At 42.5% G+C, this 71,775-nt stretch overlaps 2 protein-coding genes across 2 annotated transcripts; one reads left to right on the forward strand and one right to left on the reverse strand.

Moving 5' to 3' along the window:
- Positions 1-6,786: 6,786 nt before the first annotated feature.
- Positions 6,787-8,704, reverse strand: SIX6 (SIX homeobox 6). The gene is made up of 2 exons (XM_076343446.1): positions 8,133-8,704; positions 6,787-6,955 (listed from the first exon to the last, which is right to left on the reverse strand). The coding sequence occupies exons 1-2, from the start codon at positions 8,702-8,704 to the stop codon at positions 6,787-6,789; spliced, it is 741 nt and encodes a 246-aa protein (XP_076199561.1).
- A 12,084-nt stretch (positions 8,705-20,788) lies between these two features.
- On the forward strand, positions 20,789-51,677 carry C7H14orf39 (chromosome 7 C14orf39 homolog). The gene is made up of 17 exons (XM_076343447.1): positions 20,789-20,837; positions 21,181-21,237; positions 24,327-24,453; positions 29,853-29,942; positions 34,524-34,711; positions 35,184-35,226; positions 35,639-35,759; positions 36,985-37,079; positions 41,596-41,735; positions 42,204-42,283; positions 44,373-44,458; positions 44,553-44,617; positions 45,744-45,814; positions 47,826-47,983; positions 48,508-48,643; positions 50,172-50,229; positions 51,475-51,677. Exons 1-17 carry the CDS (start codon positions 20,789-20,791, stop codon positions 51,675-51,677), a joined length of 1,767 nt encoding a protein of 588 aa, XP_076199562.1.
- Positions 51,678-71,775: the final 20,098 nt, after the last annotated feature.

A 71,775-nucleotide genomic window follows, 5' to 3' on the forward strand; every position in this document is an offset into this window, starting at 1 on the left:
CCGGCTGCCGACCTGCGCAGGAGCAAGCGCATGAGAAAGTGATTGCAAACCAGGGTAATTTTGAAGAACAACCCACAAAGCCTTCAAATTGACTTGAAAAACAACCTGGCCTGAAGAGCGGTTCCCAATATAAATGCCCTGATAGAGATGGTTACGAGAAGGCTTTTTTTACAGCTTATAGACACAGCAATTTGCTCCTTGAAGAACAGTTGCATGTCCTTGTGTTTCTTTGAAGTGCCTGAAAAACACTGGAACCGTGTGTCCCTATGTGTGACTGGCTTCGCTGTACATTTAATGGGGAATTATCCTACAATATGATGTTCCAGAAGAAGAGCTGTCCTTCTGTCCTTGGCTACCTTGGTGTTACAACCATGTGGTATGAAAGCATTTCAAGAATTGCTTCTGAAGAAGCACATGTATTTCAGTAGGTGAAATTGGGAGGAATGGGGTGTCTTTGTTCTGAATGGAGCCATGGGGTGTCTTTGTTCTGAATGGAGCCACTAATGATCGTTGAAAGAAGATTCAACACAGCAAAAGTCTTCCAGCTGAAAAAAATCATGTCCTGCTCTCCCGTTGTAGAGCTCTCCATTGAAATCAATGGGTCTTGAAAAAGAGAAGGTAGCACTAGAATAAAACTCCCCACTTGTTCTAGTGAAGTCCCAAATAGCGTGTCATTGCGGGTTACTATGGAGTTATTGAATAAAGGCTGAGAAGCTTTTTCTGCTGATCAATACCTGTGTGTGTGGATGCAGACGCAGATCTCAGCAGTGGCTGTGTGTCTCCTGAAGGCTCCCCTCCGAAACCTGCATTCAGCTCATGTGAAGTTTTCTAAGGGATTGAACTTCTAAGACTAGTGCAAATAAGGCATGGGTGCTCAGGACGAATGGATGCTCCTGTGCTGCTCCTACCACTAGATTATGATAACTTCTCTTTTCACATCTTTGCTTTATATCAGACTGCTAACAAATAACCAAAAAAAAAAAAAAAAAAGTATCAAGAGGAACAGCTTTAAATGGAAATAAAGAGATGTGTCTAAATCCTTTAGGCTGTTTGGGATGTCTCAAGTGATTTAGTCTGGCTGTATCTGTACATTAAAACATATGAGGGCACTGAGGTTCATCACTTATCCTATTAAAACGTTAGAAGAGTCCCTGGCACGGGGTTGCCTCAGACCAGGCAGAGCTGTCCCACATGGTCCCTGAGGAACAGCTCAATAGCTAGCACGGGGTGTGGAGCTTTTCCCATTGGCCGTATGGACACAGCCACCCTATTTGGAGGGTGAGAGGGCTGAAAAGCATGGAGCAGGGCCCTCCACCAGCGGGCAGCAGTGCCAGGACATGTCATTTAATAGGGCAGACATGGCAAAGTGGCTGCCTGCTCCATGACAGGTCTCTACTGTGACAATAAAGAGCTAAAACCCTGCCAGATGTTTCCCAGTCAGGAGTCTGTGCTGGATGAAGGCATGCTAGGGGAGAGAGACCACCCCATGAGCCTGGTCTCCATGCGGATACCCTCTCAACAAGGCTGTCCTGGTTGTCTGAGGGTGAGCTGCAAATCTAGATTTTGGGGATAGCAAGCTCCCAGTCTTTTCTGACACCATCTCCATCTTTATTCGGCTTGGGGCAGGCACGGTGGGGAAGAAGTCCTGGAGGTCCCACCAAGCCCCTCCTTGGGCATCTCTGGAGAGGAGACACTTTTCCCTCAGCCATAAGTGGGGAGGGCGCAGATCCCATCCCACACATGCCATGTGCGTGGGTCACGGCAGGGAAGGCCACGGGGGTGGGTTTAGCTCAGCGCTATGGGGCAGTCCTAAGATGCGAGAAAAGCCCCTTTGGTTTTACTTTATACGGTGCGAGAAGAGGCTGTGAGGGGAGAGCACTGGGTGATTGGCACCATTTTTAGGCTTTCTGGGACAGAAACAGTAGAAGCGGTGGTGAGGGCTGATGCCCCGGGGCTGACTCCAGCAGAATGGAGTGGCACCAGGTACTGCTCAGCTAAGTGTAAGGAGACAACTAATGAAGTGTGTAGGGTTGTGTGGCCCTGGTGCCTCTCTTCCACCTCTGGGAAAAGCCAGAGGGGACAAATATGTGAACCCACTTCGCTTTTGTAAGGTTTGAAATTGGAAACTTTCCTCCAAACCGTATTTCTTGCGGGGAAGGTGTGTGCCAGAGAGGTCCATGTCACAGATCAAAAGGTTAAAATGGGCTCTCCAGGGAATTTCTGCATTTTTGGGGGGCTTAGACTGAATGTAGCAAGTGAGGAAGGGAGGGGAGCCATTTCCTAGCCTTTTGCTGGATGTCTTGCAGCCTGTCCTGAAGCAGACGGGAACAGAAATCCAAGGGCTTTATCTGTCACCCCAGTGCTGAGAATAAATGCCGATAGAGTGCAAAGTGCTGTATCCCTCGGGGGATCTAAGATGACATGTGCCTTCCCTTGATTCTCAGCTAGGTCTCGCTCTCGGGGCCCCCCTCAGGGGGGGCACACCAAGGTCAGCCCAGGGTTCGGGCTCCATTGTGGGTGCTGGGGCTGCAGGCTGGCCTTGGGGAGGGGACAGGGGAGAGAACAGGTCAAAGTTTGGCAGCTTCTGCACCCCACAGTGCCCTTTCCCTTTGGCCTCCCACACCTCCATTCTCCCCTCCAGCAAATACATTTGGATCTTCTCCTGGAAAAGAAAGAAAGAACACAAATATAAAAAAGCCAGTGCCCGGCGTTGCTGAGGGGCAGGTACAGACATTGCTGGGGAGTACTACGCTCTCTCTCACGGTATTACCCCTGCATTGGCCAGGGGTAACTGGATCTGTGGTAGAGTCTGATCCTCCCAAGCCTTTAATTGGGTGTGTGAAAGGTCCAAAATGCAGCTCATGCTTCAACCAGCCATGAGATGCACCGTCTTCTTGTCACACAAGGGCGCTTCCGAATGAACCCAGCCTCCTTTCTAACCCCTGCTACCAGCCAGCTCCCAGGCCAGCAAGCCAAAGCAGACCCTTCGTAAGGGAGCCCTCCTAGCCAAGCGGGGTGCTGCTGGTGGTGAAATATTGAATAGCTTTCCAGACATCCACCCTTTTTCTGTTCTGCAAAGAAAGATGCTGTAGTTAGACAAGGGGCAAAAGGCGGTGGCAGAATAATTAGGGAACAGTCGCTTCCTTCTGTGGAATCGGGCTGCGGGACGGAGCCGGGACTAACGCTCCGCAAGGCTCATGCAAACTGGAGCGTGAAGATCGGCGTGCGGGGAGCACCCGCGTGTGCCAGGCAGCAGTTGGGGCAGCGCTCCCAGTCTGGAAAGGCCAGTGTGGCTTTTCCAAGGCTTCTGCATTCCCCAGCCCTCCCTCCACGCCGGTTTCCACTGCAAACAGCAGCAACCCTTCTCTGCAGCACCAGGGCTGGGACAATGCGCCCCGGATAAGTGGGCCTTCTGTCCCCAGCTGCACCGGGGCCAGGCTCTCCCCAACCTGCAAGCTTTTTGCTTTCCTTTTTTTTTTTTTTTTTGCTGTTGCAAAATCAATTTGCGGGCAGCTCACTAATTTTTCCCCCTTGCAAACTTATTAGCTATTCAGCCCCGACGAGCACTCGTAAGCATCCTTTGTCCCAGGGAGGGCTGGAGACCCCTTCATTAGCAGTGATTACTCTGAGCAGTTTGACAGCCTCCCAGCCCGCTTACAAGACTTTCCCATTCAGCCCTGCCCGGGGCTGCCCCGCTTCTCAAAAGAAACGGAAATATTCAAACATTTCTCCCCCCCTCCCCAGCTGAATAGAGGAAAAGCTGTTTCTCTTCTCCGCCCTCCCCATTCACTTCACTTTTGATACAATATTTTCCTTCTTTGTTAAACCGGAGAGAGAGGGGTCAAGGCAGACTTTTTAGCGACCCTTTTCTGAGCGTTTTGTTTAATGTAAATACAAGCTCCCCCCTTCTCCCCCAATTATTATTATTATTATTTTTAAAACAGCCGAAGGCTCGGGAGGGCGACGGCTTGGGCTGGTCTTTAGGAAAAAAAATGCTGAAAATGGCAGGGGAAGGGCATTCCCTTTCAATGCGGGAAGGGAAAGGGCAGAAGGAAAAAAAAGGGGGGGAAAAAAGAGTTTTTCCTCCGTAGGTCTTACCGGTACAGCCAAACGCGGCCGGCGCAGCCCCGCGGCCGCGGCCCCGACCCCGGCCCCTGCGAAGCTCCGGCGGTGAAGAAGCGGGGCTGGGAGATGCTCAACTCTCCTCATCCTCCCAAGCCAAGCGAGCCCGGGGAGCGGGGCTGCTCTTCTCAGGGTGGCTCCGTGCTCCGCTCCCCTCCCCGGCCGCTGTTTCGGAAGGGGTTGATTTGCGCCCTCGCTGAGGCTGGGGGCACGGAGCATCCGCCTGAGGGTCCCTCCACAGCCCACTCGGGTGATCCAGCATCCTTTATACCACTTAAACCCTTGGTCGAAATATTCACGCCGCTGCCTATTGTCCAAATTCCAGCTTGTTTAGTTAGAAAGAAATTCCACGCTATCAGAGGCTGGGCGTATGTGTTCATACAATTCTCCACCTCTCTATATGTCTTTTCGAAAGCTTTAATTCCCCACAATAAGCGCTAGCTACTCTGCCCGCAGAAGCCAATGGAGAAATTGCAATCCGCTTCACCTATTCCCGGGGAAGGAAAGAAAGAACGCGGTGCCTTTCAGCCGATTCCGTTTTAAGGGCGAAAACCGCTTTTGCTCCCCAAAAAACTCCTGGGTGGGAAGCGCTGCCCGCCAGCGAACCCACCAACCCCCAAACCAAGGCAAAAGCCCGCCTCGCTACCTTGCTTTGGGCAGCAAAGCCGGGCTCCTCTTGCACGGCTCTGTCGAGGACAAACCCGGCGGGGTTTAAGAGGCAACAAACCTGGCGCAGGGTTGGGGTGCAAGGTGGGCTCCGTCCCCTCCCGCAGGTGGGTGCCCCCCAAAGGGAGCTGGAACCCCCCGCGCTGCCCCCGCTCCCCGCCCCTGCCACCCGCTGCTCCCGCACTCGCAAAACACAGCTCATTTGCCTCTCCCGACACCCCGAATTACACCCCGCCGGGGAAACAGTTGTTTGTAAATGGACCTAAAAACCAGCTAATAAATACCGGCTACCTGCCCCCTCCCTGTGATGGTCTGTAAGAAAAACCAGCGCACATGCGTTGGGGATGAAACGCAGATTTAGACACCGGCGGTGCCAACGTTTTTCGAGCTTTAAATGCTAATTTAGGCAGAGGGGGAAAAGCCGGTGCCGAGACGGGAATCTGCTTCCCGATAAAAGGCAGCAAGATTGACTTAATCTATCACGGAGCTGAAACGGCCCCTTGGGCCTCCCCGGCCGCCTCCGTGCCTTCGCAGCGGAGCTGGAGCCCAGCAGGAGCCGGGGCATTTCTCGCAGCCGCCGCGGGTTACCTCTGCCCGGCTTCCCCCGGTGCAAGGCTTCGCCTGCTAAATAAAACGAGCCGAGCAATCAGCTTACCGGGGAGGCATCTCTCTGAGGACAGGGAAGTAAACGCGATGAGACCGAGCAGACAAAAAAAGCACAGCTCAGGCGATTTAAAGATCAATGTCAAATTGTATAATATAAAATCCTTCTGCTGGGGGAAAAAGCTTAGCGCGCTCCTTAGACCTGGAGTTTGGTCTCCTCCAGCAAAACCGCCGCCAAACAAAGCGAGGGAGGCGGATGGTGGGGACAGCCCCTGGCACATCGCAGGGGCCGGGATTTGGGGTTATTTCGCTCCCGGTCCGGCCCTTCCCGGGCAGGGAGGGCTGTTAAGTCCCCATCTTCTCCTTGCATTTGCCAGGTGAGGGAGGAAGCTTGGTTTCCCCGGCTGGGCTGTCCCCAGCCATTTCTCTCCCTTTTTCTTCCCGCCCCCCCCTTTCCTTTTTCCTCGTCCCTGTCCGAAAATTCGCCGCCGATAATCCCAAAAGCCTCAGCCCCTGGGAGAGGAGAAGCTGCGGCGATGCCTTCTCCTTCCCTTCCCCGGGCACCCGCATCCTCCGCCAGCCCCGGCCCCGCTCCCCCCGCCTCATCCCGGCTCCCCCCGGCTCCCTGCCTTGCAAAGACATCACCCCCGGTCCCGGGGACCCGGCTATTTTGGTTCTTGCCGAGCCGATGCTGAAATACCCGTGGCCTCGGAGATCTGCTCTGGCTTGAGACCGACACCGTCATTTCAAAGCAGATGCGAGGGTCGTTCACCAAATATTTTATTATGGTTTTAGGCTGCTTCATACAGTTTCGTCCTGCACATGCTCTACAAGTCACCTGTGCACATAGAGAACAAGCCAAAAATAATAATAATTAATAATAATAATAATAATAATAATAGAAAAAATCTACCATAGCAATCCCTTAAATAAGTAAATAAACATTATATATATATATATAAAAACCCTTTAAAGTAAAGCAAAACCCAACCAAAAGAACAGCGTCTTTTCAACATGAAACACCCCCGCGGGATAAGGGCAGGCGCTCAGACATTTTGCAACTTGGCATTCGGTTGCTTTGTTGTTGTTTGTTTTTTTTCTTTAACGTTTTGTGGGCTTTCTTTAAATTTTAATTTTTTTTTTTTTAGACATCAATTCTGCAAATCCTTCGAAATAAAGGCGACAACGATTTTTATCACGTTTTTTAATGCAGTCTGCCGCGGGGCTGGGAGGGAGGCGCGGGCGGGCGGCGTGTGGCCGGGGAGCGCCCGGTACCCCGGGTTTGGCCACCGCGGCCGGGCGATTGCAAGCCCCGCTGCTCCGGCCGTGTCGGCAGGCAGGCAGGCACCGGTTAGCTGGACCTCCCGCTTCCCCCGGTTTGTCACGGCGGTGGTGTCAGATGTCACATTCACTGTCGCTGGATGTGATGGAGATGGCGGAGGTGGCCGCTTTGCTGGAAAGGCTGGCCGCGGGGCTGGAGGCGGCCCCCACCGCCTCCCCGCCGCTCTCCTCCTCCGCTTGCAGCGAGCGCACCGAGCCCTGCGTTAGGACCTGCTGCTGTAGCCTGCAAGGAACCGGCACACACAGCATCACCGCCCGGCCCTCCGCGCCCCGGGGACCCGCCGACAGCCCCCCGCTTCCCCCCCAGGGACTCCCCCGACCGGCAACCCCAGGCCGCTGCCCCCACTTCCAGCTCACACCAGTTATCCCAGTCTGGCGGCTCTGCCTGAGAGACTGGGTGCCCACCCCAGGGCCAGCCCCGCTTCTCGGCCGGCACACCCGGGGGGCGGCTGTCGTCGCCCCCCCTCCCGCAGCCTGTCCCCAAACCGGGACTCATCCGAGGGGTCGGTCATTCCCTGAGGCATCTCCCGGGCGGCGGTTCCCCTCCGGCAGCCCTTACATCTTCCCTCTCAGCCGATGAAAAAGGGGCTGCGGTGGCGGCACCCGTTCCCCCGACGTGCGGCCGCCCGGCTGTGCGCAGTGGCCGGCGGAGTGAGGAACGGACACCCCCTCCGGGGCTCCGGGACAGGAGATAACGGGGGGACTCTGCTCCCTTCCCCGCTTCCCGGGGCGTCTGCTTGTGCCGCTAGTGTCGGGGTAACACCGCGCATTCAGAGCCGCGATTTTGTTCTTAAAAAAAAAAAAAAAAAAGCGGGGGGCGGGGAGGAGAAGAGAATTAAGAAAAATATCCCAAGAAACGTTCCTGGCTGGCTCCGGCGGAGGTTTAGGGCAAGGCGGCTCTCTGCAAACGAGCAGGGCCCGCAGAGGGGCATTGCCGGCTCTGCTCCAGACGGATGTATACGAAATAGGTTTCTATATGTCCGGGCAAAACTTTGAAGGCGGGTTTCTCCCCGCTTAGCCGCTGAGTGCGGCCCTTTCTGCCGCCAGGTCCTGCCGGGGTCACGGCAGCTTCGCCAGCCGCGCTGCCCGGGCGGTCTCTCTCCCTCTCCCCCGCCCCGCTCCCCGAAGAGCGGCCAAGGGGGAGCCCGGGCGGGGACCCTCCCCTATTCAAAATAAACAAACAAACAAATTAATTAAAAGACGTAGAGTTTTCCCGCTGCTCCTACTTTATCTCGCCGCATTTCCCGGGGAGAAACTTCCCGGGCTCGTCTCCCTGTCCCCCGAGGCGGGGCTCGCCGGCAGCCTCGCACCGGCCCCCCCAGCCCCCCGGCCTCGGCGGGCGGGGGCGAAGCGTCCCTAAGGGGGGGGCCTGTGCCCCGACGGGACGGGCAGCACCTTACCTGTTCTTAGCGGCTGCTGCCCTGTCCCTTTGCCTGCGGTTTTTGAACCAGTTGCCCACTTGCGTGGGGGTAAGTCCCGTGGCCTGAGCCAGTTCCCGCTTTTTGCTGGGGTTGGGGTAAGGGTCCTGCAGGTACCACTCCCGCAGCAAATGCCTCGTCCGCTCCTTGAAGCAATGTGTCTTCTGCTCGCCGTCCCAGATGGTGCGGGGCAGCGGGAACTTCTTCCTCACCCGGTACTTGTCCACCGGCCCCAGGGGTCGGCCCCGCAGCTTCTCCGCCTCCTGGTAATGCGCTTCCAGCCAGAGGGCTTGCAGTTTGGCGTGGGACTCCTTGGTGAACTTGTGGTTCTCCAGGATGTGGTAGAGCTCCCGGTAGTTCCCCGTGTGGAAGGCCACGATGGCCCGGGCTCTCAGCACCGACTCGTTCTTGTTCAGGGCCTCGCAGGCCGCGGGGGCCACGGGCAGGGACCAGAGGAAGCGCCCCAGGCGCTCGATGTCCCCGCTCTCCTCCAGGGTCTCGCATACCCCGGCCACCTGCTGCGGGCTGAAATTGAGGATGGGCAGCTGGAACATGGAGGCGACGCCGGGCTCCGCTCCGCGCTCCGCGCACCCCCGGCGATGCCTGCCGCCGCCGCGCACACCCCCGCGGCGGGGAAGCGGCCAGCGGCCCCGGCGGCCGCCCCTCGCTCCGCTTCTGCCTCCTCCGGCGCCGGCGGAGCTGCCGCGGGAGGGACGGCGGAGGGCGGAGAGGCGATGGGGAGCGCTCGGCGGCTCCGGCGACTGGGGGCGGTGGGCAGGGGCGAGGCGGAGAAGGATGGAGCAGGGGGGAGGGCGGGCGTGGGGGGAGGGAGGGAAGGGAAAGAAAGAAAAAAAAAAAAAACAAGGAAAAAAAAGATAAAGGAAAAAAGAAAAGGCACAAGCCCAGCTCCGCGCCGCCGCCGCGCTGCTGCGGGAGCGGCTGATTTGCTGCCGGCCTCGGCAGATTGGCTCCCGGGTTTCCATGGCGGGGCTGCCACTCACTGTCAGCCGCTGCCAATCACGGCGGAAGGCCCCGCGCCGCCGGCCGGCAGCACCTCCCCGCCCCGGCTCCCCGCCCCGCTCCCCGGGGCGCCCCGTCCCGTCCCGCTCCCCGGGGGCCGCGCCGCCGCCGCCGCCCTGCCCCTCCGCTCCGGGCAGGGGCAGAGGCAGAGCAGCTCACCCGCCCCGGGAGCGGCAGGCTGCAAGGCGGAGGAGGGGGACACCCCGCACCCGCTGCGGTTTGCCGCCGGAAAGTTGGAGGGAGCAGCCCCCGCGATGGGATGGCCGGGACGCCCCTACACCCTCCCCGGTAAAGCTGTGGGGTCCGGCCCGGTGCTGCACGCACAGAGCTCGGCGCACCCGGGGTCGGGGAGGGTGGTAAGGCAGGGCCGAGAAATCAGATAAAAACCGGCTGCGTAACAGTGACAGCGATGCTGGGAGTGTCAGTGACAATGGATGCAGCGGGAAGACCGCAAGAAGAGCCGGGATTTAGGGAAAAACTCTCCCCCTTCCCCCTGTAGGTCACTTCCCATCTCTGTTAAGACGAGGAATTGTCTGAAAGAGCCCAGCGCCCTTCTCCGTTCAACTAGAGCTTCATAATTTTTATTTTTGGGGTTTTTTTTACATTTTAAACCTTATTGTTTTCGGCTGAATGGCCCTGAACAGACTCCGAGAATAGTCGCGGGGAGTGAGAAGTCATTTGTAGGTCAGGACAGCGACTTAAAGCAGATTTCAGGAATCTTCTGAAATATTGATCACCTCCTAGTAATCATTCCCGGCGGGTTTTTCCTCCCCGCGCCCCGAGCGAGCGACCGCGGGGCTGGGGGCGAGGTGGGCGCCCGGCCGCCCCTTCGGAGGAGCGGGGCAACCTCCAGCCGTCTCGGGGCAGGAACGAAATCACTTTCGGAGCTGTGAGGACACGCTTTGTTTTCTGGAGAGAAGGGGGGGTGTGTGTAAAAAAATCAAGAAGCCGCTCTTTATTCTACACACAGCTGCTCAGTGGCAATTTCTTCCCGGGCACATTAGGGACCGTGCTCGGAAAGGCAGCATATATTCTGAATTAAGCTCAATATGTTCTCTCCTCTGCTCTCTGCAATGCATTGTTTTTTCTAGAACGCTTGTCAAAGAAATGCCTTCTTAATATGATATCTTCTTGTTGTCTCTTTCCCCCTCCTCTTTTCTTCTTTATTTTTTTTTCTTATTGTTTTTTGTTTTCCTGTCTTCCCTTCTTTAAGAAAGCTCCTTTGCTAGTTGCCCGTAGACCGAAATTAAACAGATTTACATTTTCTCCAATCATTTCTCCGCAGAAATGGAGCTGGACTGGGGCTCGCCGTCTTTTCTTTAGTATCAAGTACAATTTGTCTTTTGCTTGTGAAGATTTGGTAAATCAGAAGGCAGATAGATAGCGCAGATGGTCGGAGGTGTCGGGTCAGATTATGGTACGCCTCAGTACAGTGCTAAGCTCATTCTGACGGAAAACCCTGATATTATTTTCACAGATCTACACAGTTCACTTGAAAAAAACCCTTCGAGCCATTTACATCATTTATGTGAGGCTCACAGCTAGCGGGATGGAAAAGCTTTCAATACTGCTCATTTTCATAAAACCCGACGGAGCTGGGGAGGCATAAAAGCACTCACAAAACTCCCGAGTTCGGAGACACTCCACAGAAACTTAAAAAATAAAAGGGGAGACTCTTCGGCTTTACTTTACAGACCCAGGTTTGATTTGCCGATCCGCTTAGGGAAAGAAAAAAAAACCAAACAAACAAAGAAGAAGAAAATATCATCTATAAATATTGCTGAGGGAGAGTCCCCTTCCACCCCGTCCCTGCCCTCTCCACCAGCAGCCCCCGAAAGCATCCCGGGACAGGGACTGATGGAGAAAAACCTCTGCTTTGAGAGAGGTGGAAGGGTGGAAAGCCTGCGGGAGTGGGTAGCTAATTCAGACCGGCCAGGTGATGATGATGATGATTGCTAATATTACTGTAGGTCTTTCTTTTTCTTTTTTTTTTTTTTTTTTTTTTAAAGCATGCACATGATCTGGCGAGGGAGTTACTGGGCTGCAGCCTAATGACCATGAACAGAGCGAGACAGGCTCCATAATGAAAGCCAGGACTGTAGGCTAAAGAAATGAATCCTCATTAGGAGCAGCTAGAGCAGCTCGCAGGGGCGAGGGGCTGTCCCCCAGGTCCCCAGCCTTTGTTCCCCAGAAACCGGCCCGGACGGGGAGATGCTGGCATCTCTGCCGGGAGGGGAGAGGAAGAGAAGGAAAAGGCAACACCGAAATGGACCCAGGAACCCTGTGTTAACCATTTAAAGGGTGACCCGAGGGGGAAAATCAGCCCAGGCCCAGCAGCTCTGCGCCCTCTCCAGCTGTGAACGCTGGGCGCTGTATTTGGGAAGTGGCACCGTCCGGGGGGAACCGGCTTGTCCCCGGCTGGGGAAGGACCTGGGGGATCCTTGCTCTGTGCCACCAGCGCCGACAGAGAGAGATCAGCTCCAAGGGGGGCCCTCCGTCCCTTTCCCACTCCCTCAGGCGTTTTATCCGTGGCCGGGACCCCGGCAGGTTTCCCCCCGCCCCGTCCCTCCGGAGGAGCTTTCCCGCCCGGCCGGGCTGGGCTTTGCCTCCGCAGCGCGACCGGGGATCGACCCCCATCCCCGTTGGACCCGGTGCCGCGTCCAGGAGAGGCTCCCCGGGAAAGCACAGGGTCTGGGGTGCCCAGGCTCCTGGCTCAGCCCCCGTGTCTCATTAGAGCTGCCTGCGAGCCCCGGTGTGCACTCGGGCGTGTCCGCTTCGTTTCTGCTTTCCCTCCCCCCTTTTTCTTCTCCACCCCCTCGGCCTCCCCCCCCTCCCCCCCCCCCAGTATAATAGGGACACTACTCGTGATGTTAATAGCCCGCAATGATAACTACCTTAATTTAGGTCACGGCTCTCACCCTTGCTACAGGTAGAGTGAGGAGTTACCCCTGCAGAGATGAACCCATTGGAGAACGAGGAATAAACCAGCACGTTAAAAAAGATTACTCAAAAATACTGCCAGCAATCCATATCGGCCCGACGGCCTGCACCGACACGGTGTGCCCTCTGGCCTACGGACACGGCATCCCCCCCAGAGCCTTAAAGCAAAAATATGCTGAGCAACATGTCTATACGCCTTTATATCAGCAGTTACCAGCTATCCTGGGTCCCAGAATTGCAGTCTCTGGGGATTATTTATCCAGGCAGGGTTTCCAAACGCAGCAGAGGTGCGAATACATTTTTTTAAAGCTTTGATTGGCGTTAAGTATTGCATTAATAAAATACCCCCGGGAACGAGAAGCCCCACTTTAAAGGTCTCGGTAGGATTGCCGGAGACGTGGGAGTTCATTAAGTGATGCTAACCGAGTCTGCAGCGTCGGCTGGGAGAACCGGAGTGCGGACGGTCCCTCGGGCGGGTACCTGGGAAATCAGCCGGGAATTTTTTGGCCTTGGATCGGTATTGGCAGGACCCGGCCTGGTGCCGGGGAGCGCTCCGGGTCGGGCAGGGCACTGGCACCGGCTCCCAGCCCTCAGCCCGGCTGGCTTTTACCCCGCTCCCCCGGAGGAGGCAGGAGGGATGCTCAGCCGGACGAGAGTGCCCGCTGTCGCTTATAGAAAAGGTTACTGAAAATGTCAGCCCCTCCGGGGACCGGGTCCGGGGTTTTCGGGAGCGTTTCCCACCGAGCCACCCGGGAGCTTTGGTGGAGGGAGGACCTCAAGCTCAGGATGATGTGGTGGGGCACGCTTGGTAGGGAAAAGACCTGTGTTTCGTGTGCTTGCCTTTTTATTTTTGAGAGTGCCGTAATTGTTGAAATAGTAGCTACCGATCGCTCCATTTCTTCCTAAAAAGAGTTAATGTTTAAAGCTGCAGTCTGCTTAATATTAGGGAGAGTGTGCAGGTTGGATCCTCACTTAAATTACTGATAACCGTCGAAAGCACCGAAGAGTCCCTAAAATGCTGCCGGACCGACGGAGATGTTCACCCACTTTCCACTCTCAGACCACGTATTCATTAAATCTTTGTCCTTCGGCGTATCATTTAGGTTACCTGTAATACGAAGTATCAGACCACGGCTGGTATATTTGATGTTAGAATAAAGAAGCACTGAAAACTCAAAAAAGTGAATTATTTTGAGACTGGTAAGGAAAGACCTTCCTTGTACAGGGCCCTGGTCAAGGCCACGGCTGCAGGCAGAAAGGATCTACCGCCCAAGATTTATCTTCAAATTTCTTTAGGGTGTAGCTATGGGCCCGGTTTCAAAGTCCCCGATCCATCGGGATTTATTTGGCTGCTGCCTTTACCTGCAGGTAATACACACAGCACCAAATCTCCTTTTTAACCGAGGTGTGTTCACATAAAATCTTCACCCGGTTTCCATCAGGGTTTTCACTGAAAATTCCAACGAAAGCAATCAAACAAAACCCCAAAGTATTCAAATAAATCTAGAAGTTTTTGACCATGCAGGTGGGTTTTTTTCCCCAATAAGTCCTCTTTTCTTTTCTTTTCTTTTCTTTTTTTTTACCTTTTTTTTACCTTCTTTTTTTCCCATGGGAAGTGGTCCTTTGGGAAAAGAAGGCGTTCTTGCGGCTCCCTTCCCGTGGGAGGCGGGGAACTGAGAGCAGGAGTCGTATGGAAAACTACTTCGTCTCTACGGAAATGCAAAAATAAGTCCTTCAAATATTACATCTTCTCCCAGGATGCGGACAAGGGCTGTCACGAAAACACTTATTTCGCAGAAAGCAGGAATGGGGACAATTCGCGTGTTTGGGGGAGGGTGAAGAACCAGGATTAGATACCCTGGGATAGCGTAATGTCTAAATGCTTCTGGGGCTGAATGTACGGGCCTGAGTCCAGGAGAAACACTGTGTCGCGGCTGGTCTGGGCACTGGCACTGAGCTGGGCTCCAGCCCTTACCGGAGGTTGCTCTCTGCGGACGAAGGCTGCTCGGGAATTGGGGTCCCTAGTTTCTGGCGAGGGAGGTCCTCCGCAGCTTTGGGAGCCCTGTGGGAGTCAGCAGCATCACGCCTAGGCCAGTCCAGCTCCCGGTCCAGCTCCCTGGCACCACCCCGGGCTTGGAAACGGGATTGGGGCCACCGCACCCAAGCAGCCCACTGCCTGGGCTCCGGCATTCACGGTGCTGCTTCAGGGAGCAAGTTTATCCCAGAGCAGCCGCATGAGGACGGGAATCGTCCATCCCTTACTTCGAGAAATTGCCATGCCTCTTTTTTTTCTCTTTTTTTCCGAAAGATAACGACTAGGAGGTCCCTTAACCTTCCCGAATTTTAAGGGCCAGTACTTCAGCCTCTCCGCGTTACCTGCTCATCGCCTTTCTGAGCTAGTTACTCAGGTTGAGAGAAAGGCACTTGTTTGGGACACGTTTATCCTGTCCCTGTCGCTCTCCAGCTGTGATCGCTTCCCCCCTGTGTCTCCGAAAGACTGCAGGGACCCCGTTTCCCGCCTGTCGTTACACCCCCGTGCGAGTTCAGGCACCGGCCACCCTCCCTCTGCGGGAGGACAGCCAGGGGAGGCTCAAGGAGCACATGGCAACGACGCTTCCCTGCTTTCTCTGGGGGGATTTGGCGGGGGTGTCCCTAGAGATCTTCCCAAACTCGATCCCAGGTGCTGCTAGGGGCACTGGGCGCACAGGGTGCCCTGTCCGCTCTGCGGGGAAGGTCCTGGGTTCCTTTGCCCTCTCCATCAGCTGGAGGAGGCGGCGAGCGGAGCGCTGAGGAGAGCCCGCCGAAAGGAGAGGAGAGGGGCATGGAGAAAGCGGAGCCCACCGAGAGGCAGTGCCGGGGCTCGCCGCTAACCGAGTGACGGGCCTGGGGGTCTGCCAGCGGGGGGGGGGGGGGAGCGGGTTTTGGAGCCCTTTCTGAGCCCTGAATTGACCATATCTCTTTCCAGAGGAATGCAACTCATTCATCACTGAGTAGAGATGATACTACGAAAGAGTCCTTCCTGCTTGCCGGCTGGTAATGAAAGTAGTTGTTTATGGCTTTGAGGTTGCTTTTTTTAGAGGAATGCTATTGGGAAGCAAGGCAAAACAAACAAGGCGGAACCAGCGGGACACAAAGCCTGCAGCTGCAGAAACCGTTTTTTGGTGGGTGCCACAGCGACAACCTCGGGTCGGGAGTCCTTGTAATAAATAGAAGGGCTAAAGGAGCTCCCAGGCCCTGAACAACCCCAGTGGGGACCAGCTCTTGACAGTCCTGAGAGGGAATTAACCGGGAAGTCCCCGCTGCTTTATCCGAAGCCTGTTGAAATGACGGACGACGTTCCGGGTGAGCTCGGGTCCCTGGATCTGTGGGAACCCCAGCCTCCCTTGACATCGCTGCTTAAATTACCGGGACACCGGGAGGTGCTAATGAGCATCACTGAAGTTATCTGCTACTCTGCCATTAAATTCCTATTTCTAGAAGTTTGGGGGGGGTCTTTAAGGTAATTGCTTCAGGCAGGACAAAGCTTTGGAGCGATTTCTCCTTGGGTTTTATTTAATGATTTGGGAAGAGGGGTTGCAAAGCAGCAATTGCGGAGGCTCTAGGGGCATCTCGGAATTAAAGTGTCCCTGGGGAGCCGGGCAGGGAGGCGGGTCTCGCCCTCCGGGACAGGCAGGGAGAGGAGGTGGGTGGTGGGAGCAGCACGGAGATGCTCTTGGAAAGGACGGAGCCTCGCCGCCGGCGGGGTGCACAAAGCAGAGGCCGCAGACGTGTGGCTTCCAAAAGAACATGCCGTTTTCCACTTGTCTCTCTCTCTTTTCTTTCCCCTCCTTCATCTCTGACCTGAAGCCAGGTAGGTCAGCTATTTCTCTTTGAAGCTGCATTTCTTGTTGGTTGAATTGACTCTTCTGAAAGCAGCACCGCATCTGACCCACACCCGTGCTGCGGGTGGCAGAAATAGTTTTCTGCTCGTTTCTTCTGTCCTGTTTTTATTTTCGCTGTCCTTTCTTCTTTCATCAGCCATGCTGATGTCTTTTTTTTCCCCTCCACCCCGTGCCCCCCCATCTCATTTGTTTTCCTTTGCTTATTGATAGTCTTAAATCCATCCTCTGCCTCAGTAATCTCAACAGCGAGGAAAAAACAACCCCGTTGCTACCGCAGTTTGGAGGGAAGTATCATGTTCCCAGTTTCTTCCGTGCCCGGGCTATGCATTTTTGCCTTGTAACGCTGCACATCAATAAATAAATAAACGCACACAATTTTGTTAGCGCAGCTTGTGCTGAGGCGAGCGGCGAAGCTGCCGTGCGCGTCAGAGCTGCCGGGGCTGGTGGCATCCCCCAGCACCTTCAATGTAAAGCACTGTTCCAGGATGTGAAGTGTGATACTTTAATGCGTTTTTAAACTGTCAGGGGGCTGGGCCGCTCCTTCGGACGTGAGGTATGGAGGGAAGAAGGCTTTATGCGATCGCTACACCCGCCCCTCCCTCCCCTCCCCAGCTGGGTCAGCAACACGCGTGGGACCCGGAGGGTGAACAAAGCAAGTTACACGCTGCAGCCTCTTCTTTTTTGCGTTACATCCCGGTGTGCGTGTGTGTGTGTGTTTAAGCCCCCAGCACGTTTCCAGGAGATGCCCCGTTTCGGCGGCGCTGCCTTCTCTCCCCGGCGGCCGCCCGGCTCCCGCCCGCCTGCGCGCTCTCCCCGGTAGATGGAGCATCCTCATCACTTTTCACCCACGGCCAGCGCCGCTGGTTCGGCCCGCCGCCCCGAAGCCCTCGGAAATGTTGATCTTTCCTTCGTAACTCTCACTGTTAAGGCAAACGGGTGTTTTTTGGGGGAACACGCAGCCCGCTGATGCGCCCCCGAGGAAGCGGAGGGCTGCAGCCCCTGGCGATGGGCGGCGGGCCCCGCCAAGCGCTGCTTGTTGACCTGCTCGCAAAATGGCCTCGGCCCCTTCTCCCGGCAGGTGAAGCTGCTCCAGGTTTCCCAGCGGAAAGCCCGACCGCCGGCAGCTGCCACCCTCGCCCCCACCCGCCCCCGGCAAGGAGGGCGGCGAGGAGGTGACACCTGCCGCCCTCTCCGCACCATTTGACGGGGCTGAGCTGCCCGTTCCGCCACGCAGGAGGCCGTTGCTCCAGCCCGACGCCTCTCCCCTCCCTCCGCCCAGGGACGCGGGGGGCTGCCCGGCCATTTTCCCGCCTCACGGCGGCGGGGGGCGCGGGCAGCGGCCAGCTGTGAGGGAGAGCGACGAGGCGGTGTCGGTCCCCGTGGGGGCTGGAGTGGGCTCTTCTTCGGGGTGCGGGGCTCCTCCCGGGGTAGGTTGGCGGCGGCACTGGGCCGCCCATGTTACCCTCCGGGACGGCGGGGACGAAGCTGACGGAGCGGGGCGGTGGCCCTGCTGCGGCCCCCTCTGCCTGGCGGCCCTGGGTGAGGCCCTGGACGGCTGTAATAGCTGCACCTTCAGACGGTGCAGAGCCAGCACGTCCTGGTCACTTTCCGAGCGTTGGTGGCCGCCCAAAATGAAGAGAGGTCACCTGGCCGCCCCGGCCCCGTCACCCCTCTCCGCAGGGGCGGACCCGCTCCCCTTCTCTTGCGCCGCCATTTTGTGGCACTTATCCGCAGCCCCTGTGGTATCCCACAGGATGGTTTTTTTCCCCTACCACTTTGACAAAAATCGGTTTAATTTTTAAATTCCAGGAGTTTAGGGAATAATCTGCAGCGATATCCTTTTGTTTGGTATGTGCCCGACTAAGTAAAATGTGACAATGTTTGACTGTGGGGACATGACAGACACGTCGGTAATGAGTATTGAAGGCACAGTACATAATGCATGGTGGCAATGCTCTTTAAAACATAAGTATTAGAAACAGGGACTTCATAATTGAAGAGCCCTACAATTATGTTAACTCAGATGTAATAACTAGAATTGTCACCAGTCAGGAAAGGGCTTCGATGTTGTTAGAAACACTGAAAACAGCAGCGGGTTTTGAAAAAGATGGCACGTCGTCACCTTGAATGCAGGGTTCAAGTCTCCTCACAGGGTTCCTAAAACAGTGTTGCAGAAGAGGGGCAGAGGAAGATAAACAGCACGATGAGAGGCACAGGTTTTTTTAACAGAGATAAAAAGTTAGTCTAGAAATGTGGACTCTCTTAAATTTCAAGAAGAATCAAATAACCAGTCACTTAATAGAGCCTTAAACAGTAATGAATAGCACAGGAGAAATACAGCTTGCTCTCAAAAGAGCCCTGCTGGAATGAAAAATACTTAAAGCCAACAGAAATTAATACTCTTGCACAGCTGACAATGGGTAGAATTGAGCATTTGATTTTAAGGAAGAAATTTACCTCATAGATTATGGGTATTTTTCACCTTTTAATGAATAACCTAGAAATGGCCGTTGGTAGATGGGATATGAAGCTATTGCTGTAACTCTGCTATGAGAAGTGGCATTAATGTTAGTGTTATGATAACGGCTAGAGACTCCATCAGGCAGTTTGTTTGTGATGTCTGCACGCAATACAATCTTGTAATACGCAAAACTTTATTGCCACAATTGAATTGCATATAATTACATCAATGTGGTACAAAAATGCAAGATGCATAGTAATATTTTTCTTCTGGCAGCGTTCTGAATAGCACCATTAGAAACAATATAGGCAGTTTGAAGCTGTTTTACCCATTGCTGTGCATTACATATTTCTCTTTAACAAAAATAACAGCCCCATCTGAGAACATCCTCTGAATTTGTCATCCAGAGTTGGCTAATGGTGCAATGCTACTTTTCTCCAGTAGGAACAAGAATCAGTCTTTACTACAGTCACATCCTGGAAGTCATCAACTGTCCAATATTTAGATGTCTTTTGTTTCAGGCTGGTGTTAATTACTGTTCTTAAAAACTACAAGCATCCTATAGATTACCAGTGCAATTGACTCTCTCAGCCCTTTCTACTAGTGACACATGTATTCTCTTAATTCACAACACAGAATAGCATTTGTCATTTACAGTTATGTTACTTCATTTTAACAGTATCCAGAATAGCAGGTATTATACATATGCATGCTTTCAGAAGCACTGTCATTTTCTGCAATTTTACCCTTTACATAAATTGTATTGTAAAATTACAGAAAAAAAAATTAAGCAGTCACTTTAGTTCTGTTTCTCTCTTCTACAAAAACATTCAAAAGATAAAATTAATCGTAACTGTCTTAGTGACTAGATGATAGAATAGTATGTATCTTAATAATACGTGGCTGTACAGTCTGCTCTATTGGTGAACTTTGTGTTGTGATTTATAAACCAATGAATAGAAATTCTTTGCTGTTTAAAGTAATGTTTGTGTTTTTTATTTTGCATTCATCTGTGTACCTTGTCTGAACGCCCCAATGTCTTGCAGTTTTTATGGGAACTGTCAGGGAAACAACTAACAAACATGGTTAAACTGTTTCTAGAGAACAGATTTTTAATATATGCTCCAAACTAATTTTTGCATCCAAAGGAATTGCTTAGGATTTTCTTTCATGTCGTGTAAAGGCAAAAATATTCTGTATTGACCTGTGGCTTGAGGTAGTGTTTCTTAGTATTTTTCTTAGTATTTTCAGAAGATGTTTTGTTTGCTATCTTAAGTGTTTCCAGGCACTAGGAACTAGGTTTCCAAGCTTTTAAATAGATTTGGTAAAACTATTATCTCTTTGTCAGAGTTTTTGTCACAGCCTATACTAATCCAGTCACTTGGATTAGGTGTTCTGATTCTCACTTAACTATTAGGCAAATTCATTTCTGTCGAACATCCAGCATTTTAAATGCTCCCCACACCCCTTCCCGTTTCCACTGTCTCAGTGCTACAGTATATAGCCTTAATGCCACTTTAGTTAAATTCTGCAGTTGTTTTCTATTCCACTTTATCCCGGATTAGGATCTCATCACCAATTTGTTGTGGCTTTACTTTTTACACAGTACTAAGGGTATGGGGAAGCCATTGTGGGACAGTTAAGTACCAGATAACTTTGCTTAATGTTAAGTATGTCAGAGCTAACTAGCTGTATTCAGTACATTCTGATAAAATGGTGATTGCATCATTTTTAGACTACATGACTCCCAAACTGTTTAAAAACCCATAACTGAATTTCTGCACATAACACCACTATGCAAACAGGAGAATGGATTTGTAATAATCTGCTTCCCATTGCATGTGAGTTCTGTCTTTAATCACACGCATATACTTTCTGATTTAAATGTACTTTGCAATTACTACGGGAGGAGCGTACAGGATGGATAAGTAGCTTTTCCATTACCAGCATTGCAGTCGACAGGCTTAGTAAACCAGCTGGAGTAGAGGCTACACATTTTGTACACAAGCATCTTTTCTTGCATTCTTCATGCCCTCTGAGAACATTAAGCCTCTCAAAGATAGAACTGCTCCAGGAACAAAGCTTTACCTAAATGATACACCTCCTTTTTTCCTAACTGTGATTTAGACTTTCAATGTGTCCATTACCACTATCAGTGAGAAATTTGATTCCATTAAAGTGGTTTAGATATTAATTCAAATGCAGTTAAAGCTTTTTTTCTCCCTTTTATCTTAAAATGCATAGTATTGTCTTGCAATTTTGACTTGTTTATTGTATCAATAAAGCTTTTGACTGTGTAAATCCTTGAATTGCATTTTTCTTTTGTAGTTTACACAATGAGTGACAGGCTTTTGAACAACTTAGACAAACTTCTGCTCGAGTTTGGTAGGTCATTATATAATATATTTTTTAATTAATAATTACTAATGCAGTACATATAGTGATGTTTTCTGCTTTAAACTGTTATATTAACTTCAAAGAAATTTATAATATTAAGGTTTTGATGTTTGCCTACATAATGTTTTGTTAGCTGTGAGGTTATGGAGAGCGGTATTAACAGCTATTTACTAGTAAAATTGCTATTTAGATATTTTGTTAAAATCTTTGTTAATCAGTGTTTGTGCAATTAATGCTGCACAGCATCCATTTGTTTGACAGCTCAACTCATATATGTATATGTGTATATATATGTATATCTTATATGAAAAGTTGTTTATTTTCTTCTTAGTTTTCCAGCTAGAACAAACTTCTTATGCTAAGGAACATGTGAATCAACAGATAAATTGTGAGTAGTGATAAATTATCATTTTATTAGACATTGAACACACTGCTTTTGTTTCATTAGTCCTGGTACATGGTCTGTGTTTCAGGGGCGGAAGCAAGCCGAATAATGAAAGCTGTCCCGTGTCCTGCTCTCACCCTACCTCATCTTTTGCCATCAATACTTGCTCATTCTCCCTAGCAGACTTTGCTTTTGCTTGCGACTTTCAGCTAATGCTGTTCAGCTGTCTCATGGACAGCCAGTTTCATGCTGCGCCATTTCCTGCTCTTACTCTGTAGCTCCTCACAGTCACTGGCAGTTCTTTGATTCAGCTGTGCTTGCTCAATACATCTGCCACTTGCCTCCCTTTCTTTCTTCATGTTTTTTGTTCTTTCCAGATTTGGACCTCTGCCTCACTGCTTCTTCTCTCTTTCTGTTTTCTTATAATAATGAAAGTTCTCTCAGTTGCTACTACCTACTCAAGCCTGGTTCTTCTTTTCTGCAATCAAGCAGCTGATGATTTTATTTGAAATTCAAAACAGTAAACCCAATGAGAAAGTCTTGCTCCACATCAAATTATTTTTTCCCGGGACTAACAGACAGCATAATATTACGGACTTAGGTCTGGACTGATTTTTTTTTTTTACCATGCTACTATGTGGTATCATTCACTCATGAGAATGGTGGTGGTAGAGAAACCATTCTTTAGACAATCTAATGACATCTGTGCTCATCACTGGTACTTCATAGGTAGAAACTGAAGCTCATAATCTTCAGAAAAAAGAACAAGAGAGAGTTCTGGTCTGACTGGTGTTCCCCTTGATGGCAACATTTCCGATAATCTTGACTGATACGTCAAAGCAAGTACTTATTCATTAAGAAGATTATCAATATTAAATTGAAGCATCTTAAACATTAAAACATCTGTAACACTAAATCTGGTACACCTAGAATGTTGTCTGTTTTAACTCTTCAGTCACATAATTGAACCTTTTCTTAACGTTTATGCAAGCTTACCGTAAATGAGCATGCTTTTAGGGAAAATCCAAAGGCTGTGTAGTAACATGGCATAGCTATTTGCGTGTTCAGTTCAGAGATATCTAAATATGTGTGAACTCACAACCAACACTCAGACTTTTAAAAATTTGGGTTAAAACCTTCAAAAACTTACCCAGCAATAGTGCAACTAATTTAATTTTGTCTCTGTGTGAGTATTACTTGGCAGAGGAACAGTTGTAGCATTCAGCCTCGGACTTTTAGTGTGAGATTCATCAGGCTTTTTGGCTAGAGTCCCTTTATAAGCAGTGGAGGGAAGTAGGCACTTTTATGGTGTGATTTGTCTCATCCTGAAGAAAGAGTTTAAAGTAGGTTAGATAAAGTAAGCTTTAAAAAATGTCCATTGCCTCTGCTGAGTGTGGCTGGAGCCATGGGTGTCTAGTTCTGAAGTAGATGCTTGCATTGTAAAGTTGGGTGAGATGGATCTCATCCACAAGGTCCTTGCGAAAGCAAAGGGTGAGTAGGGCAACTCACACTTGTCACAGAAGTGCTCATCTATGGAAAATACTAAATGAAATGTTAAGTGTATGGCTTTGCTTATGTAATAGGTATTTTGTTAATACAGTTATGTTATGTCTTGGTAAATCTCAAAATGTCATCTGCAGGACACTTCCAAATACACCTGTTTTTTTTACAGAAATGACACATTTGTCAGTTGTCCAATAGTTATGCTTCATGCTAAGTGAAGGCAAGTTGCTGACTGAAGATATTGAAAATATTAAGATACTGAAGATATTCAGGATAACTCAAGATACTAAAATACATTGAGAATCTTTCGCTTTTCACTGACTGATGTTTCTCTCTGAGAAGTGTTTTTTTTCTGGTATAAATGAGCAGGCGTTCAAAGTGAATATATAGCAAGTACTGCAAAACCAGACCCAAACTTCAGGATGACCTGAAGTTCTAGAGCAGTAATTCAAACAACTCAAGACACATCTCGCATAAGTAAGATGCCCTTCCCGGTTAAGTAGATGAGGAGGGCAGGATGTCTGTAATTGACTTCTGTTTAGGGCCACCAACTTTGGCATATAGCGCATCAGGGCAGCAGTGACGGCAAAGGATGATTTGGCACTAATAAATCTGAAACTTTGTATGAAGAAATAAGAAATAAACAGCACAGAAAAAAAATGTGCACCTAGTTGTGTTCATTGCATTGTAATGTAAGCGTGCACAATAGCTGTCACAGCTTTTACTTGTGCAAGAGAACACTGATCATGCTCAATGATATGGATTCTCTACTAACCACTCATTCAGAAAGTGTTGTCAGCTGTCTGCTGTTAGAAAAGGCAGAATTAAGAGTCTGCCTTAAGAATCTCCGCAAATACCGTAGTGCTTGAGGATTTGTTGTTATAATGCTTGTTTTTCATAATCAACCTGTCTCCTATATTAATTTGTCATACATTACACATTCCCACCTTGAGTAAATCCCCTTTTTATTTTCTCTGTTTCTAGTAATATTTTGTTTATATGCCCTTAGTGATGTTTTTATTTTCCCCTTCTTGTAGTCAGCTTTCCCATTCAAAACATTTGTGTTTCTGGACTTCTGTAAAAGAAAACAAATGTTTGAAAGAGACCTTTTATCTCAAGCAACTTTTGTACTCCAGTCAGTTTCCCCAGTTGCAAGCATTACCGAGGGCAAAGTGGCTTACACTCTGGTTTCCTTGTATACTACTTCTAGTATCTGCAGATGCTGTGGGCGGCAAAAAAAAAAGAAGGGTCAGCTCTAACTGTTAAGAGTGCTTTGATTTCTACCACTAATAGTTACTTCAGTTTTATATAGGCTGGGGTGCACAAACAGCACAACTCATTTTTTTCTTCCAAAGTCAATCTCACAATATTAGGTGATAATTAAGGTACTCACCACACAGCTGAAACTCCTTAAGTTTTTGACTCACTTTGTTGTTGCTTTGCTTAATTGCAGGCTGCCCACTCATCTGGCACTACCAGGATTAAGTATTTTGGAATAAATTTTGAATCATTCTGAATGTAAACTTTTTATTTCATGGATATGTTGAAAATACATATGCTTACTTTTTTATATTTATTTTTAATTTCAGTGTATACTGTAAAAATAACAGAAAAAAAGAATGAAATCGCTAGGTTGCAGGAAAACATAAGTAACAGCAATGATGCAATTGCTGATCTGCGCAAGCAAAATGCGAGTAGTAAGGAGAGCTGTAATGTGTAAGTATAATATAGCCTGAACTTTGAGTTATAGGTGGCGTTAAGAAAGTCAGTGAGGAAGTAGTGTAAAAATATGTATGTGTGTTTTCAGACAGGAGTGATGTTAAAGAAAACTTCAGTATTCTCCTATTTTTTTCAAGCTGCAAATCATCAGGTACAAAAATTGCAGTATTATCCATCCCTTGAAAAAGTAAATTATTGAAAAACAGACTGCATTTAAGTTTGTTTTAGTTTTTTATTAGAATCAACAGTTTTCAGAGATCACGGGTACTGTCTTTGCAGCATGCCGAAGTGTTCAAGTAGTAAGGTAATAGAAACATATTTTTTCCATATTTGGGTGCATCTGAGTTCTGTCAAATTTGAACATTATTAAGAATACTGTTCAAAAAAGTTGGGTTTTTTTAAACTAAAAAAAAGTTAGTAACTATCAGTGACAATAAGGCTCCATTATGATGTTCTTTGTTTAATCCTGAGTTGGGCTTCCTGAAATTGAAGCATCTTTCTATTCTTTCTTCACAAGATGTTTCACATTACTTTTTGTTCTATACATATTGTCTCCTAAGATGTCTCATAACCGCCTCTACATACAGATTTGTGTGTACTGCTACTAGCAGATTTTGGTATAATTTTTACTGCAGACTGCAAAATTGTTCTAGGCACACTGTTTTGATGAATGCAATGAGGTGCGGTTCAGTTTTCTTCATATAAATTTTTCTATGAGATTATTAGTGCAAGTTTTAAATGCAGATCACTTTTGAGTCTTAGTAATTAGAAGTGTCTCAAGCAAGAATTTGGCTTTTTTTTCTTACTGACATGGAATGTCTAATTTTTAAAAATGAAAGTCTCAGGTGTTTGCAAGGACAGCTAAAAAGGCAAATCTGTATTTGACAATACAGAGAGTTTGGCCCAGATGATATAATCCTGTCTCTTCATCACAGTGTTCATCTCTCCACAATCTGTCTAGTTCCTTGGCAGTTGAAGTGATGATTTGTTAGCAAATTCTATCCATTCTGTTTTCTTGCAATTCTATACCTAAAGATAAGTACTTGAATAAAAATGTCTATAACATATTTGAAATTTTTTTTTTTTTAGGATGTGAATGGAGAATGTGGGTGTTTCTAAGAATAAAAAGGGAAGTAAAGATAGCATCAGGGTCTTTTCTAGGTTTATTTTGAACTATCTGAAAACGGAAGAAAGAATGGAATCACTAGTGAATGAAGTGGGTATAGTGGCTAGCTGTTTGAATCAATTGCCATACCATACTGATTTGTAGCTTTATCATAAAAAGAGTTAGGAAAAGATTTGACCTTGACAAGAAGATTCTCGTTTTCCTTTACATTATATTCTTGCCTCCAATGCAGTATAAAATGAACACTTTTGTAATCTGAAACCATTCAGATTACTTCCTTTGACATCTTTTGAAGTTGCAAATCTGTTTGCAAATCACAAAGTGTTAAGTGATGCAAATAAAGAAATAAAAAATTAAGGGTAGAACTAGGGATCTGATCTAAATTTTAATTATTGAATTCAATGGGTTTTGGCTCAGGTCCTACAAAGAATAATTAATGGCATTAGTGTAAAGAGACTGAAAATGAAAAGTGACTCATTAATGAATACATGTATTCATAGAAGGACAATGCTTGCAGAAGAGTAGAGACTTTGTGTCTTAAATTATTGAAAATGTCATTTAACGACATACTGAAAACTGCGATAAACAAGCCCTAGCTATAAGATCAGACAGTCAGAGCACTTATGTAGTAGAATGGTCTTAAACTTCTAAAATTTATTCCAGTTGACACTCCATATCTACTGGACATGACTTTAATGTTGATTTTGTAAATTCAAATACTGTTTTGGAGTCACAATCACCCTCATAGCTGACTAATGGCCAGTAATGCTCAACAGAGCTCTCAAAGAAGCAACTTTTTGTCTGGATTACTAGACCTTGTATATTGAAGTATGTTTGAAGACTTTGAACAAAATATGGGATTCTTATATTCAACAAGTTGACAGAAAATAGGATATATGAGACAGGTGTATCGGGATACTACTGTGTTTTCTAAAGAAATCCATATTGGCCTATATAACAAAGAACTGAAGGCACAAAATGACCAAAATGAAATACATCTTTTTAGACAAGTGATGACATTTTTCCAATATTTAGTTTCCTGAATGATTCAAACTAGAAATGTTGATACCAGAACAATAAGAAGTGGTGAAATACTGCTGATGGAACCTATTCCAATTTTGTTGTTTCTCTTCTATTTTCTAAATTTGGGTTCAAGGATGGTGAGATTTCACGGAAATAAAAAAAAAAGCTAGATGAACTCAGAATGTTGCTAATTTGGAAAATAAACTGTTGTCTTGTCCCACTAGCTAAACTACAGGATATTTTTGCTTTCTGATGAGTGTGGATAAAGATTTTTTTGTACCCTAGCTGATGAAAGGAAGGACAAATAAATGTGATAGCTACCAAGAACCTCTGTGAAACAGTGATGCGTTTAACAAACTAGCAGATGAGCTGCTTGAATCCTGTATACCTTGTTCTGTTACAAACAGCTTTCTTGTACTATGTGTTTTTTGCATGTCTGCAGTATAGATGTGAACACAAAATGTAATGCACAACATGGTTTGTACTTTGATTAATAAAAGCTCTGTGACGTTTTCATTGCTTTATTTTTTTCCTCTCCAATGAAAGGCATGGAGTTTTAGAAGAAGATCACAGTGCTTGTGTGCCAGTACACTTTTATATAAGTACTGTTGGTTTCTATCTTTTTAAAAATCTGATCCTTTAAAAATCCAGCTTTCTGCTGAATTTGCAGTAGATATGGTGAAGTAGCACTTTGTAATTATATTTTTAATCACCAGTGGTGTCAAACAGTTTGTGCCAATAGTGCTAAATTTCCTGAATGGATGCTGCAATTTCTCATTCAGCTTGTTTGTTGACAGACTTTACTGCTGTTACAAATGTTGACTATATGTTGTGTTGTCTCACCACCTGGAGCACATTATTTTTTGTTCAAGGTTATTGGACTTCAGTTCAGCAAATTAATTGTCAGGTCTTTGTTCTTTATTTATTTCCTTGATGGAAATTGCATTAAGTTAGCTGTTACTGAAGCCTCTATTTTATTCCACCTTTGGAGCGATTGTCCAAATGCACATTCATGCTTTGTGTGATTGCACCAGTTTTGAACCATAGGGCATACTCACATCCAAAAAATGCCTTTTACTTACCCTACTCGTGAATATGCAAAGTGAACCATACGTCCTCAGTTGCTCTCACCTGTCCAGTAAAGAATGATTTGTTCAATTGCAGCCTTGTTCTGTATTGCCATTTCTCCCCTCCTCCTTGTTGATGTAACTCTTTAAATGTAACTGCATCTCTGCTGTTCCAGATTCGCTCAGTCTCTTCAGTCCTTATGGATTTTTCCTTCTTCTATTTCTTCAATGTTTAGCTTTGATAGAGTCTACGTATGTGTTCCTGAAGTTGAGTTTTGTGTGTACATCTCCTAGGATAGATAGTTCCACTCAGACAAACTTCATTGTAGGTGTTTGTGTTGCCTTAGGGTGGCTTGTATTCTGGACAAAAGCTGAATTTATAGATCACTTTAAGCCCTGACTTAAAGTGATCTAGAGGGTGTACTAATTTTTTCTGTAGAAGGTTCCCTTGGAGGGAGAATGTGACTTTTTTTCATCAGAAATAGGATCTCTGTCCTACTCTAGCCCAGCCTGTTCCGATGATTCAGCCACCATCTGAATCTCAGCTCCCAGTATCTCAGAAGTTGCCTGTTGATAACCTGTCATTACAGAGATTATTCTCTCTGAATGAGAGCAGTGTTTGTCAGTAGCACATATACCTATTTAGCTCAGCAGACTTAAGTAATTTTTCTGCTCTTTCCCTCACCTCACAACACTTTGGTATGTGTTAAGTCTTATTAAGGTATTACTCGCTGTTTGGAGGGTCCATGCACCAGAGGTTTCTGAATTTGTTTCTCACCATCTCTAACTGAGCAAGATCCTGGCCATTTGCTCAGTTACAACTTTCTCTGAAGATGTCTTTTCTGGTAGCTGCTCAGCTGGGAGGGTAGGAGACATCCAGGCTCATGCTCCTTACACCATCTTTTTTCAGGCAGGATGTTTTCTTTTTAAAGACCCATTATATGCCTCTCCTAAAGATCACATCTGAATTTCACTCGAATCAGAGAGTTTATCTGCCTGTTTTTCTAGAGTTCCCACATCCAAGGAAGAGGCATCTCTAATACCTGGATGTTGAGAAAGTACTATTAGTTTACTAGTCGTAAGCCCTTCATGTATTTCCTGAAGTTGCTGTGCTTTCAGTACGACCTACAGCATCCTGCTGTAAGAAAATCACTTTGGTGGGCCGCATCATAGCTTTTATGTTATAGGAGGCTCCTGAAATGAGAAGAACAACAAAAATTGGATTAACTGTGTTTCAGGGCCGTAGGGGAGCCACATGAGATCCAGGCTAAGCATTACAGAATGCAGACCCATCAGTTTGCTCCAGAGGAATCTAGTTATGAGCTGGGTACGAGCCACTCAGCACCTTTTGTCTGGAGACAGGTTTCTGGAATAGGTGCATTTAACAATGTAGACACACTGTATAGCCAGATACCAACTGCATGGAATATGAAAATATATGTGGATGATGACTTAGAGGTGGAAAAGAATGTTATTTGACAGCAACTGAAGTTCAGTTCTCATCTGCCGTTAGTTTATTATTAACTATTAGCTGGCGTGTTTTCCTGTGGAGACTGAATTTGAGTTCAAATCTAGTCAGTAAGAGGTGGTATGTGGACCTGTGACTCCAAATGGCCAGGTCAGTGCTCCCAGTGTCTGGGCTATTGTACTGAAAGACAGCATCTCTTTCTGGCTGTTACCTGAGCAGGACTTGCTTAGCAAATGGAGGAAATACTGAGTTTCTGACTGCTGCTTGCATTTAGGTCTGAGATAGGTGCTGGTGATATTGATGAGAACGAAGCCGTGTGCATCTCCAACAAGAAGATCGTACATATCTAAAGGATTCGCTGATGGGGCTGTTCTGAGTGCCTAATATGTGGATTTAGATGCCTAATTGCTTAGCGTTAGGCTCCAAAAATTTGTGAAGCTCACTCTATTTATTCCTTAAAAAGTGCTTTATAATCTTTGTTAATCCTAGATATATATATATTTTCTTGAATTTGCAGCTTTAAAATCTTAAGACAATAAATGTATGCATGTAAAAGCTTTCTGTACTAAACCCATTTATGTTTGACTTTCAAAACATTAAGTAAATTATTGGTTTGAGTGAGCTAGCTAAAGTAACTTGATGTCTTCGTTTCTGAATGGCTTTCTATTAGGAAAGACCACTTATGCTTTCTTTTTTTTTACTTTCTCCACAGCTGGAAGCCCACCTATGTAATTCTTAGCAAGCATGAAGAATATTTGAAAAATGAGCTTGAAGCTTTACAAGAAGCTACCGAAAATGAGAGGTATCTATGATCATGTGAGATGAGGTTTCTAGCAGTAGTACTTATTAACCTGTCTAAACTGATCAGCAAAGGTAGTGCAGTCTGCGTCAAAGAGTTGTTGTAAACTTTTCAGGATAATATAAGTGACTGAGTAATTAAAAGAATTTTCGGTTTACATTATTATGAGGTCATACGTTATTCTGCAGTTACCAATGGAATAGGATAAAATACAGCTTCTTCAAATTCAATTGCTTCCCAAATACTTACTGTAATTTTTCAGAACATTGTTCAATTGCCTACAATTTCAGGAAAACCCAAGAAATAAAGAATGAAAATGAATGTTTCAGCTTTGGCAGAAATATGAAATATCAGAGCATATTTACAAGAGGATACATAAGTTTTATCTATGAATTTTTTTTTGCCATTATTATGAGCTATCTTCATGTATAGTGTGATTTCAGTAGTTTCAGATATTCAGGTTTGGGAAGACTTTTGAAAATACACAGGTTTTATGTTTTTTTCAGAAGCACCATTTAATTGAACCTAAGCCTTTAAATTCATATATGGACTACGTAAGATAACAATTAGAAGCATTCAGATAATTTTATGCTTTTCTTTATTTGTGAATATGAATTGCATATGATTATTAGAATATACAAATCATGTTTTTGTATACTGCTGTATATTCTTCAAAATAACCACCAAGCATGCAAATTCAGTATTAGATCCTGAAAAATAGGGTGAGTGGCTCAGGAAAGCCTGGTCTAAAACCATTTTAAGACCAGTTGTGGGTAAGATTCTAGTCAGTATTAATTGCAAATTCAGTTCTGTTCAGTAAGTGGCATTTCAGTCGTTTCATCTTCATTAATTAAATTCTGCATTTTAAAGAAATGATTAGTTGTGCAATGTAGCTGCCTACATTCAGTGGAATAAAGAACAGTCCCTGAAGGTTTTCACTGAAATGTTCAAAATGCGATGTGCCAAGTTAACCCTCTGAAGTTCTGTTTAACACTCAGGTTAAATTGATCTTCATTTGAGAGAGGTTGCTCACCTTTACTGATCTGCTTGTGATGGGGAAGAGGTTGGTTAGCCCTGTGGTGAAAAAATCATGGCAGACCCATCTAGATATCTAAATACCAATGTAGAGGTGTAACTTCAGGTAATTTAAAATGTTGGCTTTGATTCTTTTGTAAGTCTTCTTTTTGCCAGTTGTCCAAGACAGCAGAAATAGCATGCCTGACAGCCTTTAATTAACTCGGTTAGTAGCTTATCTGTCCTCTTCCTGTTCAGAGCTCTATATTTGGTGAAAAATAAGGCTAAATTGGCTTTCTATGTGTATATGATTAAGCCATTTTGGCTTTCACTAATTTGAGCTGACAAGCCAAAGAAGCATTACTTTTAAATTGCTTCTTTAGATAACTAGTTTCAATTCCAACATGAAAGTGTTTGATCTGTTTTCCTGAGCTTAATTATAAGACATCATGACTATAAATCATAAAACAAATTTAATTCATGTATTTCACAAAAGCGGTCTCTCAAACATAGTCCCTCTGTACTGAAGCATTTGACGATATATTCAAATCAGCAAGATGTTCATTCAGCAAATTCTAAATATTTAAATTAGGAAGAAAAAGAAGTACATTTAGAACTTTATGTGCTGAACGTGCTTTTTAGCCTGGCATTTGGGAGCACCGAGGATATACTGCTTTAGATGGGAAGATGTTTTAAAAAGATGGGCAGATCAGTTCGCATTTAATTAGACACTTATTATGGAGGTTTTAAAAACGTTCCACATTTTTTTGTTATTATTGGTTTCAAGAACGTATAAGAACGCTTATATGAACTGGAAGCTCATCCTGAAAATGAGTGATACGAAGATGGAAAGAGGAATAAATAGCTATCTACATAATATTCAGGGGTTTTGTGGGTGCTGTCCTTTTCCCATTGTCATTAGATTAAAACTTTCTCTAGTGACTTTAATGTGAATAGTGCTGAATTCTAAATAGCGTATGTTTAACTGTGTGAACTGGAGGATATGAATTACTTAGGAAAAATATTAAAAATAGTGACAATTTCTCAAGACTGCTATACTATACTATATATGGCCATAAATATTAATCTGTGGAATATACGTTTTAGGAAAAGAATATAAAGTTTCAGGATTATTTTCAGAAGCTTGAAATGTACCTGCTACAACAAATTATTTTACTTATTTATATTTTTAAAATTTATTTGTAATGCATTCTTAATTGTATATCAGCAAATTTCTTTGTTGCTCAGTTATTGTTTGTAGCGTCTATTAAATTAAATAGAACTGAATATTTTCCATCTTTCATACCTGGGAAGTTTTGTAGAGTATACACAAATATTCAGTAAATCAGGAAGCTTAGATTCCTGAGACCACCCATGTAGAAAAACAAAGAGATTAATGTAATTTTCTACATGAAGTTTGGGAAGTGTCAATTCTTTGGTTTCACAGTGCTGATCTACAACTTCTTGTCCCTAAGCAGGTGTACTGAACTTCCGTCAGTTTAACAGGAACTAGTGCCTGGAGTGTAGTTTTATTTGAAAATGAAGATCTTACTTTTTTTGTCCCGTGACTTTTGTTTTCCTTTTATAAGAGCAGAAGCTTCTACTATTGAATTTGGACACAAATTTTTCTCTCTTCCATTACCTGGGCTAGCCAGTGGGCAGCCGGGAGTGTCTGCCTTTCAGTTACGCTGCATTTAAATGATTAATAGCAGTTTGAGATAAAACGTGTTCTTTAAAGAGGAACACTGTATGCTTTGCAAGCAGTGAGAGCTGTCCTTAATGTAGGCTTTATTCATGGTGCAGGTAAACAGCTGGGTCTCTGGCTTTAGTTGCTATTATGCACCATAATTTGTTTCATAAAGGAATTTCTGGCTAATCTACAGGTGTACTAATAACTTAATATTTTTAAATTTGCCTCTCTCTATTGTTCACATAACCTTTTCCTAGAGGATGACATTTCCTTCACTTTCTGTGATTTTATATCGGCATATTCTAATATCAAGCAACTTTGTGTAATATTTCTTTCTCAGTTAAATGACTAGTCTGCGTTAATGATACATGCTGGATGTCTGTAGCTGTGATATCTCTATAAACGTGCCATCTACATAAACGCTCACCATCAAACTCTTATTATGTATTTTGTATATGCCTAAATTTATCTTTTTTCCAGGAATAAGGGGCATAGAATATCAACATTAAAAAAAAATGACATCTTTTAATTTCATTTTAAACAGTTACTAAACTGTTGCTTTCAAATGCAGAGATAAATATAGTTACTGGGCACTGGTTGTTATTATTCATCATTTTAAAAACTGGTAATTTTATAGGTAATTACCTATAGGTAACTCTTGTCTATGTGGGAAGTACAGACTTCCTGCAGGTCTGTACTTTCTATACTCAGATTACCTGTGTGTGACATTAAGAACCAGAACCTGTTCCTTGATTGCATTGTTAAATAGTTAGTTTTCCCAAAAGATACTACTTTTGTACTGGAAATTACCTGTAATAAAAGTTATGCCTAGCAGCATTATTGGTGTAATAAAAGACTTATCCCAATGAGATAGCTGAATATTTGATCTGTCGTTAGTAATCTATCCTGTAAATTCCTTGCCTGAATGAGAAAACCTGAAAAAAAAAGTCTTTTCCAACGTAGTCGCTGTCATTGATTTAACACAAGAGGATGGCTGTTTTGTGCAACAGCACTTTTCTTTCCAAACATAATATTGATCAATTTTCAGCTTTATGTGATGAGTTACATCCTATTACTTGCTATGGTATTTGTTTGTTTTCATAGTACAATTTTTTCAAAAGCTGATTTAGACTTTTAAAATGCCGTGAACATTAACTGATGCTACCTACTTTAATAATTTGTAGCTATGTACTCGCATGATGTCAGTGAAATTATATTAGTGTAACAGTAATTTAGAGGGCAGTCCTACAAGAAGTCCTACAGAAGCTGAGCATTCTGGCTCTTTGCCAGTTAAACATTGAAGTGTTTGCTTAACCTTAAGCATGAATAGTCCTATTGTTTTAGCGTGACTAATGTGTGTGTTTAAGGCTTCCCTGAGTCAGACACAGATTACTCAGCATCTCCGTGGAGGCAGCTCTTAGTCCAGTGATGCATCAGGCTGCTCTAAATATGGGATGCTAGGCCAACTTCTCTTTTACTGTAAGTTTGATACAGCTCCACTGAAACCGGTGGAGTTGTGCTAATATACACGAACAGAGAATTTGGCCTGCTGTGAGTTTCATGATAATTACACAGGGAAAAAAACATTTGTCATCTGCCAGGCTGCCTTTGAATATGGTATGGTCTATATTCCTTTCAGAACAACGAGGTTTGACTGTTTTTTACATCATGAGTGTATTTGTTGTTACATACAGCAGTCTTCCTTGAAAATAGCTGGAAGGTAAAAAATAGAGCCCAATAGTGGTATATTAAATATAACCCAACTTTTTTCCAGGACAGCAGCAAATTTAATTGAGCTGATGCCATAAATTAATAGTTTTTTTTCCTTATAAACAATGGCTTCATGTGAAAAAAAAATTAAATTACATGTATTTTTATAGGAAAATGTATCAGGATTACATAACCCAGTATAAAGAGATTTTGAAGCAACACCGTGAAAAATATGCAGAAACTGCTCTTGCACAGGAGTATTACAAAAAAAAGAAAGAGCTTGAAGAAATCCAAAACAGAGTTTTGAAACAGTCTGAAAAATATAAATTGAAAGAAGATGCTTGCTTGGATATTCTGGGTACTACTATTATCCATGCTTTTACTGTAGAGCCTATTGGTAGTGCACTGCACATTGAAAGTGCTGTACAGAAATCCTCTAATTCATTTCCCACAGTTTCTCCTAAGCTAATGAAAAGTCTTCATTTTGTTACACCATTTTAAGGAAAAAATCTGTAGCAAACCAAGACTTTGAACAAGAATTTAGAGTATACGTACTAATATACCTTCCTCCAACTCATGAATGTAATGGGGAGAGGTTTGCCGTTGGGCTTCTTGGGGTAAAAAAGTCCTAAAATTACTTTAGAACTAGGCTCTCAAAACTTTATTTTTCATATATTTTTTAGTGCTGTTTTTAATGGCATTACTCTCTGTTAAACTATTTCTGTTATGTATACTAAGTAAAGTGCTCCTGATCTATTAATTTATCTTCTATTTGTAAAGAAAATTAGATTTGTGAATTAATGATCTGAAATTAAATTTTATTTCTGCAGCACCCGTTCCTTTTAAATCCCTAAATGACTGGGCTTTACATATGTATCCTTGATTTGTAGTGTTTATGCAGTTTACAGGGAAGAAAGTTTATATTTACTTTTCACATCTTTCTATTAAAAAGTGTAGTAATTATTTATATATTTATGTTTAGAGGGGCAGCACTGGCATTTCTCTGAGAAAATTGAAGGTCAAATAATACTCTTCAGTTTAAATTTGTGGGAGCATTTTGAGGAAAGAAAATAAAATTCCACTTAATGACTTATCAGTCAAAATGCTTCATTGAGGAGGAGAAGCCTAAATTAAATTAGATTTGAAGACTTCTCTAAGAAATGTAGGTTTGTCAGAGCTTCCTGTTCCTCTAGCGTTTGGCTTATGGCACAGAGGGGTCAGGGATCTGGTAGTATCCCTTGCTTGAAAAAAGTAATGTTGCAGTATATATTCCGTAACATGAAAGTGCTTCTTCGAGGCAAAAAACACAGGAAATGTTAAAGCTTGCTGCAGTTGCTACGCAAGAATCCATTGAACTACAAAAAGAAGCAGAGGAATTAGAAATGAAAATTAATTATTTAAAAAAGGTAACTGTATTTTAATTTTATTTTATATAAGTGTATTTTATATATATAGTCATATATACCACCATTATATTTTCTGAAACGTAAAAGAAGTAGTGTATTTTCAAGCACACGGACCAACAGGATGATTCCAGAATTAGTAATTATGTTTCTATAGCATCACATACGTTTTCTTAGAGAAGAGGAGTCCATGAATGTAAAGGTTCTTAAAGCTTGCTTTCTATCGACCTCAGCTTACACCATAATTTCTGTCAAGGCACTGTGTCAGGGTGACTTTCATGCTAGCTTAAGGGGGCCAGAGAATACACTTCAAAATATAGCATGGCCATTCCTTAGTGAGCCCCAGGGCTTGAGTATACAGCCTTCACAGGTCCTACTGGTCTTTAAGGTTTTGTTAATATGAATGTGTTTAACTAAATATGCTTTACAATAAGAATCATGTAAATTTAAAAAAAAAAATTTTTTTTTTTTTTGTTTTCAAATAAATGTGTGGGTAAATAATACTCAGAGGTGAAACTGGCTGATTTTAGAAAGGAGATCAGTACAGTTCCACTGACTAGAAGAAGCCCCGATTCCAAAGGGATAGTCTTCCAAAAAAAGGACTTGGTCAGGACAGCATTTTGACCCACTCCTCTGCTAGGAGGTAAAAGGTCTCTCCTAAGCCTTAATAGCCCAGTAGGCCAATCTTGTAAAGAGTTTGGTAAGTTTTTATAGTATTGCATCTGGACACTTTTACCTCTCTGGACCAGGTGATCAAGGACTCCGTTTACTGCTGTGTCAGCCGTGTCCACTTCAGCCAGCCTTATGCTGATAAAAGCCTATTGTGCAGAGGTGGTGTTTTCTGTCTATATTTTGTGATACTGTTTGACACTCATAGTTACTGACCAAAGTTCCTAATATGGTATGTGCTGTATAAACATACAGTAAGAAGGGATGCGGTGAATTTATTTATAACTATGAAGGAGACCATGTAAGGAGCTCCTTGTTCTGAATAGATATGTAGGGTCTGTGCTCAGAAACTTCTGTGTTTATTCCAGTTGTTACAGTTGGTCCAACAAAAAATATTGCCTGTCTTTAACCTTGTTCTGCTTATTGCTTCAGACTGTCTTGGCTACAAAAACTCTACTACTGTGCACTGATTCACCAGGTTTAGAAAACATTTGCAGCACATAGCTATAATTTTTCAAGTTTTTTTGATTTTTATGTTATTTTTTCTTTATCTTTTAAGACATTTGAAGACACTACAGAAGATCAAAATAATTCCAAAATGACTGATGGAAAAAATCAGAAAAGTCTAGAGAAGCCAAAGGAGTTTAAAGAAAGGTACACTTAAAAATGGTTTCTTTCCCTTGCTTTCATCCAGAGTACTATCTCATCTCAGCATTTACACAAAGACTGCCACAAAACACAAATTGTTGCTGAATAATGACTGGCAAGCTTCTCTAACCCTGGTCATGTGATTTAATTATGTAATTTTAAAAGTTTTATATTTCTTGGGGTTAAGATGGTGGCAAATTTTGATTCTTGGAAGCTAAATATATCTGGAAACATGCTATTAAAAAGTATTTTGTAGAAACCTTTGCTCCTCACAGCTACTGCTAATAGATCTATGTGAATAATTTTACGAGTTTTGAATACAATTACAGTGACTGTACAGTCAGAGATAAAATACATTAACTCTAATAAATACATATTTTGGGAAAAAGAATCAGGGTTCCACATGTCATTTGTCTTCAGCTCTGAAATACTTAAGAAATTTAACTCTTAATTTAGTTCTTAAAAACAAGCATGAGTGAAAGTTTCATAGACAGGATTAATGGCTTAGTAAATTAGTCAGCGGTCATTTACAATTGGGACTCACTTTCATTTGAGCTCAATTACAGTGGCTGAAAATCACCATCAGGACTATCTTGCACTTATCTGGAGTCCTTGTGAATGTTGAAACATCACCCTTAGAGCTGATGCTTTTAGACCAAAATCCATTTAAAACTGAAAATATGTCCAAAAGACTTTGTCCAAGTGATTTTACATTATGGTAAGCTTGAAAAAGAAGCTTTTTAGGGCTTTAAGTAGGGATTTAGTGGACTATATCTGTAGAAATGTGTCATTTTAATCATCCCTAAGATCCTTTCCACAGGGGCATTTTAGGTCTTTAATATCTTCTTAGAGACCTATGAATTATTCAGATTTTTTTTGTGTGTGTGTAGTTTAAGCCCTTACACCCATTCTACCATCTTATATAAGCTTTTTGTAATTGGCAAGACCTCAGAAACATAGGGAAGCAAGAAATCCACTTAGTTTTAAGACTAGGTAAAAAAAAAAGATGGGAAGCATTCCCTTTGAATTTTCAAAGAAACCCATGTACGTTCAGTCTGCAGAAAGCAAAATGACAGTTGAAGACCTATTATAAAGGCAGAGATCTATGCTCTGCGCATGGAGGCATAAGAAGCACTCAGTCAGGCTCCTCATGGAAAGGAATTCATAGGGTGCATTGCTAGACCTGCCAGTTGTATGTTTACCTCTGTGTCATGGAGTCTTCAGGTGCTTGTACCTTCAGTGAAGTTGTATCTTGATTGCATAAGAAGTACATCTTTTTGGTGCTCTGACTGAAGCAATAATTTCATGGCTTGTATCATGGTTATAAGATGATGTAAACATTTTTACACTATCCTAACTCACATTGCCTTTTAACGTCCATGCACGCATTTACGTGATATAGCGTATGGTATCAGACCATAACCTGATTATTAATTAATATTTTTTTCCTAGAGTAAATTTTAAAGCTTATTTATGTCAAAGATATCCATAACATAAAGGCTTGTAGAAAATGGCATAAAAATTGTTTTTAAAAATCCCTATTTGACATTAGTGTATTAAGAAAAAGTCTTCACTAGAAAGCTTAGAAGTATCTGATTAAGTAGCTACTGATGTTAAAAATAGGTGTATTATGAATCTGTGATTACAATCACTGTGAAAAAACCACAAACAGAAAATGTGCTAACATAATGAGTCACATGAAAACCTTTGCAGACTCAAGGCAATGTACAAAAATATAACAGCAGAATATGGGTACCAAAGGCAGCGGCCTCTTGTGAGCTGTTCTGCAGTCACTACAAGGTTACTACCGAGCAAAGAGCTTTGTGAAGAAAAAGGAGATATCTTCATCTTCTGCCACAAAAGAATAAGAAGAAGGAAAAAAAAAGAGTTGCACTGTGACTCTCCATGAACTGATGCAGACCAGCGTGAAGAGAAACCAGCAGCATCAAGGGAAAGAACTGAACAGAGCAACGAAAGCACTGAGCAGAACAATGTACAAATTAATACCCATGGAATGCTTTAAAGGGCTACAAGACAAGAAACCAACTTGCAAGTTGATGAATAGGTGCTGATATATATGTTCTCCTTTGGGCAGGAGGATGGCAGTGGTAACTGTCCTTTTAAAAGGCTTGGAACATTTTAGTTTGAATCACTTATTGCTGGCCAGCTAGTCGTTGATTAGGCTGACTGCAAAACACAGATTCCTCTTCTCATACCAGCTGTTTTCTCTGATTAGTGGGCTTTCATAGTTCACCAGTTACACAGACAAGTATCATAGTTAAAATTTCCAAATCAAGAGTTCTCATCAGTCACCAAACAGGACTCAACTCTTTTGAAGCCCTGGTCTTGATTTCTCAATTAGAGATTATATTTATTACGTAGAAAGGCTGACATCTTCAACTGTGCTTTGGCATATATTGTGTTCATTCCCTCTGCTTCTGTAAAATGTTTGGGAGAGCTTTAATTTCATTATTCTGTAGTTCTGGGCTTTTTTTTTTCAATCTGATTGAGAAAAAACTTTGTAATAGAATTCTTAGAAAAATACTTACAATGCTGTTTCTGGACTTCTAAATGTAAACATATACGAAGAGTCAACCCTGTGCTGACCACAACCTCGTAGGCAATTATTAGTTACTAGCTATTATGGCAGCTAGTTATTAAAAGTCCTGCTTCCAAAAGGACTTGCTGCCATGCGCCTGATGAGAATACCGAACATGACTTCAGTAGAGTCCTGGTAAATACCACAGTAGCAAGTGTGATTCTTCATATGTGTAATCAAATATACTTGATTCCTATAGTGAAGATAAAGTGATATATTAATCTTTGGGATTCATTATGCTACAAAGAAGAAACTACTGCTAAGGAAATGGGATTTTATTTTGACTTATTTTTTTTCTTTGCACTTTAGTAAAAAAAATGTTACCTATTTCGCAGTATGGATCAAGATAAAGATTTTTTATCTACTCAGATGTCTACTAACAATGAAGCAGAGAAAGAAGACAAATGATCTTGTTGTTACTGCAATTTGGACTATTTTGAGCTTCAGTATGCAGTTTGATTTTTCTTTCAATGGTTATTAATTATGTCAGAGAAGAGGCGTGTGGTTTTTTTTCAGTAGTGTTTTTGAGGAGCAGGTGTATTGCATATGCATAAAGTTTAGCTGCAGGCTCTTTTGGAAAGTTTTGTTACTTAAAAAATACATATCTTCAGAGCTTCTGAGTCCTGTTTGTAACTCTGCCATCAATATATTCTTCTGAATAGATATGCATAGTAAAAGAATGCTTTATTTCATGGAGAGTGATTTTTTTAGAAATATAGAGTTGTCTGCTAGGCTTTACAGAAGCACATGGAAAGTGACTCCAGGAACTTTTAAAAACACAATTTGGCTTCCTAAGTTCTGTAAAAAAAAAAATGGTTTATGGCAATCTAACTCATGACCGCAGCAGCCTTAGCCTTGTTCAATTCATTTTTGAACGATGATTGTGGTAAAGTGGCCAAATAAGCCATGTTGAACAAAGTGAAGCAGTTTTAGCCAGGGTTCTGTGCTCAGCTCTGTTTTTATTTCTGCTTGTTTCTCCTCCTACAGCATAGGTGTATATGTAACTTTACAGGTGAAGATAGTCCTTTTCATCAGAGTTATTTGACTGAGGTGCATTCATGGTTTTATGTGATCATAGTTGTGCATGTCTATTAGTTTAATGTGTTGTTAGGTCCATATATCTTAACCAGTGCTTTTAGTTTGGTATTTTTTTAGTAGTGTTGCTAATTTTACTCCACACTACCTTATAAAGTGCATCCCACACTTTATCTTATTTTTATTTATGGAAAATTTCAAGAAGAACAAAAAGACTGGCTCAATTCTTCATTTGTTCTGAATAGCATTGTTTAGTCAGCTATAAACCAGATGTTGTAACTAGAAGCACAGAGGCTCTAAGCAGGAATGCCAGAGAGAAAATAAAATAGAACTCATTATTTTAAAAAATGGTAAATGTTCCTGTGCCAAATGGCCACTTTACCCTGCATTGTTCTGCTAACCTTTGTCTTTCTACACTGTAAAAGGCTATTTACCCTACACAGATAATTACCCCACAAATGAAAATACTTGCTGCAGTTTTCTCTTTTGTGTGTGTATAGTGTGAGTATTCCAGACAATCTCAGAGAGAGAAGTGTTTTTAAATGTGAAAGTGTGATTTCAGAACTACAATAATGAAGTACTTTGATGAAAGTGTAAAGCCCCAAGCTACTAATGCTTTTCTTTGATACTGACAAAATTTAAGACAGCAATGTTCTTATGATTGGCTTATTACTACTTTATGTCCTCTGCTTTCAGTGATATTCTCTGTCTGACATTATTTAAAGAAAACTTCAATTTTTATCAACTGCTGCAGCTGAAAGAGGTAGAACCTCCCGGGCAGCATGCATCTCCCTTGAAAACTCCACTTATTTGAAGCAGTTGTATTTTATGATTTCCTTTCTTTTGCAATTGTTAACTTAATTTTTTTTTAACTTAATTTTTTTTTAGGATATTTGAAGAGAGCGAACATCCATCTTTGCTAAATGAGAAACATCAACCTTATAAACCATTACATGTCCCATGCATTCCTCGGAAATTAGTCCAGTCTGTACAGAGTATTAGATTCTCAATGCAACGAACAGAAACAGGTGCAGTGTGTTTAATGATCTTTCTGTGAGGATTTTGAATTATTTTTGTGTAAATGAATGGAAACCACGATAACAAATCTAGTGAACTGCTCCTACTGTGATAGCTGAAGCCAGGCTTTCAATGGAAGTTGGGTACTTACCTGTCTTTATGTTCTGAAAATCTTCTATGTCTGATTTTTCTCTTATCTATGCAATGAGTAAAGTAACATGACAGGTATACCTGATGCATAGTGTCAGAAAAATCTGAAACATACCTTTAGCACTGTTTGCATAAATACAATAAATATTAACCGAGTATTATTTGCAGTAAATTGATTGATACTTTCGTATTTTGTGATAATTTTCTTTTAGTTCTCTGTTAACAGGAAAATTTATAAGCTTTGTTCCCAAGTTCAGTTTAACAATGCCATGCTTTGGATACTTAATCCTATTGACATTAATAATATTAAGTAATATCTGTTAATTTAGGGAGAGAAGAAAAAGAAAAACCTATGGAACTTTCAGTGGCCACTAGCAGTTCCTCCAGCCTGGCAGAAAATTCGTCACAGGTATGCAGCTCTCCCACTTGTAAAAACATGAGATTATATAATCCGTTTTATGTGGTTGTTTAAATTTAAAACACTTCAAATATACCTAGTGCTATTATATCTTACATAAAAATTGTTAACACTGGAACCAGGATGCTAATCTTGGTAATCTGCTATTACTTGGTAATCATAAAAAAAATCTTTCTTTGGTGCTATTTCTAATTCAACTGAAAATATGTATGTTCATACAAAGTGCAACTGGTAGTCATAGTAAGCATCCTAATGCCAAACTTGAGGTGGACCATCTATCCAATTAATTTTGTATAATAGTTTTTAAAATTTAGAATAACCTTTGTAAATTCACTTGGTTGTATGTAGAAAATTTTTGGAATTCTAAAGGAGGAACATAATCTTCTATTACTGATTAATCATCAGTCACCTACTCCATAATGAAGGATTTAATAAAGGACTAAATGTGCAGGATGCTATACAGGACTGCCTACAGTTAACAGCTCAGTTCTGAAGTTTAACCAGAAACAAAAATCTGGGCTGAAAGGAATAAAACCATGAGCAGCATTGCCTTGTACGCTTGAGGAGTCCACAACTACATTTTCCGTCTCTCACCCCATAAACAAATAGTTCCTATGGCACTTTTTTGAAAAGGCGAAGTGTATTGCAGCTTAATATCTTAAATATACAAACACAATAAAACAATCCAGAAACAAGTTGGAGGAACAACTTGCACAGTTATGAAAACCACTAATAAAATCTCATTAAGTGCGCAAACATTCATAGGACTAATAGATTGTCGAAGTATAAAAGGAGTACTCAGATAAGGTAAGGCCATAGGAGATTAAATAGTTTGCAACTGTTTGCTGTGCAGAAGCTTGGGGAAGTTTCTGTACCAAAAGCTTTCTTTATAAGGGACATCTCACTGGATCTATTTAAAACCAAATCTTAATGAACAACAAAAACTGTCAAGTAAAAAATTAACAGAACCAGTTGTGATTTTCTTAAGAATTTCAAGGTCACTGAAGGATGAAGTGAGTGAATCACTAAATGGTTTAGGATGGAGCCTGTGGTAGAAGAAGCAGCCTTCATAAGATAAGACAACATGAAGGGCAATGGGTAGACCGAGTGGAACAAGACCAGAAGAAATTGCTAGCAATTCTGATTTGTGACTGGCTGAGGGAGTTGAACATGATGAGGATGATGGAAAGGCTGTTGCTAGGGTAATCCAGAGATGAGGGTGGGAATCTGGGACCTAGAATTCCACTTAGAGAATAGTGGGAAGCAGTAAGTCAAAGTTAAGGGAACTTTAAGAAAGGGTGATGGCAACAAGGAAAAGAAGATGGAGTCTGAGGAAAAATAAAAAAGATTGGAAGAGAGGAGGTTGCTATACTTCAGAAAAGGAGTGCTGTAAACTACAGGAGCTGAGTGGCAGACAGATTCTGCATAACCAGCCCTTTTGTCCCCCACCCCGAATTGAATTCAATTTGATACATTTTGCAAATTAAAGCTAGCAGATCCCTGTGAAATAATGTGTTATCTGATGCTGAGGCATAGATTCCTAGTGCCACTCTGCCCTTAAGGCACAAATACACGCTGCATACATATAAGAGTTAGGGCTTCTGATCTGATGAAAATCTGTGAGGCAGGAGTACTTCCATGTTTTCTGCAGTTTTTCAATCCACACAGGAGACATATTCACTGATGACATATTCACTCACTTTGGCCTTCGGAGGTGGAGACAGGCCTGGCTCCAGCCCTTTCTGTGGTGTCAAGCAGGAACAACCTGGCTGCAGTAGTAGAAAACCTGGATGCAGTTTGTAAATTATGCAATGTTATTTGTACGACAGAAAAGTTAATTATTCACCTCTAGTCATCAATGCTGTGAATGAGACTTTATAAAATACTATAGAAGTTGTTTTGGGTATCATGCTGCTAAAATGTAGGTAAAGCAAAGGAGGGCAAAAAAGTTTTTATGTTGCCTGACCCCTAAAGAGAGGTTAAAAGAAGGGATTTCCACAGTCTAAGGAGAAATTGGAGTGCTGTTGTTGAAGTGACAATTTCATATGCTGCCTCATTTGAATTTTTTGCTATGTTGTAGATGGTTATTGACACTGCAGGGACTAATAACCCACAAATTGCCCAAGTTCCATCAATAGCAAGTTTACAAAACCAAATGCAATTCAGGTAACTTTTCTTTAATAAAGTAGTTTTCATTCTTGAGATTTAAGGTTTATGGAAATAATCCATATTCAGACAAACAGTAATTTTTGTCTTTTAGACTGGTAATTCCTCCAAAGCAGATGACTTCTAATCAACAGTTTGAGAGTGAAAATGCAGTAATAGGTAAAGTACCACTGTCATTTTTTTGATAGGATGTGCAGTTACTGTATGCTGGATCACATAATTATAAAAGAGAAATTTCTAGGGGCCAAATTTTCATTCTGGTATTAAGTGGGCCACCATTTGTCTTCCTTTTCTACCTTGATTTTAGTTCAAACTTTGAGTATAGCAGACAGGCAGAGTCCTAATTTAAATAGAGACTGAACTGCTTAGTAATGTGGAATTCATTCTGCATTGACCATTGCTAGTGAAAGGAACCTTCCAGCATCTCTTGTAAATCCATGCTCTAGTCTCAAATTACTTGGGTAAAATGAAATCCAGTCTGAATACCTGCCCAGAAGGCATGAGAAAATGCAAAGAAAAAGGATATAATAAATTCAGTAATTTAAGAATCTTGAAGCATCAGATTAAGATTATTAAAAATGAAAATTAGCTTGAGAAGTACATACAGAATGCTTACAGAAACAAAACGGGGTGGTTACAAATACACCTATAGTTTTTGAAATCACAAGGCACTGAGCTTCAGTTTAAATGTATTTTTTCTAATTATACTGCCAATTTAGATGCCTGTCAAAAATTATACTCTATTTTTTTTATAAATAGGATCCTAATTATGTGTCCTGAAACACAGGATCTTAACCCACAGTGCCTGAAACATTGCATGGTCTGAAGCTTAGAGCAGAAAGTCCGATAACATTCTTCTCATTTCTCACCCTGGCTTTTGCTCAGTTCTTTAAGATACACTTCATCAGTGTCATATGGATGTGCTTTTTATATTGTTTCCACCTGGTTTCTATTGACTAATATTAGCACTCTCAGAGAGCAATAGCTGGATTAGACAAACACAGCACTCTCAGGGAACAATGGCTAGGTTTGAAGAACACACCAAACTATATGAGGCAGCCTAAGCAGTGCTGTAATGCTAGCGAGTAAGTGGCAGAACGAGAGGTAACTATTACGGACATAGCCACAAAGTGGGTTATTATGAAAACTACAGAAAGAACACTTCCTTACCAATAGCAATGCCAAGTTAGTAAACCTTTTTCAAGGATTTTTTCCCCCAATGTAATTTTTATTTATCCATTTAAAATGCTTTTATAATACATTCAGTGCTGTCTTTTTTGTATAGCAAACCAAGAGGCCAAATGTGGTGATAAAGAAGCAGAAGATGAGGCAAAGGATTCTTCGTATATACCTCAAGTAAGCAAAGCATTTCTTATGTAATAAGTAATTATTTTATTTAGAATAGTCAAAGTGTCTTGACATATTTGAATCTATTGGCAAGAGGTAAGTCTCAGAAATTGGCAAAGTGACTCATTATAAGGCACCCAACAGGTAAGAAGCCAATCAATGCCTTCTGATTACTAATATAGTGATCATCGCTCTTGGTCATGTTAGTGTTCTGTGGGTTTTTATGCTACCTTAACAATAGGCTTATTTAGGATGACTATCCTATGCACATTGTAGTTTTTGCATAAATTGGTGCATATCATTTTCATCAGTGTGAGCTGATGAAACATTTTTAAAAAGCGTTTGCATTTGAAACTCATTTCTCCCACAAAACTATAGTAAATAGGCTCCGTGCTGGCTGTAGAGTCTGTATGGCTCCATTGGCACTGCTTTTACGAGCTGTGCCTGAATGGGATATCAAGCTCGCCATGCCATAATATTCAAGCCAGTTGTGTGTACAGCTTGCATATATAGGTGATATCATGATGTGGTTTAACACCGGCCAGCAGCTAAGCACCACACAGCCGCTTGCTCACTCCCCCCACAGTGGGATGGGGAAGAGAATCAGAAGGGTAAAAGTGCAAAAACTTGTGGGTTGAGATAAGGACAGTTTAATAGGTATAGCAAAAGCTGTGCACGCTAGCAAAACAAAATAAGGAATTCATTCACTACGTTCCATCTGGGCATGGTGGTGTTGGGTTGACGGTTGGACTCGATGATCTTAGAGGTCTTTTCCAACCTCAATGATTCTATGATTCTATGTGGGCATGGTGGTGTTGGGTTGACGGTTGGACTCGATGATCTTAGAGGTCTTTTCCAACCTCAATGATTCTATGATTCTATGTGGGCATGGTGGTGTTGGGTTGACGGTTGGACTCGATGATCTTAGAGGTCTTTTCCAACCTCAATGATTCTATGATTCTATGTGGGCATGGTGGTGTTGGGTTGACGGTTGGACTCGATGATCTTAGAGGTCTTTTCCAACCTCAATGATTCTATGATTCTATGATCTACAGGCAGTTGTTTAGCCATTTCCAGGAACGTAGGGCTTCATCACATGTAATGGTTACTTGGGAAGACAGATGCCATAACTCCAAACATCCCCCCTTTCCTCCTTCTTCCCCACAGCTTTTATTGCTGAGCACGACATCATATGGTGTGGAATACCCCTTTGGTCAGTTGGGGTCAGCTGTCCCGGCTGTGTCCCCTCCCAACTTCTTGTGCCCCCCCAGCCTGCTCACTGGCAGGACAGCATGAGAAGCAGAAAAGGCCTTGAGTCTGCATAAGCACTGCTCAGCAGCAACTAAAACATCCCTGTGTTATCAATGCTGTTTTCATCACAAATCCAAAATATAGCCCCATACAAACTATGAACTCCTAGCCAAAACCAGTAGACAAGATCAAGTTTGAGATACTCCTCATCATCTGGTTGGCTCACTACAGGCTAATGCCTGCAGGCAGCTGGTGGAGAAGAATGTCTTTAAAACAATGTTGAGTCTGGTGGAAATTGCTCCACAGAATCCAAGTGTACATTCTCATTTAACATTTTCTGAGGAAGCGGAAATATCTCAGTCAACTGAAATATATTCTGATGGTGACGTTCCTTTATTTTGCTAGGGAGTGTCAAGAGGATTCCAGTGTGACTTTAAGCGTTATGCTAAGACATACTTCAGAGTGAAATAGTTCTTTTATTCAAAATCAGTGTTTTCAGTCTGTTCACAAGTTTATTTTTTGAATGAAAATTTTCACATATAGTTTCATTCACAAGAAGTCAATTTTAAATTAGATAAATTAAGGTTACAGTTTTAAGTATGGTGAATATGTCACTGTAAGCATTTTATTAAAATCCTTTTATTTTTCATGAGAATAAAAAATAACTAACTGTAAAACATATAATGAATATACTTATAGGTAAATGGACTAATGGTATTTTGGGAAATTTTATATGCCATAAACATTATTGTATATTTCTTTTTAATAGGACATACAAACATGTTTTAAGTCAAATGAAGATAATCTTGACACAGCAGAAGAAAGTGCAGAACATTTTCTAAGAGCACCTGAAACACCTGAGTTTGTAGGAACACCTGACTCAAAGGGGAAGAAAACCCAGTTCTCTAAAACACCTCCATTTGACTTGTATGATTTCAGCTCTTATTTTGATTTTGAGCAAAGTTGTATTGATGTTTATTGTATAAGCATTTCCACTGTTTTTGAAAGATACTATAGAAGGACTTCTCTAGAAAGCTCTTCTGAAAATATTCAGATTTTTTTCTGAGTTATGCTAGGTAATTTATTAGATTTTCTTCTTACAGTATCATTTCCACTTGGAGCTGCTTTGAAAGAGGGGGACTCTGCTTAGAAATATGAGACACACAGGTTCTTTGTAGCTCCTTTGCTAAAATTGTTGTCTTTTCCTGCAGTAATATGTTACACCAATTTCTATCTTTAAACAGTTTTTTTGGTAGGGATTTGGTAAAAACACCACCTCACTTTCCTTAAAGAGTTGTGTTACCCGTTCTGTGTTGCAAGAAGCAATTATTGATGGAAGCTATGGGAATGTAAAAAAGTGACAAAACAGAAAAAGAAAAAATAGAACAAAAAAACCATCTATGCTATTTTTAAAAACTATTAATGTAGTTTCTTCCTTTCTGTCTTTACAGCATTCACAATTTAGGTTGTGAAGAAGGCACATCAAAATCTCCAGCTTTCTTTTCTCTCATGAATTTCTCCCAGAAGTCACCCGGCTTTAATTTATTTGATTCTTCTGTGTTTGGGGCAGAAAATTCATCTGATGAGGTAAAAATGACTACTTGAGAATATTAAATTTCCACAAAGCAAAACATGCTAAGAAAACAGCATTGACAGTGAATGAGTTTTTTCAGACCGGTTATCTTTGTAGCAAATATTTTTTTTACTAGCTTGCTTAATTTTACATTTGATATCCTTCGAAAAATGCTTATCTCCTTTCCTGGTGATCTCCCTATGATGACTTCTGATCAAGTATGAACCTTTCCCGTATGGGCAAGGTTGGATCTTGGGCAAATATACAGGTGACTAGATTCACAAAAAGGCTTCTGGTTCAGCGTTGCGATGCAAAACTTCAGATACCCTAGCAAAATTCACAACTCGCATGCCTATCCTGTGTGGTTTCGTCTTGCTGAAATGGGGAATCAGGTACTTTAAAATTTTATTTTTTCCCCTCCGTTTTTCACAAAATGCAGAACATTGAGAAAAGGAAGAAAGGACTATCTATTAGGAATATTGAAGAGCAAATATGGATTAGCTATACTTAAATGGAGGAGATAGGTAGGCAACTAGTTGGAACAGGGAGTGGAATCCAGGTCTTCCTTTTCCTTTGCAGGTTCCCTGACTACAGTGCTCTAGAGTCATTTTTACTCTCCTGGGCTAATCTATCTAATAGATAGATAATTGGGTATTCAGGACAGATGTGTGTCAGTGCGTAGTGCAGCGGTTAGGTATCACTCCCTGACAATGTAGAGTTAAACACCATTATGCAAATGAGGGATTTGAACCCAAGTATCTTCTGTTTCAGTAGGTGTGCTCAGTCTTGAGGTTACTAGATAAAAGCTGAATGGAAAACCATTTTATTTTGTATTTGGCAAGATACAAGTTGTTGATATCTCCTAGCATCAGCTGTGTGTAAGAGAGAATAGGCTGGTGAGCAGTTTGTGAACTGTTTAGGAATGAGGTAGGTATTAAGGCACCTAGTGCTGTTAGAACCCACGTTATTTTGTGCCTGCTGAGTGGCAGAAACCAAGAACTTACCAGCCTCTAGCAGTCATGTGGGATTCTCTGAAGTCAGATGGGAGTTTTGAAGGTCTTCATTTGGACTTAAGTATCTATTATAAATCTAACCTAACTCTTCTCAAGAGTGACGAGTGGTTGTTCTGCTACTCTTTCTGGCAATATCAGGTCTTACTTAGTAGGCAGTAATTATGTTGTTGCGTGGAGGTTTTCTGAATTGTCACAGAATGAAATAATGTTGAGTCTTTTCAGTTTAAAAAAAACAGCAGGAAGCCAGATCAGATTTTGGTCTGTTCTCAGTCTGATGGTTTTTCCCCGAAGAAAGGAGGGAGTGTATTTGCAGATGTTAGCAAACATCATGAAACCTATCTCATCAAAGAGTTTACCCTGCAACTTTAGGGACTGATGTATACATTTTAAATGCAGATTTTGTGAAGACTGCTAACATTCACTGGGATAGTGTCTTTCTCACTCAGCAAATGAACTAATTATGTATCAGCATTAGAGCTTATCTTTTGTCTTTCTCACTTGTTAAATAAAATGACTGTTTACATTTCAGACAGAGGAAAGTTATTCTGTGGGAAACTTGAACCCTCTGTCCCCACACAAAGATATTGGTAAGTCTGAAACTCAGATGTACTTTTGTATACCATCTGTCTTCTACTTGTGCTTATATGACTGACAAGCTCCTGATCCTGCTTAACAGGGCACCTTTGGTTGTCTAAAAGGATGTTCAGTTGTGATATTGTAGTTCAGTGGTTTATTGTGTTCGTTTGTGTTTTGACTAGCTTAAATCTTTCCCTGCATGTTTGACTTCAAATGTATGAGATGCCATGAAAAAAGAGGTATGAGAAAGAAAGAAATAGGGATAGTGTTAGGTGGGTTTGAAGCAAACTGAGAGGAGCTGCAAGGGAGAAAAAAAATTTAAGTGTAAAAGCTTTTTCACTATAAAAAAGAACAGTTCTTGTAATGTAAAAAGCTATAGTACTTGGTAAATACTATTTTTTAACTTAAGGCTACCAGCTTAGTGTTGGAAGGAGTACATCTGTGGGGTTTTTTCCTCCCTCAACTGAAATGAAAATGAAGTTTCCATTTGTTTAAAGAAATCTCGATAGTAAACTGACGTCCATCAGTTTAAACTGTTGCAGGTACACAGTGTAAAAATAGCACAGGTTAGAGAGAGGAGAATCAGAATTAATAAACAGTACCTTCCACTCACACTAAGTGAGCCACACACATTTACACATTCTGTGTGAAATCCTGGCTTTACTGAAATGAAAGGCCAATTTTTTGTGATATCGATAGGATCAAAACTTACTCGTGATCAAACACTTTTCTGAAGGGAACTGTAATCTACTCTTTTTTTTGAGGTGCTGCAAGTGCAAAGCTACTTTTTTGAAGTAGATGAATATAAGGTTGTATGCATATGTAACTGTTGTAGAGAAAAGTGTATGAATTTTGTGTTACTAAATATAAAACTCAGGTGTTCTGTTGGTAGCTTTGTTTCTCCAAGTATTTCAGTGGTTGATCGCATTGTTCTCTAGAGAAGAAAGAATCAGAAAAAATATATCCGTTTACAAAGACCTCTGTTGCTTAGTATACAAAATATTTCACCCAGCATATCATACAGAAGTGTTTTGTTGTTCTAAATCATTCAAGTACTTCACACTTCATTCTGTGTACATTATAATAATGCCCTCCTTGAAGTACCATTTTTAGCGTAGAAATAAACACAGAACTGTAGGCTGATACTCAGCGGGATGTTGGGAGTACAATATTATTAAAGAAATATATTATGCTGAATGCAGTATTCTTTCAGTATGATTTAATCTAATAGTAAATATAATATGTATTCCATATAGGAAGCTTGTTTGGGAAATCAGAAAGTGAGGATGCATTTGCCTTTCCCTTCCCCTCGGAATCGACTTCTCATGCATTTGGAGATGGAAAAGATGACTTTAGTTTTCCATTCACGTTTGGACAGGATCAGAGATCATCACAGTCTCCTTCTGTGAAAGGTTTTCATTCTTCCTTACAAAATACAAAGCCATTTACATTCTTTTGAATACCTTTGACTTCCTTTTAAATTCTTTTCCTACTTAGCCTTGACAAATGTTTTCAGTTTCTGAAGTTAAAGTACAAAGCATTTTATCTTCTCCTTTCATTTCATCTAAGAGTACATCATTGCAATTGCTGGAAGAGCATATGTATGTTCATCAAGCACACATGCTTTGAGATGCAGCTTTTATTTTTCTTATTTATTTTCTAAATATGTTGTTTTCATAAAATGTTATGATATGCTCCTGCTAAATTGGCACTTACAAGCAGCAGAAATATCATTTTACAGTAGTGTGTCGAGTTAATTCAATATCTGTGAGAGCATCTAAACTTCTAGATGAGTACTTTCAGCCTCTGATATAAACTAACTTGTATAGAAAGTGTTAGTAAGAGTAACTGTTTATTGTAGCAATAAAAGCTGAGTTTGAGTTAGACAATGTTCTTAAATTAGCTGTTATACACAGAATATTTATTAAATTTTTGAAATAAACATTTTTGTTAATTTTATGTAAAGTTTTGTAGGTATTTCGTAATATCTGATGTGAAATAATGTTGCAATTATAATAGTTAACATTTCAACTTCTTTTGAACTTGAAACAATGAAAGCAAGTTCCTTCCTCTTTATCTAGTATCTTTCAAAAAAAGATACAAAAGCAGACAGTTCCCCAAGTCTAACTGTGGTCAGCACAAGCAGATCCACCTGTTCTCCACAAATGGCTTTCCTTATGGAATGGCTGGCTGTGAAGGCAATACCAGGGTTACTCAGCAAGGAATGCTGGCTGTTCTGAGCCACCACAGCACTGTGCCCTGTGAATCCCTCAGAACCATCTTCTCTAGAATCAGCAGTTTCACAGTTATGACCTTTGAAGGAAATACCAGATCACTTTGGAGGTTTTTTTTTTTCCTGTTACATGTGAAACATAGGTTACTAATTTTTGAAACTCATGAATTTATTAGGGAAATTGGGTTTCTCAGTCACTTACTATGAAGTAAACACTCTGCCTGACAGCAGGCAAGCAAAATGCTGAAATGGAAGCAAAGCAAATACAGAGGAGCCCACTTCATTCAGCAGGCTTCACAGAAGACATTGCAAATGCATGGACTAGTCAGAAGTGGACTGAGTGGAACAAGTTGAGAAAAAGCATCCTACCAGTATAGTCTGCGCAGTCTGCCAATAAGATGTCAACAAAGTCCAAGGGAGAGTAGAGTCCCCTTCCCTTTGCTGACCTGGAAAGCCCTAAATGACCAAAAGCTTGGTTATCTATGCCACTACTTCTTTTTTGTCAAACTCCTAAATGCCTTAGGACTATTTTTGTGCAGCCCAGCTTCTCCTTAAGTACTTGTGCCTTGAGATTTGTAAAAGTGGGATTTTTTTTACTGGAGAGGGATTCAGGGTGTTTTAGTGAAGTGCTGCTGAGATCCAGCTAATAAGAAGTAAGACCCATGGATTCGGTGGACTTTATGCTCTCCAAATGTGGGTTTCCATGTTAATCTATTTTAAACAGCTTTTCTTGTCTACTGCATACCTTGCAATCTGAAAAACATAAGCTAGAGGCAAGTTTGAGAGCCTATCTATGTTATTTGGGGTAGTGTTTTACGGTATGCTACTTGCAGATATTCCGAGATCGTTCAGAAAGCCGGAAAGTACAATTTTGTTTGCTCAGTTATTCCATAACTGAAGCTTGCTTTCCTGTCTGCTGATGAATTCCGTCATCCATGTCTCTGACATTACAGTCTGGTAGTGAAGGCTGCTGGCTGAAGTGGGAGAAACCATAGTTCTAGGTCTTGCTGGATGTTTACTTACACAAATTGGATAGGCTGATTAATAACATAGAAGAGAAAGCTACTTCAGAAAAGGCAACCACTCAGTATTTGGGATACTTTTCTGAGATCTAAGAGCATGAACTACTTATAAACACGCACTGAGGTTTTTTCATTAGTATCTGTCAAATTCTGCCTAAAAAATGATCCCTTGTTATTATGCCTGTAAAATCAATAGCAGTCATGTTGCTGGATTGCTGAGACCAGTGTGTGTCACGTTGACCAATGTCATTTTGTTTTGTCCTTTACATACCCACCTGACTACATCCATCTCTGGTCTGAAAGTGTAGAGAGAGATCCTCTTGTCAATGTAGCGGGGGCTGCTTGAGAGCAAAGTGCTATTTGCTCATTACCACTTGTTATTTGCAGTTATTGCCCCCGTGGTGCAGATACAGTAAATGGACTGTGCACTAGTTCCTCATTCCTCAATGCAGAGTCAGTAAGTTCAATTTGTATCACTGTTGAAAGTGTGGAAAGCTAACTTAGCTGACTCTGGACTCCAGTAGAAGAGGAACAGGTATTACACACATAACCACAAGTTAACTAGAGACCAGTAACCTCCAGCAGCAGGATAGCAATGGCAGCTGGGAGCTGTAATCTCTTAAAAGCAGTGCAGCTGTCTGCAAAGTGGTAATATGGTTATGCTGTGTGCTTCTACTGTGAATCCTTGGAGGTGGGGGTTGCCTTTTTGTTCTGTCCTTGTGTTGTACCTGGGAAAATAGAGTTCAGGTTCACAACTGAGCCCTAAGGTAAAAACAATAAAAAAACCTCTCTTAAATAAGCAGAGCAGGGATTTGACTTTGAATCTTATATGAGTATCCTAACCAGAAGGCAAATGTTTATTTAGGGCCCTGGTATCTTCACTGTTCCATTTAAGTTTTTAATGATGTTTTTGACAGAACATTATTTAACTTGAAAATTCCTTGTAAAAGCTAGTGTACCACCCAGCATTAGGTCAGTGCTGGTTAATATGTTATGTCACCAAAATGGTAGGAAATATCATGACATTTGAATAAATCAATTTTTGAATTTGTTGAGTACAATTTTTGAACAGTGAAGAATAAAATTTACACTCCTACCTGCTGCTGCCAGGAGGAAGACACTGATGCCTCAGTTTCCTTTCTCCCAGAGAAATGATACCTATATGGAGATGTCATTTTTCTGATCAGAAATAACACAAAGAGCATTTCTCCACATTTGCCTTGTTGTGCAAAGTGATCTTCCAGTAAAAAAAATTCATTATAATTTGTAAGGTGATACAACACTTTGACTGGAGCCCCATCTACTATTTTACTGTTAATTTTACTGAGGCATAAATGTAAAGCATGCTTATAAACAGTCCAGGATATTTGGCTAACGAATAAGCGACGGTTTGATGCTAAAAAATCAATTTAGAAACTAGGAGATAAAGACTAATGGAATGATTTCCAGCAGTTGTGGGATATAGCATTTATTTTAATGTAATGCTGCTTTATGGGTTCACGCACCACCTTTGATAGAAAATTAAACATTCATCAAACTGTTCCCACTCAAAAATCAGGTTTCCAGCTAAAAGCAATTTATTCATTTTCTGTAACTTCAGTTTAAGTCTATCAATATAAAGCATATATGCACAGCATAACATTCTTTAGGACAAATTTCATTGTGCTGTTATATATAATGCTTAAGGTGATAAAACCACAAGAGTTCCTTAATTTTATGTCAGAAAAACTGTTCAGTGTGCAAGTATTAATGGGTCATGTGATAGTGTTAAAATTGGTTCTTTACCATATTAAATTTTCAATGATAACGTTGCGTGAATACTTTGAGGGAAAAAAAAAAGTATACGGCATCACACTGTAGACTCATGTCACATAACTGGTTACTCATTTATGTGTAATATAGCAAGAGCAACCAGAATTCTGGGTTGGAAAACTTGCAGTGATACAAGTGGTACAAAACTGAGTTACAACCCGCAGTGTTGATTAGAGAACATTAAATGTAAGTGGCTCTATTTCTAGCTACCTGTTAAGATTAATAGTAGGGTGCAAAAAAAATCCACCTGGATCTTTAAACATCAAACAATTAACTAAAACCCTGGTTTCAGTTGCAACTGTTTACAGTCTGAGTTGCAGTCTTTCCACACAGTTCAAGAAAATTACTGCACTGAACCCCATTGAAATTCTGTACATGGTTGTCTGCCCAGTTTGGGCCCTATACAAAGAAAAAATTTCTGTTTCATTTTTCATTTCAAGACTATGAACATAATTAAAACTTAATGTTGGAAGTAAAGGGGCATCACTGCATATATGTGGGTAGATGCAAGCTTTGGGGGCAGGGGTAGAAGAATCATTGCACCATAAGAAAACAATCTTACACGATAGCGTTAATACACTTAAGCATTTCAAGGAAATAAGCTTTAAGTGCTACTTATTCTAACAGATTGGAATGTGTAGAGTTACAGTATTAGATGGTAGTAATCTCCCCAGTGCAAGGCTGATTGCATGGGTAGCAAGAGTTGGCTAATCCTTTTCGGCCAATGGCATAAAACAAGGATTAGTTTTTCATTTACTGCAACTGAGTGGGTCATTAGGATCCAAAGACACTAATGAGCCTGAACAGGCAATTGGATTCTGATTTCAAAGTGATGGGCTAGTTTAAAAGGAGATGATTGTGTCTTTTAATGATTTAAAACATGATGTTCCAGTGACCTTTTTCCTGAAAAAAATGAATGAAGGATATAACCATGGAACACAAACCTGGAATGTTGACTTTTTCTCTTGGAACTTGAGTTGTTGCCAGATTCGTTGCCTTAGAGGCTGAATGGCTCATTTAGAAATATCTCCGTTGCCTTGCTTTTATGTTCTGCTCTTGATGTCTCCAGAGTTGACACAAGTCACATGCAATCAAGTCTATATTCCTGGTGGACAGGCACTGTCCTAATATTCTCTGACTCACACCCAGGTTGTTTGCAGCTCAGCAGTTCTGCTTCCAGACACATCAGTTTGTGTTCCGATGCTAACATCTTGCTGAGAAATTGCCTCTTGGCACGTTGTTTCTTGAATCCTGTACCTTGCTTGATTTGATGTGAAGATGATGCTCTTTTTAGCACTTGCAACATGTTACCTTTGGAAAGGTAAATTTTTCTCCCCACCTTGCTACATCCCAGATTTTCTTCTTTTCAGTAATCACTTGAATTCAACAATAATAGGTAGCTTGTATTTGGTTTCATTCAAATCAAAAGATGCTGCCAAAAGGGTATAAAACAAAATGTCAAAAGATGGACATTTCCATGTTAGTAGAATGTATGAACATACACAAAAGCCAAATACTTTGACGGTTATGATTCCCCAGGAGAAATAATGTCAAATGTTTTAATAACATGAACTTAATATTCTGTATTGTACCACAACCCACAAAGCAGCCACAAAATTATTTCACACAGCACAGGACTTACTGCATAATCCTTTGAGGCTTGGGTTGGGGAAAATCAGGGAAAGAAGTACAGGGCTAAGTAAAAAAAGTTCTCGCTAGTGGGGAACCAGCTGTTATGACTGGTGGGAAGCTTGGCAGTTGACAGTCCGTGAAGCTTGGTAGTTGACAGACAGTCCATACTGAAACTCACTTTGGAGCTTGCAGTTCTTATCTGCTCCCTTCTGCTGGAGCAGGACTGCCTTGAGCTAAGCATGGTCTCTTGCTGCTTTTTTCTTTTTCTTGAGGCACGTGTTTGGCTAGTTTTACTATTTCCACAAAGTGCACGATGCTGTGATCAGTGATGTTGCTCACTGCCACAGCTGCAAAGGGCTCATGTCCAGAAGATATGGGTATCAGAAGTGGTTAAAAATGTTTCTTAACAATTATCCGCAAAATCCTTTGTAAGCAATGTTTCCATTACATTTCAGGGAGGTGCCAAGCCTTTGTAGCACTCTAGCTGTTACCCATGCAGGACTGGTGTGCACCACAATTTCAAATCGTGCCACATGGGTTGACAAATGTCATCAGATACAATACATACTTCAAGGTGATTTTTTTTGCCTTGGGAATCTTGTCCCAAACACTTGACCAGTCGTGTTTATCACTGCTACATATGTTGAAGGAGTTGTCATGTGCAGCTGCCTATTTCTTTTTCTCCCTCACAGTTGGAAGAGGCTCTCAGAAATACGCCAGTTATTATCAATGTGATCTTAGAAGTGAGATGTTAAACTAAGGCCCTGACCACCTATGCTCATTGCAGACCCATTGCTTGCCACTGCTGTTGTTTTGTTGCAAGAAGAGTGATGCAGAACACGGCTTCTTAGATTTTTTTTTTTTTTTTTTCCATCTTGAACTAATAGTTGTGACTCATCATTGGAGGCCAAAGAGCAATAGAGTTCTGATAAAAAAGATGTAAATCACAGATTATGTGGAAACTCAACACCGAACTTCAGAGGTGCTTTTAAACCCATGTTGGCCATCAATCCAGAGCACGTAAAAGAAGCTGGTTCTCTGAAGTAGGTCATGACTTCATGTAAACTTCCACTTTACCTTGGATTGTGCTCTTACCAGGTTTCAAAAAAATAGGCAGTTTTTTTGCTAGCACAGGAGAAGCATTCGGATGGCAAAACCAGTGCGGTAACTGGATTTTTCTGCTTTAGGCTAACTTCATAGACCTGAGAGCTATGGGAGTGGCTCTATGCTGTGGGGTTTGGGGGGGGTTGGTGTTGTTGCTGCATAAGCTTGTAATTCTCGTTTGCCAATTACAAATTAATGTAGTATAGTAGTGACTAAAAATTATAACCTGCTGAGTGTGTGGTGCCACATATGGTAAGAATGTAGTGTTACTATCAATTGTAGACAGAGTTGTATCAAAATTACCAATTGTAGTGACAATTTTTTTAAGAATTGTTAAAAAAGCCAATCATCTGATGGACAGACGAGATTAATTGTCCAGCTCGCTCTTTTAAGTAGTCCTGAGATATTCTTGGTGCTTATCCATAGGACACTTGGGTTACTTGTCTTGTGTTGCATTGAAACTACAGATCTGCCTTAGGTGATTATATTGCCGCGTTATCACAGTCATTGAGCATCTCGTAATCCTCAGTAACATACTGAGGAACTGAGTTTGGGGTCAGATTGTTGAGGGACGTTGGATTGTTCTAGGCTTCCCACAGATCTACAAGCGGGATCACAAGCAAGAATATTAGCTCAGATCTTCTGAAACTGTTGCTACTGCCTGAACCACTGGACCGTCTGTGGGTATGTAAAGGACATTTATCTCCGTGGCTGTCAGTAGTAATATTTCCAACAGCAACACATTCACATAAAAGAATTAAAAATATTAATGGTAGGCAAGAGATTTTTTGTGCCAGCATCAAGGGACCATAAGAGTTTCTTTTCTGAAGAATCAGAAATATTGCATCAAAATGGTGAGATACAGATCAACTCCCTTTGTACGTAAAGCATCTGTGGGTTTGGCCTAAAGTCTATGCACTGCCTGTGTCATTACGATAACCAGGGTTTGCTGGGGTACGGAAGATCCACACATGCCATCTGCTCATGCCCCTGTGCTGATTTAGGAGAAGGGGGAAGGCACGCATGATCTCAAACGGAAGAATTCCTGTGTTGCCAAAATTGCTTTAGTGTTACCTTGGGCATCTCTGTGATACACAGCAAAAGCAAAGGGTTGAGGCATGTCTTTTTCAGTATGTAAATTACACGTTCACAGCGGCGTAATGCTGGCAGCGGCATACGCCGCTTCGCATGTTTATCGCAGCCAGCTCACATATTGCAGTGTCAATATTTTAACACAGAACATTTTACATCACGAAAAGAAAAAAAAGAAAGATGCTCCAGTGGATGCTGTATGTATTTCAGTTCCCTTTGTTGAGTTTTATCTGAGCTGACACTACTGGGATAAAGTAGATTGTCAAAGGCTGGGCAGAGTGCTTTTATCATTTGCAAGTATTGGCATAAAGTAAAATAATGATTCGAATTTCTGTTTTCTGTCTTTCGTGGCTTACATTGTCAGTTATGGTCATGTTTTTGACAAGAGAGTGCTGCTGGGTTAGTGATTTCTTCCAGAGCTTCAGAAATAGTTATCTGTTATTATCAGGACTGACAGTTGATCGTCAGTGCTTATATATTGTCTTTGTAAATTACAAAATGAAGTTAGGAGCAGCAAATGCATCTCTCCGCTTTTGTAAGGTTAATTCCATGGGATTATTTGTCACGTACTTATATTCAGACTTGGTAAAATTCTTGGTACTTGTTAAGTTGTGCAGAACAACTTCAGAGAATAAGTTTTTTTTCTGCAGTAAAGCAGGGAAGATAAAAATACTATGCTGAGCACGTCTCTTGAGAACTTGTAGCATTTTGGAAATCTTTAGGTCTCTGCAAGTTCCTGAGTGGAAGTTGTTATTAGAGCAAGTGTGTGCTTCTATTAGCTGGTTTTGTCATGTATTACAGTACAGTGACCCTAACGCTATTGTAGTTTTATAACCTAATGGTCTACACAGGTAACGTTTAACTATACGTTAAATTTCCCTAGCTGAAGCACTAGTCCTTATAATTAGAAAGTTCTGTCATTGAGGGTTGTAATATGAATACGGTTTAATTAATGTACCAGGATATTAAAAAAAAACAAACCAGAGAGAACAGCAAAGTTTAACTATTGAAGTCGTAATTAACTCTTCATTCATATGACTAAATGATAATTAAGCATCAAGACATAAAGCTGCATTGTGCTGTAATTGCAATGCAGGTATGTAGAGTTATACAGTATAACCAGTGTGACTATGGTATTGGCAAAAGAAAACAATAATCTCTGCTAAATCATTTTGATAAATATGGCTGAGATTTCAGGAAATGTGTGATAAGTAAACTAATAAAACTTAGTTTTATGCAATCAGCTACTCCTAAATAAAAAATAGGTTGACTTTCTTATTCACTGTATGTGAGAACTGGATAAACTTTGTGTAAATATTCCTAGTTGGGAAAACATCGCTGCTGTTACGACTTGAAAGATCGATTTGGGAGCAATCCTCCCTATTCTCCCTTCACCGGTGAAAGCAAGCAGGTGTCTGAATTACTTAGCTGGGAGACCTATGTAGCAATTATCATTTATATTACAGGAGTGCCCACAGGGTACAGCTTCATTTAGGGTTGCATTGTGTTATGCACAATGAGAGAGAGTCCAAGCCTTAAACGTTTTACGATTTAAAAAGACTGGACGGATAATGATGGGCTGGATCATAAAATGCTGAGTGCTTCCCACAAGTGCTGAGCGCGTTTGGTTTCCAGTGAAGCCACCGGGAATTCAGGTTTCTTAGCACCTCTCAGTACCGGTCAGTCTGCTCCGTCAAGCCTGTAGGACTCATTAAAAAGAAAATATCAACTAAAATAATAGAATAACCCCCTCCTCTCAGTAGTTCTATAGCATTTGCAGAGGGGAAAAAGCCTTAAAAGAAATACTAGGCATTTGGAAAATGTGATAGTTGGAAATAAAATAGAATTCCTCTTGATGGCCAGGTTTTGTTAGGATGTCTTGGGAAGGCATTGTGCACCAAATTCAAACTGGGCCATTTCCACTAGGTCAGTGTTACTGACAAGCCATGCTCTGAGCAGAGTTGTCATCAAGAACTTAAGCTGGGAGAAATTTATAAAATCTGAAAAACAGCAGCTTTCAAAGTGTTGAATGTCCTTTCAAGTGCATGTCAGTCTAGAAAGACGATGAAAGAGCAAATCTGATGAGGGAAAGAGAGGCAAATAGCAAGAAGGAAAAAGTCACGGGAAAAAAAGACGGACTGACAATTAGTGCCAGAGGTATAACGCATTGATTCCTTCTTACCCCCAGATTGTAGGAAGACTATAGGTAAGACTAATCAATGTCTGCATGCTCCAGTGCTTTCAGAGCTGGAGTCAAGCAGCGTAAGGTAGATCTGCGGCACAGGTGTACAGAGCCCAGCACTTGTGTCCTGGTTTTGGCAGGGATAGAGTTAATTTCCTTTCTAGTAGCTGGTACAGTGTTTTGGATTTAGGATGAGAACAAAGTTGATAATGCACCGATGTTTTAGTTGTTGCTAGGTAATGCTTACACTAGCCAAGGACTTCTCAGCTTCCCATGCTCTACTGACTGAGAAAGCTGCAGGTGCACAAGAAGCTGGGAGGGGGCACAGCCAAACTGGCCACAGGGACATTCCATACCATGGGACGTCATGCTCAGTACATAAACTGGGGAAAGCTGGCCGGGGGGGCCGCTGCTCGGGGACTGGCTGGGCATCGGTCGGCGGGTGGTGAGCAATTGCACTGTGCATCACTTGCTTTGTGTATTATTATTATTATTATCATATTATTATTATCATTTTATTTCAATTATTAAACTGTTTTTATCTCAACCCACGACTTTTTCTAACTTGTGCTCTTCCAATTCTCTCCCCCATCCCACCGGGTGGGGGGGAGTGAGCGAGCGGCTGCGTGGTGCTTAGTTGCCGACTGAGATTAAACCACGACAGCTTGGCACGTTTCATCGTATCACAGCGGTGCAGCAGTAGTCCATGTGCAGACCAGCGTCAGTCAGGGTGAAGATACTGCAGTCAACAGCAATATGCCAGGTAAGTGGCCTGGGAAGCTGGCCTAATTTTTCCTATAATAAATACCATCTCTGTTGGGGTTATTTTTATTGTCACTACTACGGTCAGCATTACAGCTTCTGGCAGCTGTTGTGGGAGGCGAAAAGAAGGCCATCCATATGGCGCTGTGTACTGTATCAAAGGTGCGTTGCGGTTGGGAAGATTCTCACAAATGTCAATGGTGGGTCGTTTAAGGCCTGATTTTATTTCAGCAAAGTCAATGGGGATTTTGGCATTTATTAGTAAGAGCAGAAACAAAACCTTAATCCCTGGCAATTCTGTTTGTATTATGTTACACACAGGGTGTCACAGATGCGCACTGGATACTGTGAAAAACACAGGGTCGTATGCTGCCATCACCTGCTCTCCCGCAACAGTGGGACTGAAGCCAGAGTGAACCTGCAGACAGGCAGGTTTGGGCCGCTATTTCAGGCCACCAATCTCAGTTTTTCCATCCCCTGTGAGAGAAAATAAATTTTGGGGAAGTAGATGTGATTCACTCAACTTATTTATGCCACCCCTGGTCTCACTGCTGGTGAACTCTCAAGATGCTGAGAGTATCACTTGGCCAGACACGGTGTTAGTTACCGCGTGTGTCATAAGATCTGGAGCAGAATGACAGGCATTTACAAACAAAGTGAAAGGGAGGGCATTTAAACAGAGGTTGAAGCAGGGGAGGACAAGCAGGAAAACGGAAATAAGCAAGAAGCAGGATATCAGAAAAAGAACAGGATCACGAAGCGTGAAGAAGGAACACTGGGTGGGAAAATAGATCCCAAAATGGGTCCTGTTAATTCCAGCTGAGTCACTTTTCTTTGACCCAAATGCTTTACCTCCTCAGTGTCTCCTCCCTGCTGTGCGTTGGCTCCAGCGAGCGCCGGGCACTACTCTGAGGACATGGCCAACTGCTGCTAGGCAGGGACCTCAGCTTTCTTACTGCTTTTATAGCTTATTGTTAGGATCTCAATGGCCGATTACATCAACTGAAATGGGCAGTGATCTGAGGAGACGCTGATGTAAAGACATAGCTAGTAAAACCATTGCTGAGAATAGACAGTAGCAAAGTTGGAAATCCTGATGCAGAAATGTCTATGCCTCTGTGTGCTTCCACTTACAGTGACTCCCCCGTTGTACAAAGTGCCAGGCCTGGCACCTGATGCTGCCACACCGGCCTGGTGTGACCACGGCATAAAGTATCTTTTTCATTTGGTGTTTGCTTACAACGTGCCTCATTGTTCTGCAGTGTTGACCTGAACATGCCAAAGCAGTTGCTCTTCGTTTGTGAAATGGACTGCACTTAATCTAGGTGCTGCTCCAGCCTGACAGGCTCTGCTAAAATTGATTTCTGCATCTGAGCTGCTTGCACGCTGCTAGAACAGGACTCATGTCTGGCCAGCTTCTTGGATGTACTGTCAGGAATGCAAGGACACTCAGAACATCATGGATGGAGGATGCCTGCGTCACTGGAGTGGGATTTTTGTGATGGATGGAGCCAATCCCCTGAGCTCAGAGCTCACTTCCTTCTCTGCCTCCTTGTGACAGCTAGAGGTACTGGCTGATTTCAACAAATGAGTTTGTTGACAGAATTATCTAAAAGTGGCAATATTTATCTTACGATAAATTTGTTTCATATGATGAGTTTGTTTAATAAGAAGTTAACTGAGTCTGGTTACGTTCCTGATACTTTCTCAGAGCCTTGGAAAGCAGAGCAAGGACAAAGTGCATGTTGCTTTTCAGCTTTGTTCCTCTTGCCAATACTTACTGTGTAAGTACCACTCACACACGCCTGTGGCTGGCAGACCTGGCTGATCAGCAAGAACATTGTCTCCATAAACTGAGTATGTGCGAGCACAGGCGCACGCACATCATCAAACAGCAGCAGGGTCCCTATTCCACACACACCTCAGTTGTCAGCCTCTTACTTCCCAAAGCACATGTGGATATAGGAAGGTGTGGTACTAGTGCAACGTCTAAATAAACTGCTGAATGAATGTAAAGCCGCTAACATCCTTGCATATTAGAATACATTTCTAATTAGAACAACTATAAATGCAGCGTCACAATTTCTGGAGTCTGTCCTATTTTATTAAGGTCAATGGCCAAGCTCCAAATTTATTTGTTTCGTTAAGCCTCTGGAGAGCTGGATCTGTCACCGGGCGAGTCACTAGTCTTCCTGTATCTCTGTTCCCAATGGGTAAAAATTAACATGTTAATAACAGCATTGTCATCATCATTATTATTTTTATGTGCTACAAGGTCTGTAAGAAGAGATAGTGTCTTTAATTAGACTGAACAAGCGGGGAAAAAAGCTGTTAGTTAAATTGACTTAGCTTCAGTTGTGATGGTGCATCTTTTGGTTGTTCAGACTGCAAATTGAACAGGGCATGATTAATCTCTTCCTGGGAGTGAGCTGACTGCCTCTTACAAAAAGGTTTTAGTCTCTGAACGTGCAGTCATGATTCTGATAAAGATGAATTATGATCTTAGTAACACATAAGCACGACTCGTCCCAGGGTTCCCAGTGAAAACAGACCCATACGCTACCGCCCCACTTCTCCACTGTTGCGTCCAGCCTGTCTCGTTGACTTCGCCTCTTTCTGTTCCTGTTCCCTCTTTTCATACCTTGGCAGCTTCTCCCGCTCCTTCATAAAGGCTGGACTTGTAAGTGGCAAAATTGATTCCTGTGTCTAGCATCAGGGAGAGATTTTGTAAATGCCTCTGCACATTTCTTTTCAAGGTCTCATCTGAAAGCATCGTTTCTACCCATGATTAATACCTGCCGTGCTGCAGTGCTGTCTACAAGGATTGTTCAAACTGACTCTAAGGTGAAAAAGTCTGGGGATGTAGCCCTGGAGGGGAGCACCCAGGGCACTGATTCCACTGCTGCCACCTAACTCTGTGCAGGAGACGGAAGGTTTTATGACAGGTTTTGACATGGTGTAATATTACCTTTCTTCTGTGTTGGAGGAGAGGAGTAGTTTTTCCACGAGGAAAATGGTTTATGGATGTCTGGGGTCAGTTGAAACATTTTTGTTTCAAGTACTTAAAAACTAGATTTCTTTACTGTGTCCAAAATAGAAAAGCTGAAATGACAACCTGAAACCTAAGTTCTGTGACTCTGGCCAGATCTGGTAAACCTTTCAGTGTTTATGGAAAACCAAATATTCCAGCTGATGTTGACTCTATTGATATCTTGCTGATCAGCTTTTCTTGCAAAGCATTGTGAGAAATATTTAGATTTCTTACCAGAAGCGAGATTTGTCAGAAGTACGTGTACCCTTAAGCCAGCATGAAGCTTGCTCTGAGCTGTCTGCTCTGGGCGCTGCTCCCATTTGCTCTCCAGGAGAGGAACAGTCTCCTCTGACCATGTGTCGAGTCCGGCAGAGCAGGACACCGTGGCTGGGTATTTGCTGCAGAGGTAGCAGAGGAACAGCTATCCTTGGCTGGGGAAATGCGGATCCCTGTCAGCGTAGGACATTTTAACTTATTTATGACAACAAATGCTTTTTATTGCCAGTACTGGGTTGCTATGCCTAGGATGTGTTTCTGAGAATGTATCTATCTACTACGTGGGGATTCTACTTTTTATCTTAATGCCAGTTGTTTAAAAAAGGCCTGAAAGGGTCTTTACAAAGGCAAGAGAAGTGCTGGGTGCATCTCCTGGCATGCTGCAAAAAAAATCACTTCTCTACTTCCATCTTTTTCTTTTTCTTTTTTTTTTTTTTGAATGAGAATGAAAGAAGACTCATGTCTTGTTACAGTACTGGAAAGATACATTTTTCCGTACTGAAACATCAGAAACATTCATAGGACAGGCTATTGGTAATAAATACAGCAAAGCTGTGCCGAGTTTTTTGCTCCGAGAACTTCAGGTGGAAACCTGGTGAAAGTGATTCTGAGCTTTGGTTGAGAACATTTTTTGAGGTTTTTATTCATCAGGGTTCACTCAAAGACATAGTCTGTCTTTTCCGGGGAAAGACATGATCTTTCCAAAGCTATTGGCAGGAAAAAACAACATTGTTCAATTGGATGTTTAACCAAAGGTGTATATTGGTGCTGGAGCCCTAACCTTCCTGAGCACAACTGTCACCTCTCCCATGTATTTGGAACTGCTGTGGGTACCGCAGGCACGATCCTGGTCACATCAGCCTGCCTTTCTAGCACCAGACTGACAGAAAGGGTCCCCTCTCTCCCTAAAAATCCAGGTGGAACGTATACACCCATCTCATGAAAAGAAGTTAAACAAACTCTTATATATAGAATACATTAAGGATGGTAATGTGCTGTTAGATCACACCTCTCTTTATTTACTGCTTTATTTGATCAGAGAAGGTATTCCACTAACACTGGGAGTATATTTGATCGACCCATCTTTCTATACATCAGTGGAAGGGCTGATCACTCAGCATGTCTACCTAGACTTTAGTAAAGCCTTTGACACCGTTTCCCACAGCATTCTCCTGGAGAAACTGGCTGCTCGTGGCTTGGACGGGTGCACTCTTTGCTGGGTAAAAAACTGGCTGGATGGCGGGGCCCAAAGAGTGGTGGGGAATGGAGTGAAATCCAGTTGGCGGCGGGTCACAAGCGGTGTTCCCCAGGGCTCAGTACTGGGGCCAGTTCTGTTTCATGTCGTTATCTGTGATCTGGATGAGGGGATCGAGTGCACCCTCAGTAAATGTGCAGACGACACCAAGTTGGGCGGGAGCGTTGATCTGCTTGAGAGTAGGAAGGCCCTACAGAGGGACCTGGACAGGCTGGATCGATGGGCCAAGGCCAATTGTATGAGGTTCAGCAAGGCCAAGTGCCGGGTCCTGCACTTGGGTCACAACAACCCCATGCAACGCTACAGGCTTGGAGAAGAGTGCCTGGAAAGCTGCCCGGTGGAAAGGACTTGGGGGTGTTGGTCAACAGCTGGCTGCATATGAGCCGGCAGTGTGCCCAGGCGGCCAAGAAGGCCAATGGCATCCTGGCCTGTATCAGAACCAGTGTGGCCAGCAGGACAAGGAAAGTGATTCTCCCTTTGTACTCAGCACTGGTGAGGCCGCACCTCGAATCCTGTGTTCAGTGTTTTTGGGCCCCTCACTACAGGAAAGACACAGAGGTGCTGGAGCGTGTCCAGAGAAGGGCAACGAAGCTGGTGAAGGCTCTAGAGCACAAGTCTTCTGAGGAGCGGCTGAGGGAGCTGGGGTTGTTTAGCCTGGAGAAGAGGAGGCTGAGGGGAGACCTCATCGCTCTCTACAACTACCTGAAAGGAGGTTGTGGCGAGGTGGGTGTGGGACTCTTCTCCCAAGGAACAAGCGATAGGACGAGAGGAAATGGCCTCAAGTTGTGCCAGGGGAGGTTTAGATTGGCTATTAGGAAAAATTTCTTCACCGCAAGGGTTGTCAAGCATTGAAACGGGCTGCCCAGGGATGTGGTTGAGTCACCATCCCTGGAGGTCTTTAAAAGACATGTAGATGTGGTGCTTAGGGACGTGGTTTAGTGGTGGAGTTGGCAGTGTTAGGTTAACGGTTGGACTTGATGATCTTAAGGGTCTTTTCCAACCTAAACGATTCCATGATTCTATTCAAACCTTAACTGGGGGAAGCAGGAAAAAAAACCGCAGTTGCCAGCACTTCCACCAATTAAGATACAAGATTTATTGACTATTTCCTTCTATATCACAACAATCTTCCCTTCTGCTGGAACATGTCTGAGACTGATCATTTCTTAGACTGCATACATCAACCCATTGACATTGTTTCCCAGATCAGCTCACCTCATACACATGCAAAACAAACCAGATTTTGATCTACTTTCGTTATGTTTTGTGAGTGTGCACATGACATAATTTAAATAAGCTTATCCTACTCAGAAAGAAAAAAACATTCCTACCGCAGTTTAGGTAAACCAAGCAATTATTCTGTTACTAAGTGTAATTAATGCCTAATTATTTGCTTTGATTAATAACACAATCAGCATCTGCTCCTAGAAACAGGGATTAGTAATGCAAGCCGTCTCTAATATTAGAGGGGAGGGGGTTCTTTTATACTAAAATCTATTTTCCATGTTCATCTCAAAGTAGAAAAGCCCTGTGCTATATTCTAAAAGCAGAATATAGGGAAGGTAGTATATTTTTGAAAGACTATAGAGAAAACTTTATAATGTCTTCATAAATTCGTGGTTTTGAGTGAAATCCATGCATCTCCATCCTGTACGAAATGACTTTGAACTAATTCTCTGACAATTTTTACGGGCACAGTTACAGCCAAAGCATTTAAGATTTTGCATCTTCTAGGCAGTAGAGGCATCTCCTGGAACAGAAAGTTGAACTAAATAAGAATCTACATTTGATATTTCTGTGTTGCTGATCACTGCTAAATATTCCCTCGTTTTAGGAAACAATGGAATGGCATTTTTGAGATAATAGTAATTTTTCTAAATCTCCTGATTAGTTTCTCAATTTTATTTTTGCTGTATGGCTGAAGAATTACAACATACAATGAAGCTACAAGGCTAATCATTCTTTATCATCTTCTATTGATCCTAAAGATAGAGGTGGAGTGCAGTTAGATGCAAATACTAATCCAATTGTATAACAGACATCCCCATATGGTTAGTCACCGGCTTTACCCAATCAATAATCACTTTGATGAAGAAAAATAAATTTGGATTTTTTTGTTGAAAGGTTGGTTGTCAGTCACTGGGCTCTGAATGCTGCTTCTACCAAGTGATACCCAGGTGTTATGGACTTCTCAGTCACTTCAGTGTCCACTCAAAAACAGTGCTTGCAATGGCTGGTAGGTAACTTAGGAAATGGTTCTCATTACTGGGATTACTACAGAGCCAAGGACAGAATTAACTTGAGCCACACACCTTGCTTCTAAAAGCCTTTAAAAGAGACTAAACACCTCATAAATGAGTTGGGCTTTCATTGTAATATCATAGAATCATAGAATCATTAAGGTTGGAAAAGACCTCTAAGATCATCGAGTCCAACCGTCGACCCAACACCACCATGCCCACTAAACCACGTCCCTAAGCGCCTCATCTACACGTCTTTTAAATACCTCCAGGGATGGGGACTCAACCATATCCCTGGGCAGCCTGTTCCAATGTTTAACCACTCTTTCAGTAAAGACGTTTTTCCTCACGTCCAATCTAAACCTCCCCTGGCACAACTTGAGGCCATTTCCTCTCGTCCTATCGCTTGTTCCTTGGGAGAAGAGACCAACACCCACCTCGCTACAACCTCCTTTCAGGGAGTTGTAGAGAGCGATGAGGTCTCCCCTCAGCCTCCTTTTCTGCAGGCTAAACAACCCCAGTTCCCTCAGCTGCTCCTCAGAAGACTTGTTCTCCAGACCCCTCACCAGCCTCGTTGCCCTTCTCTGGACACGCTCCAGCACCTCAACGTCCTTCTTGTAGTGAGGGGCCCAAAACCGAACACAGTATTCGAGGTGCGGCCTCACCAGTGCCGAGTACGGGGGCACAATCACTTCCCTAACCAAAAATGTCCCCGAAGAAATGATGTCAGTGCGAGCCATTGAACACAGGAGGTGTGTCATGTAGGCTCACCTGGAGGCTTTTATTCTCCAGTCTGTGTCTGAACATTGCAAGAATAGAGTGACCCCATAGTAGGCACCTGGTAAACACTTGTTTTTTTCTGTTCATGGATGCTTTCACAGAAATGTTCATCTGCTGTGACACGTGCAGTGCTGAATATAGTGAAGAGACACCAGAAATGCCAACATTTCAGGTGGCTCTGCTTCAGCCCCTCTCTGAGTTTGTTTGGTTGAGGGCTGACTACTGTGTTTGGTCTCAGGCCATGCATATGTCCTCTGTACCAGTTCCTCTGTGTCCAGAAACTGTATTTCAAATTCTCTTGCATAGGAATTCACGCTGCAATTGCAGAGGGACTCCAGCAGGTCAGGACCGATGGTGAAGGATGATGACTGATGATTAAACGCTCACTGTATGTTCCGTTTAATCCAGTGAATAATTCTCTAATACCAAATACACAACATTCACAGTGAACTGCCTTTGACCAGATGGGAGCTGAAACAAAGACATTGCCATAAACTTAAAAAATAATGTCAAATACCTGAACACATAAAGGAAGTAAGACATGCTGTGAGATGCCACTCTTACCATGTATTAATTAAATACATTGTATACTGAAAATTCTCTCTTCCCTTGGCTTTGTTTCCTCTTGGCTTGTATCTTTATTCAGAGGGATTATTTCATAGACCTGCATCAGTTACAAGCTTAAGATCTTCCAATTGCCTTCATGCCCTTTTCTTTTTTCCTCCCATCTAATGAGGCTTTACCATGCCTTTCAGATGTGTATTTCCTCCTGTTGCTTATCATAGTGCTGAGATTCAGGGGTTTATTTCGCCTTCTGGAATCAAAACTCCCTTGTCATCTTCTTTTGTCCTTATGGAGGCCCAGAGACACGATGACTGAAGCAGGACATTTACTCTCGTATCTTCTGTTAGAACCAAGTTCTGTCTTCATCGTCTGTCTGTAATATTTTAAAACTAACGGGTGAGTAACCAGATCCTCTTTGCTGTTCTGCAAATTCCAGCTTGAAGTGTTACTCGTTGTAACGTACATTGTGGGCACATCTAGGAACCCTCAGCAGGATGAAGTAGGAGCTGTGCAAGCACAGTCCCTGCACTAACGAGTGTGGGCAGGTCTGCCCACTATTAGCCTACTTCACGTGAGTTGCATTACAATATTCCGTCAGCTCTGAACTGGATGATGTGAAGATACTTGAGCAGGCTCAGAAAGAGTACAGAGGCATTTTTGTGACTCTGCACTAGACCCTCTCCATCTATATTCCTTGCACAGTGCCCATATGCAGAAGTGATTTATCTGCAAGCTGGATAATCTGCCAGGGGATAATGGCAAGGAAACAAAGAATGCTCAGAGTATGGAACGACACATTGACATTTATAGGTACTTTTCCCCAGTAGGTCTTTAAAATAGAGAATCTAAACACCAAGCACCCAAGATGCCAGAATTTATTGGTGAAAGTTATTTGTAGGCCAGTATACGTACTGCACGCAAAGTAGGAACCCAGCAAAAATAACCTGCCTAAAAGATGCTCAAAATCCAGCTCCCGGGCAAAGTCTTTCTCAATATGTGTTGTCTAGCTGGAGGATGAGGACAGTTTTGGTATATGTTCTCCAGTAGGCCCCTGCATTCCTCATTGCACTGTGGTGCATCTTTTTACCTTTGCTTGTAATTAGAGCTGCTTTTTGATTGGTCTTGACAGCAGTTTGAAGTGGGTTTTTTGTTCAGAAATGTCACCAGGAAGTATATTAACGGAGAGATGCCAAAGGTATTAAAAGCTACAGAGTCCCACGTTACAATGGAGATATATTCTTGTGTATATTCCAGTGCAATCTTTGCAATACAAAAGCAGAGACAAAACATCTCCTGTGTTTCTTTCCTCCCTTGAATTCCATCTTTCACCACCCTATTCCCTTTGCAGATTAGTGACTGGCACTTGCTAAATATATGCATAATAGTGAAAACCACTACATAATACACTGCATTGAAAAAGAGTCCTGCCAGGCTTCTAGGTCAAGGGAAGGAATATCTCTTTCTTTCCTAGTTAGCTTATCTTCCCATTTGTCTCCTTTCTCTTTATGAAAGAGCTGATGGGGAAGGTCTCCAGTTGAAGGAGCTATTCAGAAAAAGACCTGATATTTTGAA

Source organism: Aptenodytes patagonicus, chromosome 7 (assembly GCF_965638725.1).
Source record: "Aptenodytes patagonicus chromosome 7, bAptPat1.pri.cur, whole genome shotgun sequence".
NCBI lineage: Eukaryota > Metazoa > Chordata > Aves > Sphenisciformes > Spheniscidae > Aptenodytes > Aptenodytes patagonicus.

What these genes read in the sequence shown, in the direction of transcription:
- SIX6 (XM_076343446.1), bottom strand. Translation starts at nt 8,704, where the DNA reads ATGTTCCAGCTGCCCATCCTCAATTTCAGCCCGCAGCAGGTGGCCGGG. An exon ending in GCAGCAGCCGCTAAGAACAG is followed by an intron (nt 6,956 to 8,132) that starts GTAAGGTGCTGC and finishes GGTTCCTTGCAG; the next exon opens with GCTACAGCAGCAGGTCCTAA.
- C7H14orf39 (XM_076343447.1), top strand. Translation starts at nt 20,789, where the DNA reads ATGAGTGACAGGCTTTTGAACAACTTAGACAAACTTCTGCTCGAGTTT. An exon ending in AGTAAGGAGAGCTGTAATGT is followed by an intron (nt 24,454 to 29,852) that starts GTAAGTATAATA and finishes CTTTCTCCACAG; the next exon opens with CTGGAAGCCCACCTATGTAA. An exon ending in AAATTAATTATTTAAAAAAG is followed by an intron (nt 35,760 to 36,984) that starts GTAACTGTATTT and finishes TTATCTTTTAAG; the next exon opens with ACATTTGAAGACACTACAGA.